The sequence below is a fragment of the Lontra canadensis genome, unplaced genomic scaffold (assembly GCF_010015895.1).
Source record: "Lontra canadensis isolate GAN:19392208 unplaced genomic scaffold, GSC_riverotter_1.0 scaffold67, whole genome shotgun sequence".
Taxonomy (NCBI): domain Eukaryota; kingdom Metazoa; phylum Chordata; class Mammalia; order Carnivora; family Mustelidae; genus Lontra; species Lontra canadensis.
Window position 1 is genome coordinate 5572040 of NW_022631061.1, and position 72089 is coordinate 5644128.

A 72089-nucleotide genomic window follows, 5' to 3' on the forward strand; every position below is an offset into this window, starting at 1 on the left:
ACAAAGTAACGAGAATGAAAAAAAATTAGAAAACCAGCTAAAAGAGGTCCCGAATACCTCTTTAATAAATTACATTCCTTTAAAAGGCAATAGGCAATGGAATATAGCACCACACGAAAAATAATGGCTTTCCCCTTTTTAACTTTCATTGTTAATCTTAAAAAAAAGTCAATCAATTCGTAATGAATGTATTCTTCTTGGGCTGAGGAAGGTTCTGAGGAGAAAGCCTTATATAAAAGTTCAACACTAAGTATCAGTCATTCTTCACCAAAAAAGAAACAAAATCTGGATCACAGTAAATATAATTAAGACGTACTCTATTTTCCTTTCCCCTTTTCGTTAGAAAATAAACCTTACTTTTTAGAGTAGTTTTACGTTCACAAGAAAACTGACCAGAGGGTACAGAGATTTCCATGTGTCCTTGCCCCCACACATGCACAGCCCCCCCCCACTGCCAACTTTCCTGACCAGAGTGTTACATTTGTTCCAGGTGAACCGACACGGACAAATCATTATCACCCAAAGTCCCTAGCTTACCTGCGGGTTCACCGGTGGCATAAATTTTGTGGATTTTGACAAATATCTAATGACAGGTATCTACCACTGTAGTATCATAGATAATAGTTTCATTGTCCTAAAAATCCTCTGTGCTCCACCTATTCATCCTTCTCTCCCCACCAACCCCCACAACCACTGATCTTTTTACTGTTTCCATAGTTTTGTCTTTTCCAGAAGGTCATATAGTTGGAATCATATAGTATGTAGCCTTTTCAGATTGGCTTCTTTCACTTAGTAATATTCATCTTTTTTTCTTAAAGGCATTATGAAACGTCCCCAAAGCCATGTATGTTGCTATGGCAAAGTGAGAGAGTATGAAGGCTCACACTCAAGTATTAATTTTGCCACTTTGGGCAAGTGACTTAATGGGCCTTGGTTTTCTCATCTGTAAAATCAGGATAACATTAATACCTATCCCACCAACTTCATGATGTTGTTGTGAAGGTCAGGTTTCTCTTCTTAAAAAATGAAGGAGTGCCTGGATGGTGTAGTTGGTTTGAGTGTCCAACTCTTGGTTTTGGCTCAGGTCTGATCTTGGGGTCATGAGATAGAGCCATGGGGCTCCATGCTCAGCATGGAGTCTGCTTGGGTTTCTCTCCCTCTTCCCCTCCACACTCCCCAGCCCCCAGTGTGTGTGTGTGTGTGTGTGTGTGTGCGTGCGCGCGCTCTCTCTCTTTTTTAAATAAATAGACAAATCTTTTAAAAAGAAGGTAATAATGCCTATATTGTAGAGCTGTATGAATTAAACAGGTAACGTGTGTGAAGAGCTTAGTACCATGTCTGGAATATATTGCATATTTAATAATGGTACCTGCCATGCTATTTTTATTTTATGCATGTTAAATACTTTTTATTTGACCCTTTAAAACTATTCTCTGCTTTTTACCATCTTGCCTTGTGGGGCACAATTGCTAAATTGAGTATACCTCCCTCTGGATTTCCTGATGAGGTCAACCATGGAAGGTCCCAGAGGAGGTTAGAAGTTGGGAGAGAGAGAGATAGATTTTTATTCCCTGCACCTTTTCCTGTCATACTGTAGTTTGATTGTGGCTGCATTCCCCCATGAAGGACAGAAAATCTTGTGGGGCAACCATCTTAGAGATGGCTTCCCTTAATTGTGACCATCCCTATATAAGTAATCTCTTAAATTATTCCTTGAGGTAATTTAGGAAGTTTCTGCTGTTTCCTGTCGGGAAGACACATAATATTTGCCCTTCGTATTCATCGGCACAATTATTATTATTATTTTTTAACACTGTAAAGTAGCCAAGGCATCGTAAAATCAAGAACCATAAGCAACTGTACAAAATCTTGCAAGTTATTACTGACATCCCTCTATATCCAACACTGGTCAGAATTTATGAAAATGTATTTTCAGATTCAATTTAAAAAGTGGAAAAAATTACAGAGATTTGGGGAAAAGTTACAAAAGTTGTAAAATATCTACAAGAAAGGCTGGTCAATTTTTCCTCATTAAAAACATACCAAAAAATACAACAACAAAAAATCGCTGGGTCTTATTTAGCTTTACAGCACAAAGAAAATTATTTAAAGTGCAGTTACTGTTTGTAGCTGATGTTTCAGAGATGTGTCCCACAGTGTGATACCTCATTTCTGATACCTCCTTTCTGGATCCGTGGTGGGATATGGATCAACCCAATAGGGGAGACTTTTATAATAATATTTCAAGGAGATTTTCAATTGCAGCAAGAATTTTCACTAATAATGAAAGAATTAATTGAAGTGCTTATAATCCTCTGCTATGGCTCTATCTTTGAAAATGAACTAGCCATCTTGCCTTAACAAAATTACTGCCTGCATTTTTCCCCTATTTTAAAAATACTAACTATATTTTACATATATATATATATATATATATATATATATATATATATATATAACAAATCGTGTCATAATGAAAAACAGGTCAACCTTAATGCTAAATTTAAAACAAAAAACTAATAGAGAACGTGTGAACGTGGTGCTGACTTTACTGCGTGAATGGGACATGACACTCCACCCAGAATATTCTGCAATAAAGCTACTTACCTTGGGTTTTGGTCGAGCTCCAGTTGACATCTGGTTTGGCACACCATCAAGATTCTGGATGTTTCCAGTTTTATTTCTACAAATTCCTTTCCTCTGATGATTTTTTTTAAAGCTTAGTCATCAGATTTATAGAATTCTGTAGAAAGAAATTTTAAGTGGGTTATTTTTCACATACAAAGAATTATTCTTAGGCAGTAATTTATCTAAATTAGTCAATAAAATACATGTTTTGAAAATTAGCATAAACTGTGAGAATATTGCCCTATATTAATAAATTTTCCAAAGACATTTATGATTAGGCTCAGTGAGATCAGGCTTGTTAAGCCTAAGAACTTTTTGTAAATGTAAATTTATAAATTAAAATTAGTTTGATCTACCAAGGTAAAATATAGTACTATGTTGGCATATCATAAAACTTTCTAAAATTCAAAACCAAAGGTGTTTTTAAAATGGAAATAATAAGATGTGGCTCATACAGGGCCACATTATTCTTTAAGGCTTTAAGATCTCATTTAATATATTTTGTTAAGTAAGGAACAGATTATAAATTTATATTCCTGAGGGTTAGCTATAGAATTAAAATTACTGAAAACATATTAGCATAAAGAGAATCCTGAACTTTATAGATATAAAGTCCTTTTCTAGAATGTTGGATAAATCCTCATTGAATTGGAGTAATTAAGTTTGTCTTGATTAATTCTTCCCACTGCTTGGAAACCTTCCACATCTCTGTATGTCCAAGTTCCTTATACAAGTTACCTAGCAGCCTCTAGTGCAAAGTTCTATCCTGGTCTGTTCTTGTTCCTTCTGGAACAAGTATTAAGTTCTACAGAAATAGGGAAGGTTAAAAATGTGAATTTTTCATTTAACTAAAATTTTACTCATTGAGTAAAAATTACTCATCATGGGGGAGGGGTGAACAAAAGATCTAGAATAAACAAACCTCACTGGATTATATATGAATGTAGCACTGCCAAATACTAACTATATATCTTTGGACTTAATTTCCTCAAATACTAATTTGTTCACCTGTAAAGCAATACATTCTGACATTTATTGAACACTTCATTGTGCCTGGCATATTTGACCAATGGAATATAAGTTCAAAGAAACCGGCCAAGTCTGAGTGGAATCATTAAATGTGCTGTTTGGAAATTACATTTTTCTTACTCTTGATGCTTGCAGCAACTCTCCTGTGGTGAAAAGGATTGACTATGATGATGAGAATAATAGTGATATGGTGATGATAATGGTAGGTAGCATATGTTTGACAGGTACTGTTACATGTTTCATATTCTTGTCTTTTAAACACAATCACCTGATATTTTTCTTTACACTAGAAGCTTACCAACTCAAAAATGTGCCCTAGAAGGGTTTGAGGATATAGAAGAGTTTGTACACACTTCTGTCCTCAACAAAAGGCCACGAGGAAGCTAATGGGGCCATGTCTTACTTCAAGTATACATGGACTTTTAAAGTATGACTTATTAAATTAAAAAAAAAAAAGGCAGCAACAAGTAAGACTACAATGAACTGGCAGCCAGCGGGGCTGACAATGCAGTGAGTCAGCACTGGGTTGACCAATGAGGGCTACACTCTTCTGATTCCTGCTAGTGTCTGTCTTTGCCACTAATGTAGACAATTTGACAGGTGCGTAGAGGAACAACTCCCTGCGGGCTCATCTGTAAAATGAGGATGGTGCTGGCACCTATTTCACAGTGTATTGCATGAAAGCCCTTTATTGCATGTGTATTGCATGAAAGCCCTTTGAGTGCTGCTGGTGTTGCTGTTGTTACAACTCAGCAGGTGGGGACATTCCTCTCCTTTAGGATATTAGGGACTGTATATTATCCAGGAAAAAAAAAATGACATTTGCTGACAGAATGTTAAATACAAGATCCTGTGTAAGGTACTTTCACATATATTTCTTCACTTTCTTCTTCCCAGCCATTCTGTGAGGTGAGTCTTGTTGTTCTTATTTTATAAAACAATTACTAGGGGCACCTGAGTGGCTCAGTCCTTAAGCATCTACTTTTGGCTCAGGTCATGATCCCAGAGTTCTGGTATCGAGCCCTGCATTGGGCTCCCTGCTCAGTGGAGAACCTGCTCTCTCTCTCTCTCTCTCTCTCTGTCAAATAAATAACATCTTAAAAACAAACAAACAAAAAGCAATTACTAAAGAGAATGAGTTCTTGACTAGGCTCACAAGGCAAATGACAGCATTTAGCTCTCTTGATTCTCCTCAGTGATTTCTCTACTCCCCCAGATTTCTCTTTGTATCCTTGCAGCCCCATCTCCACGTCCTCTTCAGTCTAAATACCATCATAGGCCCTTGCTCATCTGGCTAACAGGCTTGGGCTCCAGTTAGCCCTGTAGATGATGGGTGCCTATAGAGATCAGGAAATGAGCCTGAAACTGTAGGAAGAAATTGACCAAAAGAACTCAGCAGCTCTCTAGAACTCCCATGGCAAAGGTAGGGCCACTTTTAGCACTTTCTGAATGCATGCTAAGGTACTTGATATTTTTGAAACTGTTATAAGTAATATCTTCTTGTTAAATTACGTTTTCTATGTTCTGTAATTGGTACATAAAAATTCAATTGATTTTTCTTAATTGATGTTGTATCCATAAATATATGTAAGGTTTTTAATTAATGTTATGTACTTGGGGGTGTTGTCTTTGTACTATTGTTATCTGGGACTAATAATACTTTTGTTTCCTTTCTATTCCTTGTACTTTTCTTCCTTTCATTTTCCTAATTACTAGGCTAGGACCTCTAAACAGTGTTGATTAGAGGTGGTAAAAGATATCATGATCTTACTTCTGATTTTAAGGAGAATGCTTCTGAAACTTCTTCATTTAAAGTGTGACTCTAACTGTAATGGTTTTGTTTTTGTGTTAATCAGGCAGTTCCTTTCTTTTGATCAAAAATTTTTATATGAAAAGATGTTGAATTTTACTGAATGCATTTCCTCCATTTACTAAGATAATCAAATTTTTTTTCTTTAATCTCCTAAATTATAAATCATATTAATCCTGTATTAAGCCAACCATGCATTCCTGTATTATATCATCCAAGTGACTTTCAAGTCTTTAAAGATTATTTATCATAATGAATCTTGGAATTCGTCAAATTCCCTTTAGATAACTGGACATATCAATCAACTATATTAAGATATTTATAATTTTTTTTTAGATTTTATGTATTTATTTGACAGACAGAGGGAGGAGAAGCAGGCTCTCCATGGAGCAGGGAGCCTGATGTGGGGCTTGATCCTAGGACCCTGGGATCATGACCAAAGCCAAAGGCAGATGCTTAACTAACTGAGCCACCCAGGGGCACTAATATTTACAGTTATTAAACCATCCTTACACGCACAACATCAACTATGCTTGGTTTTGAGAAGCAATTCCTTTTAATCTTACTCAGTTTGGTTAGCTGTTGTTTTCTTTAGTATTTTTACTTTCAAATTCATTTTTGTCCTGTGTCAAGCTTTTGTATCAAGATGTTAGTTTCATAAAATAAACAGGGAAGCTACACGTCTTTATAAATGAGATTCAGAAAATTTATATTGCACGAGAATTATCCATTCTTTGAAAATTTCAAAGGACTCACAGGCCCTTAGAGGTAGGTACTTTTTTTGAGAACTTGTTTCATTTATCCCATTGGTTTTGGTCTATTCTGGTATGTAACTCTTGAATGAATTTTGACAATATATATTTTTATATAGTGTTATCTGTTACAAAGTCTTTCAAATTTATTAGTAGACCTATGTATACTCTTATACTTCTAAAATAATATTGTATCTGATACTATAGTCTTCTTGTTCCTAATTTTATTTCTGTCACCTAGTGGAAAGAGCCTAGGATTTAGGTTAGACAGACTCAACAATAAGGCAGAAAAGTCAATTCATTTGTTAGATCTCAGCTTAATCACCACCACCTCTGGGAAACCTTGAATCACTCCTGAGAGAGGTTTCTGTGGATTTCTGTACTTCCTCTGTCAAAACATTTGTTTCACAGTATTATCATTGTTTGTTTAATGGGCACCTTCAAAGTTAAACTGTAAGCTCTGTGAGAGTAAGGACAAGACAGGTCTAGTTTACCACAAAGCACCTAGCACAGTGTCTGAACAGAATGAACACTCAGTAAATCTTCATTTGAATGAACAAGTAATTGTTTCCATGTTTTACTCTGCCTGTCTCTTCCACAAGTTTTAGTTGACTTTTATAGCTACCATACCAAAAGAGCAGAAGAGTGATTAAAAATGCCAGCTCTGGAGCTAGAGTGCAGGGTTCAAAGCTAGGCTCTGCCATTCACTAGCTATATGCTTATGAAAAAATTACTTCACTTCTCTGGACTTCAGTTGCCTCTCTGTAAAATTAGAAATAATAATGCTGGTCAGTAGGGACTTTGTATATGTAAAACACTTAAAACACTGTCTGGTACACAGTAAGTGATGAATTAATGATAGCTATTATTATGTTAGTACATGACAAGTAAATGAGTGGATAAAAGAATAATGAACCTGTGAAAACAGAGAAAATAGTGATAATATTTGCTCTGCTCTGGGTGTTCTGAAGATCAAGTGACAGGAATTTTAAATAATGAAAACCATTTGAAATATTTTATTAGAACCATCACAAATGGGAAGCCCAAGTGGCCCCAAGAAAGGAGAACTGTTTTCTTCTTTGGAAAAAATAATTAACAAGGCCAGAGAAATATTTAACAAGGCTTTGTTCCGATTTGGAGCAAAGAAGTTGGAATATTTTTCTCAAATTAGAATTTTTCTTTTATATCTCAGTCTCTACAATACAACTAAGTTATTTCAACAGTTTAATGTTTTTATAACTATGAAATACCTGAATAAAAATTTTTCTTCAGACATGATAGCTCTTTTGGAAGTAATTTCTGATTTTCCAAATATATTTTTCCCTAGATATTTCTATCTATGACTTACTTTTCAGGGTTCATACATTATTCAAATAACGCCTTTTCGTTTATTTTTCTCCTGGACAAAGAAATTTTAAAATGCTATCCTTATAGTCATTCTCAAAGTTTGCCATGTATAAATATTAGCCCTAGAGTATTAGACTTCACTGATGTAATAATGATTGAACATTTTTTCCTATATACAACTGTGTCATGATATAGAATTGCAAGAAACCAATAAGGAAATTCCACATTAAGAATGTGGGCCAAAATCTCATATAAAAAGAGCTAAGAAAAAATTCCTAAAATATTTACAGTTATGCAAATACACCAAAAATTAAAGTGGTGTTCTATTATTGACTGTCCAAACCTAGACAGATAAAGAGAAAATTATGTGACTCATTTTACTCTTTTCAGAAGAAAAGAAATAAAAAATGGGAATACAGACAGATAAATAATCCTTTTCTTCAAAAAATTCTAGGACATTTCTAAAATATAATACACAATATCCTAATATTTATATATTACTTAAAAGAGCAGCATGCACTTCTTTAATGACATTCTTTTATTTCCTCATTTGCAAGAGGAAACTTACTAATTAACTGATTTGGAAGTTGAAGACCATTACATTTAATTTTTAGAGGAAAGCACATTTATAAAGAAACATCCATATTTTAAAACACTTAAAATACTGACTTAATATCCAGTTGCAAGAGTAGGCATAAATAATGTAGCATCAGTTTTTGATCCCAAATATAAATGAAGTGGGCCAAAGGTTAAAACTATGCATAGACCCAAAGTCACCTCGGCCATTTATTTTTCAAGTAGTAGATGTGTTCTGTATATCAAAAGAGAAGCTTGTGTAATTTACCCTCAGGGAACATTAAAAACACAAAGAAGATATTAAAAATTTTCCTGAGCTGAGCTAAAGTAGTTTTTATTGGATTCATTTTTTACAATGTTTCTAATCTGTTCTTCCTATAACTGGGACTAATTTACTTATCCTGCTAAATTAGACTAAAAAAGACATACTTGATTCCAGATCCATCTGAGAGAGGCCTTCCAGTTTTTTGTATTCCTACTATTAGACACAAGATTCACAGGAATGATAAGTAGTATTTATTTAGTGCTTGTACTGAGTGTAGCAAAAGCAGGTTGTTGCCTACATTCAGGTTCTGCTTTTTCTGCTTACTGCGGTGTGACCTGAGCAAGTTACTTAAGTTCTCAATGTCTCTGCCATCTCATGAAATTAAGATGGTGTTATTAATAGGACCTATTAATATGATTTTATTTATTACTTCCCTTTTCATTTTTTGGCCCATATTTTATCAAGATGTTGTTAGGACTTCAAGAAACCAGAGTTCTAACTGTATTATAGCCTCTGTGAGAGCTATGACTGCACCCTTGCTGATGGATCAGGTACCACAAAAAAGTCAGTGGAGAACCAACACGTACAGTCTATGGAAAAGGGCCATGCTGACTGAAGAGCCCAAATGTCTCTTTCAAATCCTTCACTGGGAACCACTGAAGATGGTTACAGAAGTGACAGAACAAAGCTTAAGATGTGAGAACACAGAAGACGCATGACAACATACAGTTCAACTTAACATAGTGACACATAGGATGAGCTTCAGCAGCCTTGTGGCTTTGTCATTTATAGATAGTTGATTGAAGTATCTACATTTTACCCCTGCACCCACTGGCTTTGTTAAGCAAAGTATCTTTGGAGCTACTCAATTCCTGTCTTCATTCATTCATTCATTCATTCACTCCCATGCAAAGCACTGCGCAAGCACTGGGAAAACAAAAGTAAATATATTTCCTTGAAGAGCTCCAGTCTAGGGAGAAAAAGACATGTAGACTGATAATATTACAAGGATTTAAACCAAAGTATGTATACAATGACATGGGAACATAGACAAAACAGCAAATAATTTTGCCTAGGGAAAAGGAAGAGTTCATAGAGAAAATAACCTTTAAACTGTGTTTTGAAGGAAGAATAGTACTATTGCAGGGGCAGAGAATTGCAAAGACATGAAAGCATAAGAAGAATACCAAATGTTCAAAGAATAGTGAGGATTTTTGTCTGACTCCATCTGACTGGTCCTGGCAGATAATAACAACACAGGATGTGTGTTAGTGAAATGGGGATCCCCAAATAAGAAACCACATATAAAGGAGTCTGAATTTTTCCTGTAGGTAATGGGGATGCTGTGGATTTCTTGTTGTATTTTACAACTGAGAAAGTTAAACCATACAGGGAGATTATATAAATATCAAGAAATTTAAACATGCCTCAGTATCTCAACATTTCTCATGTGAATTCAACTCTCCCTTGCCTCTGCTCCCTCCCTTTTTTGCAGATGCTTTTTCAAAACAATGTTTTTATTGTCAACTAGAAATGCAGAAAAGCACATAAACAAATGCATAGCTTAATGAATTACTCAACTGTGAAGAACCTTCTAATCACCATCTGGTCAATGGTTAAAACTTTGCTAGAATTCTGTCCTAGTCCCCCAACAAAATCCCCCAATATACTCCATACCAATTTCAATCTACTTCTTCCTCCCAAAAGGAACTGTTATGGACTTCTATAGAAATTATTTCCTTGCATTTTTCATAGTTTTATCAGTCAAATGTATCTAGATGCTAAAGTTTAGTCCAGACTCTATACAAATGTTTTTGATATATTTTAATTCTCTTAATCTATAACTTATTTCTGTTACTGTTTACCTGTTGAAAAACCCAAGTTTTTTCTACACATCATAGTTCTCCACAGTCTAAAATTTGCAAGTTGCATATTCAGTACTGCATTTCAACTTGTTCTTTTCTTCTGTTTTTCTGAAAATCAGTATGTGAATCCGATTTGGGTTCCACGACTCTTGGTAGTGCTGAGAGCTTCCATCAAGAAGTATATATCTGATTTTCTTTTTTATATTAGCAGCCATTGATGCTAACTACCTACATTTGTGAATTTATTGAGGGTTGCAGTATGATTACATTTTAATTCTTTTTTCATTTATAAGTTGGAATATATTCACATAGAGATGTTTCCTTCATTTATTATTTGGTTAATCAGTGTCACAGTTCATAAAGGAAAGCAGGATAAATGTTTAAGTCTTTACTTCATTATTAGTTTTCAAGACAATAAACTGGTTTCCTATTATCCTCTGAAAGTAATCATTTTTTTAAATGCCATTATGAACACATGGATTTAAACATATTTGATGAGTTTCAAACCACTGTAATTATTCCCATGATTGAAATTTACATTGTTCAACCTTTGGCCAATAGGAACCTTTTCAAGTAGTATTTGATAGCTTCCTAGCCATGAAATGTCAAGCTATTTTAGGCTTATCTTGTACATTTCATCCCCTAAATCTAGAATTAGAAATTTTTCAAGAATCTCTGATTTCTTTTAATGAGAAATTGTATTCCAAGAATACAATCTACAGAATAAGGATACAATACTCATTACTACTGGGTTGGGGATTAGTTTCTAGTTGTTTTCCACAAGGAAAGAGAGAAATACTTCATGAGTTCATATTGATACTTACAATTCAAATTTAGGATTACAGTACTTTTATTTAATATCTCAGTTATTACATTTGTTTCCCCTTCCTTCTACACTGAGAACATTGATTCCCAAGACACAGGCTAAGATAGAATAGAAAATCCTATAATCACTCATTTGTTTTAAACTCATATTACATGTAGAATAGTCTCAAATTAACAATATTAATACTACCACCACATGAGTACTAAAAACACTTAAAATTTTTTTTTGCATATGCTCTCCCAATTTTTTATCCCTTCCTACATTTTTTGCCATTATGTACTATACTCTTATTCTCTTAGCCTTCATTTTGTCTTAGTCCTACTAAGAACTCCATATTCAATGCCCATCATTCCTTCTGTTGAAAACTCTCAGATCATTAGGTTACCTGAAGCTCAATCCCTAGTAGATTCTTCAGAAAGAGCTGAAGAGTCCTGGCGCTCTTTTCACTTGAAAGTCAATTTCACTGGATACAAAATGCTTGGCTCATGTCTTCTTTCCTTCAGAATCTAAAGGAAAGAAATGAGAGAATTTTATTTATTTTATTTGAACAGAGTTGCTCTTGAAAAGTATGATTATTTAATTATAATCTCCTATAAATTGCATGCCCCCCACCCCCAGTCAAAGAATATTTTTTCTCTTAAACCCACTAATTGTTCTAGAACATCTTTGGGTGTGTCATTCTGGGTTGATATTCTTAAGTGCATGGTGAGCTCTTTCAACATTTAACTTGAAATCACTTTTATCTCAGAAAAGTTTTCTGAATTATAATTTTTTGAATTTCCTCTGATCATTTAGTTTTCTTCTTCTTTAGTGGCTTTTAAAAATATATTTTAAGAAATTCTATTTTGAAGTCATAAAAACATTCCAAAATTTTCAAGCTTTGACTTTCACTCTTAAGCACTTCATACCTCTGGAACTGAGTTTTGTGTAAAGTGTGATGTGTGTATACAATTCTTTTCATGAAAACATAGGAGAGAAACTTATGTTACTTGGGTTATCAAAAAAGTTGTACTTCAGAGCAATTGTTTCCTTGTATCTCATGGAATTATGAATTAGTCTGATTCATATCTGGTGTCTGATTCAGGGAAAAGGAATGTAAGTGTGGCAATGCCCATGTTCACTTAAGGCAGCAGAGCAGAGAGATAGGGCCATGTTAGGAACTCACTGTACTCCTGTGTATGACTTAGCCAAGGAAGGACAAGTGCTTTGTGTGGACCAGATGCACACCTTTCAGATGAAGAAACCAGCCAAAAAGTCTCGTAGAAAGGACTACATTGCCAAGAGATATACTTAAGGGAAAGAACCACTTTTTTTGAGATCTCCGAAGAACGAATCTGGGTGACGTGAACTCACCAGATGCCACAGCTAAATGTTGCTTGAAGTCTTAAGTGGTCAGTTGGGGAAAAAGGCCCAACTTGGAGTGCTTGGAGTAGTTGAATATTCCAGGCAGAGGAATTTAAAGAGCCTGCTTTAAATACCAGTCAAGCCCCAAGAATGCCAATTCCAGATTACTACACTACTGGCCATGTAAACTTGGATCTTACCCCCCAATCCTTTCAACACTGTCCAGCTCTGGAGGAAAGCCCAACACATATGCTAGGCCCTTAACAAACGATGGCTCTCATGATCAGTGCCCTTCTTTGCTATCATAGTCTGAGATATCGTCTCTTACTTGATCACAAGGTATTTCCCATTGGATGAGTGTCTCCAATTATTCTCAAAGTTACTAGAAAGTAAGGACATATTTTATATTTACTTCATATTCATCAGAATATTAGAAAGAACTTTGTACTTACAATTTTTGAATAATTTGTTACTGATCAACGAGTACAGGTAAGTGGAGTTAATACATCACAACAGGAGTGCCTTGGGGCAGGCAAGAAAAGCCAATTAGCAGCCCTGAAATAGTACATTCTATTAACCTAGTCAGCTCTTTACTGAATTTTCTAGTCTCAGACTTCTCATTATCAATACAATGTCACTTTGTTTTACATCTTGGAATCTCCTACCATAAAAGATGAGGCCTTTAAAAATTATATTATCTGGGGGTATTGGCATCTCTTCTTTGGAATGGTACACAAGCTCAGTGAGAGTCAACTGACTTCACTGGTTGATGGTATATCATCACAACAAATGATGACGTATAAAATTGTCTTTAAGCTATGTGAGCGTGTTCTGAAACAAACAAGGAAAATAGCTGAAAAAGAGAAGGGCATGTTTTCCTTTGGATTTAAACATAATTCATGAGGTATTCGAATTCAACATTTTTAAAAAGGTCTTTTGCTTTTTAATCACTTAATTTAATCATGTAATCCTTGGTTTAAAGATGTTTGAAACCATATGCCTGATTTTTTTCATGCATTTTTCATGCCTCTATTCTAGGATCATGTGTACTGTTATGTAGGCAGAAAAGAACATTTTCTTTTCTAATATATTTCTTTTATTCATACAATCCACTGTTGAAATACTGTTGAAAAAGATTTCAATGTCTTCAGATATATCTACATTCTTCTTAATCTAATCACTAAGTGTCTTCTGTAAACACCATGAGGGTAGAGATTGTATCTGTTTTAACATTATTTTATAAAAACTGAATTTTCTTTCATTAATCTATAAATTGTGTTAATCCACCATCCAAACAAAACACCCCAAAGATAGACAGTAGGGAAAATTAAAATGCATTGTTTTCTTTTCTAAGAAAAGAAATAGTTTTTCTTTGTTTTTCTTTTTTAATCAAGTAACTTTTCTAAATTCCAGAAAAATACAAGAAACAAAAATGGGTTTTCATTATCATGTAAATTGAATGAGTGACCAAAAATAAAAACCAAAGGAAAAAAAGGCACTAACTGGAAATTTTAGCACCAAGTCATCATGTGAACATTCGTATCGGTGATTTAAAAGCAGTGTGGCATAGATAATTAAATATTTAATCATGATAATGATTACTTATAATTTAAAAGCAGTTCAGGAGAGTCATGTGGAATTATTTTTGAACTATAACAATTTCAAATTAATATGTTTAACTAAAATACACTTGTATTTTATATTTTACCACAGAAAACAAAAGGCAATCAATTAAGGATATAATTGATTTTTAGTAATTTAAAAACAAAATTTCAAGAAGCAGATAATCGAAAGAAAAAGTCAGTTTTTTGTTTTAATTTTAAAAATAATTCAGTTGTATGAATTAAAGGGATAGGACAATGGGCTGCTCCAAAGGGAGGTAGGGCGGAGAGATACTTCTTAGACTATAGTGGTTGTTATATACTAAGGTCAACTTTATTTTGAACATAGAAAACTTATATTCTTTCTCTTATTACAAAAGCCAAAGTAAGTATGTTCCAGTTCTCAATATGACTATTTGTGTTTTGGCAATAAAGGAAATGTTGCACCCTTATTTATGGCTTCTTCTTCTATCTCTACAATAACCCCATTCAGAGTAGTAAAAGGCATATTTGTTGTACTGTTCCATCTAAGTCCATTATAAAAGGCAAGATGACTGCCAGAAAATCTATACTTAAACTATTGGATTGTAATAGGACTGAGCAATCCCTTATAGAACACATAGAGGTCAGATTTAACACTCGAGCTTGACCTCATCATGATCTGGTATAAGAGCATTTGGTAATTTTTAAGACATTAATAGAGCAGGGTTATGGGAAAGCCACTCTAGCCTTGACATTTAATTTTTTGTATGTGCATATAAATGAATTCAATATATGACTGTTCCAAAAGAATCTCAAATAATTCAAGTTTGCCCAATTATAGAATAGATATAATTAAATGTGAAACCCTCGTAATACATTTAGAGAACTGGGAACTCAAATGTAGGGAAAAAAAATGGTGAGGCAAGACTGAAATGGTAAATAAGATTACTAACTTGTGTTGCCATTACTTCTTTGTACATGATTTTTAGAGCAAGGAAATTAGGAAATTTAATTAGTGAAACATAATTTGGATAATTTTATAGTTAATATTGCAAGAAATTTTCTTATTTTATCTGTTCTAAGCTATATGTGTCTATTCTACGGATTAGGAAAATAAAACAGCACCAAATAATAAAAGAAATCAACCTCAGAAAATAGAGTATTTCATTTTGAATGGTGTTTTCTTATCACAGGAGAATCTCTTACTGGATCTGAGTATCTTATAAAATTACTCAGTTCATATATACTTCTTAACTGTTATGCTCCCTTGATAAAATAGAAATTAAGTAGGTAGACCTTAGAAATGGATATGAGAGTTGACATGATAAAACCTGAAGACAAGTGTTTGTATTCAAGGGTCTTACAACTGTGTCAGAGCTAGAACAATCTGGAGAGAAGGGATAAAATGGAAAAGCCAGCAGATAGTTCTTTTAATGGACATTCAACTATAAAATAAATTGGTTTTCCCCTTTAAAGAAAGAAGAAAGCCCTCTGCCAGCACATTGAACAGAACTTCCCATGATGTTTGCTAACAGCCTATCCTCCAGTCTTTGATGATCCAGGCTAATTATTAATACACTAAAGCTGAGCTCATGTTCCATTGTGTTATATAGTTTTCTAAGCAAAACTGCCTCACAATAGTGTTCCATTGGTTTGTTAATAATAAAATTCCCTTGGAAATTATTCATATTAGAGCTGTTTTACATTAAATTTTATTCTAAGTTAAACTCTATCAAATTTTATTTTAGGTAACAAAAACTATTTTAGGATTCATTAAATAGCAGCAAGAGAACAAAATCACAAAGTATTATACTTGAACACTATGGGAGATGAAACTGTTTTGGAACAGTTCTGATTGTGGCTTTCAATAAAATGGACAAGCTATGTTTACAGAACTCTGAGGCAAGTTGTTTCATAGTTTTTGCATCCTAGTGCCGTGTTCAGTGTTCAACAGAGGATCAATCAATGTTTACTCAATAAAGCAAACTATGTGATGAGCAGAAATCTCAAAATATTGTGGGTTCTCAAACAGTGCTGCCATACGGACAAATACCTGAAGTCTATAAAAATAGTTTTATACATAATAATAGAACCTATCATGTATCAGACACTTTATAAATAGTATTTTTTTAAACCCAATAATCACCCTGGAAAGCAGACATCTTGTTTTTCAAATTAGGGAACTGAGGCTTATAAAACTTAAATAATTTAATCCTCCACCAAGAAGTGGAGAATGGATTAAGTCCTGCCCATTCTGACCTTTCTATAGCATACCCATGAGCTAGTGGGCAATGTGTTACATAATTATTCCTTGAAATTACAGTAAGAAATCAAATCCATTTTCTGTTTGGGGAGTGTCTATCTCTTTACTGGTATCTATAAAAATAAAGGGATGCATTTCTTCCTGTCTAGACTGGAACATATTTTTGTATTGTTAAGAATACCAAAGGTGACAGACTGAATTCATAGCTAGTTGTGCTTGGTTTACGTGAAAACAAAACTGCCTTGGGACCCTCGGTAGAAGGAACAGAGAGCAGAAGACATGGATAGGCACACTCTGAAAAGAAGTAAGGGTATTTCCTAGGAACCCATCTGTGGCAAATGTGGGTATCACCTCCAGGAGGCCCTAGAGACACTTCCAGAAGCAAGACAGAAAGCCATTAATGTGTCTCCTGCATTATTTCTGGTGTTTGGGGACATGAATTGATAACACTGATACAGGAAGAATCATTGAGACTTTTTAATTTTATTTATTTGAGAGAAAGAGAAACAGAGAGAGCACAAGTGGGGAGGAGAAGGAAAGCCAGGCAGGGAGCTCCATCCCAGGACCCTGTGATCATGACTTGAGCTGAAGGCAGCCGCTTAACCAACTGAGACACCCAGGCACTCTTCATCTTTGAGACTTCTTAAGTTAAGAGGATCTTCCACTTATGCCAATGATGTACTTCTTTTGTTTTCTTTCTTTCTTCCTTCCTTCCTTTCTTTCTTTTTCTTTTTCTTTTTTTTTTTTTATCAGGCCCTCTTAATGAGGAACTAAAAAAGCTGGTTAAAAATACAAGAAGGATCTTTTGATGCCATCTTGAGAGGACAAGATCCTGGAGAGAAGGTATAGAGAAGTCTGCCCACATTCAGCTGTTTTTCCCTTTGACTTACTTGCCAATTTGGAAGGTATTCCTGAGGCTGGAAGTCACTCAGAACATGGCCGCTAAGAAGTAGAGAAGCCAAGAATAGCTTTTGGGAGTCCCACGGTTCTGAGAAAATAAAAACTGCAGTTCAAGGACAACCAATGAGGAATGGCCTTTGAAAATACCCCAGGGGGTGCCTGGGTGGCTCAGTCAGTTAAACATCTGCCTTTGGTCATGATCTCAGGGTGCTGGGATGAAGCACCGCATCAGCTCCCTGCTCAGCAGGGAGTCTGCTTTTCCCTCTGTTTCTTCCCCACCCCTGGCGTGTGCTTGCTCTCTCTCACTTATTTTCTTTCTCTCAAATAAATAAAGAGAATCTTAAAAAAAAATACTTTAAAAAAAAAAAAAAGAAAATACCTCAGGCTTTCAGTTGAGACACAGAAAAGGGCCATCATAGGAATAAGGAGGGACCTAAAATAGACCAGACCTAACGGACTGAAAACCAAACAGATTAAGGTGCTCTATCCCTGACATACCTTCTTGACAGAAGAAAAAGTAAAATCTTTCATGGAAGTAAAAAACATTCCTCAGAGTCTAGTTTTTTTCATAAACAAAGATAACATTCCATTAAGAACTTCTGGGCACATCAGGAAACAGGAAAAAGACAAAGACAATAGAAACAAGATACATAGATGATTTACATATTGGAGTTACTAGGCATAGACTTTAGGATTTTGCAAGAGATGTAGAATCTAAAAGAATCAAATGGAAATTTGATTTGGAAATTTCTATCACAAATGGAAATCAAAACCAGAAGCTTAAATTTAAATAATACATCTATAAAATTAAATTAAATTAAAAAAATAATAATTTATAATAAAATAAAAAAACATTAAATACTTAGGAAAAAACTTAACAATAGATGTGCAAGACTTGTATGCTGAAAATTAGAGAGATTAAAGACCAAGACAAATGGAGAGATATGCCGTGATTATAGATTTGAAAACTCTTGTTAAGATGTCAGTTCTCCCCAGACTGATCAGAAGATTCCCAGAATCCCAATCAAAATCCTAGCAGTCTCTTTCAGAAATTGAAATGCCAATTCAAAAATTTATACTACAATGCAAAAGGAATCAGAATGACCAAAACAATTTTGAGAAAAAAGGAAGTGGATAAGTTGGCATAAGGATAGACATATATTTATCAATGAACTGAATACATATTCAGATAATCACACAAAGATACCAAAGTAATTCACTGGGGGAAAAGGATAATCCTTTCATCAAATCTTGCTAGAATAACTGGATTCTCATTTTGAAAATTATGAATATCAATTCCTATTGTTATACCATACAGATGAGTTAACCTTTGATGATGATAAGCTTAAATGTAATTGTGAATATTAAAAGCATAATGGGATTTTATTTATAGCTTTATGCTAATGAATTTAATATTTGGGTAATATGTACAAATTCCTAGAAAAATACAACTTACAAAAAATGCTCTTCAAAATACGCTCTTAAAAAAATGAAAAGACAGGCCACAAACTGGTAGAAAAACATTCACAACACACACGTGTACAAGGGGAAGGAGAAATGGAGAAGTATTAGTCAGAGGGTACAAAGTTGGTTATACAATAAGATTACAGCACAGTGCTGACAGTACAATAATGTATTATATACTCAAAAATTTGTTAAGAGGGTAGATCTTATATAAAGAGTGCTTTTATCACAAAACAATAAATAATAAAGAAAATAATGTACATAATCCATAAACAACTCCTACAACTCAATTACAAGAAAAACTCCATTTTAAAAATGGGCAAAAGTTTCAAACACACTTCACCAAAATAAAACTAACACCATACAACCACTCAACTTGCTAAAACAAAAGACAGAATCAAGTGTTTGCATTTGATAGAAAGATCCATCATCCTTTTAAACTAGATGGAAGATGTTCAAAAAGTACAGATGCAGGTAGAGGAGATGGTGGAAAAAAGAGAATTCTTGGCTTATGCTCACAATTTTATTTTTTAATAAAGTATGAAGCAAAGTCATTGGTTGAAGAGGCAGCTGGTAATTTGAGAAAGTAAGAATAATAATGAAATATTTGGTTTCCAGAAGACAGCAAAGTAACTATAAAGAAAAGGAGTTGGATGACTGGACAATGTGGAGAGCCCATCTAAGTGTGAGATCGTTGTTAGTTCATCCAATTGTTGAGCTCTGGGTGCAAGCACAGAAAATATAAATGCATGAGTTCATCCATGAGCCAGGTTTTGCCGGGTAAGCAGTGGTAAGGAACAAGAACTGAGGTATTTGCTCAAATGATTTAATGCTGATGATTTAATGTGATTTAAATGCTGCTATTTGTGAAACTAAATAAATAAAATTGATGCATTTTTTAAACTATGAAGAAGCATGTTAGTGTAAATTACTGATATAATGGTGGCAAAATGAAGCACTCTTTCAACTACATGCAATATATCCAAAGCTGATATGTCTAATAAAAAATTTATTCCTTATTCTACACATTCAGGTTGAGATCTAAAACGGTTTTTCCCTTACTATTTTCCAAATATGCCTCTTTCCACATTTTCACAACTTTGACTCTTTCTCCTTCACATGTTTTCTAATATCTACCACTATGGGTTTTTTTTTTTTCCTTTTTAAATTTTTCCTGGATGTCTTGCCTCCTGTTTGTCCTATTTCTACACTTGATCTTAGCCAAAAGGCCAAGAAGCGATCTGTTTGTCCTATTTCTAGTCAGCCTAATGATATTGCAATGTTGCTCACATTTTTTTTCTCGGATTTTCATATAAACATGTCATGGCACTCCTCAAGCCACAACAGATTCTTTTACACCTGCTACCAAGACCACCCAAAAGATTTTCTTGAGAAACAGTAAAAACGTCCTTATTTAGCAATTAGAGACAACCTAACTTTCTTGCATTCTCCAGTCCACCTGTTTCTCTCAGTATATCCGCTCAAGTTTCTATTCCTTTCCCTCTGGCTTTCCCAAGTACTCCGTTCTTACGTAGGCCACAGAAAAGAAAGAGTTCTGAAATACAGAAGCAAAAGTGTTTACCAAAACTGAATGAATTTCTTGGGAGAACCAGTCACCTTGCAAGCTGACACTTTTCGAATTAGTCTAAAATTACTGGATAATGAGGATGGATACAGATTGATTTCTCCAACGTCTTATTTATTTCCATGCAGCACCTAAAACCAAAACCAAACCAGTGCCCTTTTCATTAGTTACTAAGGTCTGTCCATACATAAAAGTGGTTTGCCTCTCTACTTTGCAAAACATGGAGAAACGGCAGAATCTTCCTCTGGAACGCTTTGTACAAGCAGCCTGCCTTTAGTTAACAAAGTATGATCAAGACCAAGACTACACCACAAAAAGTACAATATAAAATATTTACACTGACAAAAACAGAAAAATGAAGTCGACTGAACTTAAATTCCCGAGAAGCACTGTTAAAAAGCAAACGGACCCTTCCTTAATTAATTTTTTTGGGGTTCCACGGGAGTAGTCTATTTGCCTGAGTCCCTTTCCTTGTGACATCCCTACTGCCTCATCATGATTGATACTTGAAGAAACAGTGGGTGGATCAAGCGGGTCCAGAGACTTAGAGGGAAAGGCTGGGTCCATACCAGAACTGGGACCGCGCCCGGCAAACATGTGGATCAACATAGAGTGAAGAGGAAAATACAGCTCGAGTTTTTACCTCATATACCATTAACCTTCCACAAAGATTTCAGAAACCTGACTCACAGATAGAAACCCAAACCCTGTGGGCGGGAGTCGGGGGGGGGGGGCAACCTACTACGTCACCACTTCCGCCTCGCCAGGCCAGCAAACGTGCAAAAATGGAGAAAAAGACGCACACGCCAGCGGCGACTACGTCCCGAAAGTGCGCACGCGCACGGCGAGGCCCCGCCCCTCGCGTTCCCCCGCCCCACCTCCACCAGCCCCGCGCTCCCGCCTTGGAGAGGCGCGCGCACCACAATGCAGATCCCTCTGGCACCGCCCGGGGCTTCCGCCCCGAGGACCGACGGTCGCAGTTCGGTTCCGGTCCTAGTCCCGCCCCCACGCGGGAACTCTCCAGAAGTCTTAATATCCGGGACCAGAGGCTGGCGCCAGGGCGCATTTCCGGCGAGGGACGCGAAGGGAAGGATCTGGTGACGCCTCTTCCCGTCCCCCTAGTCACCCAGGCTCCAGCTCTCGGTGCGGCAGCGCCATCTGGTGCCGCGTCTCCCGCCGCCTGCGAAGGGGCGCGCGCACCTTTCTTTCGGAACCTTCCAGAGAAATCGCGGCCCCGGCGTATTTTTCCCCCTCGCCCCACGGAAGGGAGGCACCCCAGTCTCCGCCCTGCCGGTTCCCGCGCAGGAGGTACTTCGCAGGACTTTGAAGAGGAGGTTGCTTGTAGGAGTGGCGATGTACTCTCAAAATGGAGAGGAAACGGATTTCTTTCTCTAGTTTTAAGCTCAGAAAAAAGGTTTCTGTGTTTTTATGCTTCCATGTGCCTTATTCCTGAACTGTTCCCAGTCATCCCCGCATGAATTTCTTACGTCGGTCAGGAATGGGGTCCTCTGTTTCTCATTTGCTGGGACGATGGCTCGGGCTTTGTGGCTTAGGATGTCCTCTGATAATAAAAGCTTTTGTTTCTTTCCACGTATTAAACCACTGTTGTAAAAGCGTTTGGAGCCCATCGAGAAGCGTAAAATTTGGTAGATAAGTTGTTTGCAAAACAGGCTAGAATCGCTTAATTCTACTTTTGACACTATGTTACACTATATGTTAACTAACTAGAATTTAAATAAAAACTTGAAACATTAAAAAAAAAAACCAAAAACAGGCTAAGGATATTTCCCAGTCATAGCCCCAGAGATGCTCAGGCTGAATATAGATTTGTTTGCATGGCGTATTTCTTTTAAATAACTCGAGAGGAAACATAAATTCCCCAAAGTCCGCAAAATCGAGGTAAATGTCTTGCCCGATAATGCATTCTTACGTGGCAACCTAGATTTCCCTGGAAGCTTGTAGGCCTGACAATTTTAGGTAGCTAGCACAAGATTGTTCTTGGTGTTTTACTGGAATGGGGTTTTAGCTGAATATCAAAGGATATAATGAAAGTGAGATAAGTTTCCTTTAGAATTTGTACAGTAGCGTGTATTAACTTGACTCAATTCTTCCATAATAGGGCTGTGGTTCTTAAACTTGAGCATCCATCAGAAGTCCCTGAAAGGTTTATTAAGCAGATTGGCCTTAACCTCCCAAGTATCTAACTGGGAAGGACTGGGAGTACAGCTGGATAATTATAGCTTTGATAAATTCTCCCCTGATATTTAAGGTATTGGTACTAGAACCATACCTGGAAGAATTTAGAGTTCAGGATTGCTTTGTCATTCATGTTCTCTGCTATTACAGGAGAGACCGTGATGATACTAGAACTGGAGAAATGTGTAGGCCTTTGACCCCTTTGCTGGAAAGTAGTAAGTAAGCCTTAGAACCAGGAAAGTTGGACATAAAGGAATATTCCCACATTAAAGTGACGACCACGTATAAATGTTCTATGTATGATCATGTGATAGAGGGTGCTGTAATACCAGGTATACTAAATATTTCAGTTATTCTGCAGTAATTTGTGTCCTTCAGATTTGCTGCCTGGAGTCAGTAAATCAGAAATTACTAGAATTAAGGACAAGATTTTTCTAATTTTATCCTCTGGAAGATGCCAGGCTTTTTCAAAGTCCTTTTGCATCTCCCCAAGTTCCCATTATTTCTCTGAATCCTCTACCAACCCTACTTAACTTCACCCACACCATGCCATTCACAAATGGACACAATGCTTTCATTGGCTAAAAATGGCCCTCTCTTTTGTAAAAATGGCTTACCTAATCTTTCCTGCAGGCCTTTTCCTCTTAATTCTGTCAAATCCTAACTCTGCCACTGCATTTGACTCTGACACAGTATAGTGCACCACACACTGTTTTATTCTTGCTCCTAAGTGAACTACAAACTGTTACATAGGTTTTTTATGTTCATAGATGAAATTATTTCTAAAATCAGTTAAAAGTTTAGAATGTTTGCTGTAGTGTGACCGCCTTTACTATAAAAATAACATATAGGTGTGCCTGGGTGGCTCAGTGGGTTAAGCCTCTGCCTTGGGCTCAGGTCATGATTCCAGAGTCCTGAGATAGCCCCACTTGGGGCTCCCTGCTCAATGGCGAGCCTGCTTCTCCCTCTCCCTCTGCTGCTCCCCATGCTTGTGCTCACTTGCTGTCTCTATTGCTCTGTCAAATAAAAATCTTAAAGATCAACAAAGACCATTGAAATGTTGTTTTTGCAGTAATTTAGTACGGTTTTTATGAATCAAAACCAATTTTAATAATATCACTGAAGTGATTAAAGGAATGAATTCATTGTAAGATTTGAGGAATCAATCCATGCTGTCTAAAATGTAATATATCACAAAATTACATCAGATCAATGAGATTGTACTTTATATATTTTTATTAAATCAGATATTAATCACGCATGCTTGTTTTTCTGTGTATTTTAGTTGCATCCACTACATTGTGTATTTTGAGCTCTATGTCAGACACTGGGCTCCCTAAATCAGTCTTGATCTAAAGCAAATTCATGGCTTTGAGAACTCTCTTCATAGAAAAATGCAAGGCTCATAGTTTTATAGTTACATATGAATGAGCCCAATTTCATAGATTCATTTTTACTGACAACTATGTGCTTCTTAGTAGTAACCTGCTGAATGAGTTATTAAGGCTTACTAAATTTGGTATTCATAGACTAAGATTATTGCAGTACCACAAATAACTGAGAATTCTAATTCAGCACTCCACTCAGTTGTGTGATGCCACCAACTCTTGGCACCTTTACAAACTCTTACCCTATATGCATGCATGCAGGCAGTTGGAATTTCCATAATACTCAAAAAGGTTGCTTTCCTGCCAGTGTATCATCAGTGTTAAATACTGAGATATGTTAACTATTCTTAATTACTGCTAGTCTTCCACTAACTGCCTTTTTATAATTGTTTAAGGTTTTATATTTATGAATTGATGTGTACTTTTGTAATTGCAAGGTGTTATCATTTGACTATTTTCTACCTCTCAATTTTTAAAAGTCATTACTATTTTGTTCACTGGACTCTAGTCCTTTCTTTTCCCCTATAACATGAGTGAGCCTCCATCAGAAAAGGAAGAAAAAAGAACAATGGTTGAGAGCACCCGTCCTAAAACCATGGTATTCCCCTAGGAGTCCTAGTACTTTGTATCTGAGTCATTATTGATTAACCATTTAAACCAACGAAGGAAAGGCACATGTTCTGTGCCTTATTTTAAATGAACCTTGTTACAAATTCACTCATGAGAAAGAGGTGTGATATAAAACCCAATTATTCATTAGAAATGCTACCTGTTGTGTTTGGGGAGCATTATTAAATAACCTGACTGTGTTGACTAAATGTAATTAGTAATTTGTAACTTTTATTTATTATGGCTATTAACGTCACCATTTATCTTGGCTAATTTTGTTGTTAAGCACCATGTGAGATGATGGAGTTTACTTTCACTTGAGGATTGGTGGAATTTGACATAGTAATTACATTAGGATTCCAGTATCAGATTTGTTTTCAAAAATATTTTCCATTGATTACTTTCAGGTTCCATTTTTTTTTTTAAATCTTTCCTCCACTTTCTAAAAACATAATACCTAAATGGATGTGTAATGAACATCTGTGTAAAGAAGCATTTCTCCAAAGAGAAATTTTGAAATAAGTTGATTCAACTCTTGCAGTGTCTTAACGTTTTTAGATACCTTTTGTTTTTTTAATACTTAATTTATTTATATGGCAGACAGAGATCACAAGCAGGCAGAGAGGCAGAGAGAGAGAGAGAGAGAGAGAGGAGGAAGCAGGCCCCCCGCTGAGCCTAGAGCTGGATGCGGGGCTCGATCTCACCTTGGGATCGTGACCTGGGCTGAAGGCAGAGGCTTTGACCCACTGAGCCACCCAGGCGCCCCTTTAGATGCCTTTTTATCAACATTATTTTTGCTACAATCAATAGCCTCATTAATACTTAACATTTTAGCCTAACACACACTACTGACACTCACATTTTTACTCTGTATTGGGACTTTTTTTTTTTTTTTTGGTACACTGCCAATATATAAGACTCAGTCACTGGCAATTGAATCTCTGTAGCCTTAATACTGCCTTTTTATGGTGTTTGAGTTATAGTTATTAAACTTTCAAAACTTTCAGCTTGTTGTATTTTAAGTCTCAAACTTCCTATCATTTCTTTTAAGTTATTCTTTGGAAGTAAATTTGAACTAATTGTTCTGCGGTACTCATTTTAATGACTATTCTGATGGTGAGCTATATTTATTTGTTGTTAAAATAACAGAATTTCTTATTTGTAATCAATTAGATACAAGACTAACATATTGTACATGTTTCAGTGATGACTGATATAATTTGATATAAGGAAATTAACTTTTAAAGTATAAGGACTGATGCAGAGTATATATTTATTGTAATAGCACATTTAGAGCCCTTGACATTTGATACAGATAAGATATTTTAAGATCTAAGTTTACTAGTTTGAGCAATGCCAATTATTAGTACTTTGGAAAAAGCAAAAATACAAAGGTATTTTCATATGACTTAAATACTACTACAAAAATAGCCATTTTAAGTAGATCTTTTTCAACTGTTATGGTAAGCTTTTACTATTAATATTCCAGCCATGTATTGATCAGAATTAGTCACATACACTACTGAACTAACTGCATCTAGCTCTTCTTCAGTAGTCCTGATGTTTTAGTTATATAGGTAGAGTCATTGTATCAACTCCACTGTCTTAAATGTGTTTCCATACCAGATGAAATAAAGTACCATTAAGCAGATTTCTAATATTAAACACTTCCTGTTGAGTACAATAATGTCTCCCTAACTATAATTCCTATTGTTCAAAATTCTACAAATGTGGATTTGTGTACTTTTACTTTTTCCACAAATGTGAGAATTTAGCCTACTGTATTTGTGAACATGAGTAATTTTTCTTGAGGATAAATTTTAAAATTACAATGAAAGCATGGGATCCTGGGAAGAGAGAAAGGAGATAAAATACATAGTAGAGCAAGTGTATGTAGATATCTTTGTAATGTAATCTTGGGAGAAGTAGAGGGAACTGAGACAAAGTGAAACAAAGCAAAGGAATTGAGACATGTGAAAGCTTTAGAGGTAGAGCAATGTTCTGCCATGGTCATTTCTATACTGGTATTAAGTTATCTTAAACATAAAACAATGCATTAGAAAGATTTGAAGACTATCTCACAGGATACTGGCATTTTTCTCCTTCAGTTAACCTAAGCTAAAAAAGATAACAATCATAAAAGACACTGATTATTTTGTGGAGATCCAAGGGAAAATGCTTCTTATAATTTATATTTACAACAAGGCAAAAACACATTCATAAAGCATTTTGAAAATTGAACAGTGCAGATTATTACTGTTTAAAATACTGAAAATGCCAGGACTTGATTTCTTTAATGCATTGTCTATCATCATTTTAGGTTCACTTATTACTATAATCCCCTAACTCTGCTTTACGTATAAGGTCTTAAATATTTCATTCCTGTTTTCACTTATAATAATAGGTTTTAGAAGTATAATTTCTCAAGTTGGTAAGTAATGCTAGGTGAAGGGATAAAGTTAAAACAATTCTAAATACTTGACAAAAATAATTATAAATATTTAATGTTTACTACAACGCTCTAACTACAGTAAGCGCAAAGAATATTATATATAAAAGAATTATATTTTTCATTTGAAATGAGTAAGATACACATTCACCAAATAAATTCTAGGTAGAACAAAGTAATATATATAAAGAAAGCAAAACCAAAAATCAGAAGAAAATGCAGATGAGTATCTAATCTCTAGATAGGAAAGGACCTTTTTTTTTTTTTAATTATTTTACAGAGAGAAATGTACATAGGTGCATGAGCTAGGAGAGGGGCAGAGAGAAGGAATCTCAAGCAGACTCCCTGTTGAGCACAGAGTGAACATGGGGTTCAGTCTCAGGACTCTGAGATCATGACCTGAGCCAAAATCAAGAGTTGGAAGCTTAACCAACTGAGCCTCCCAGGTGCCCCAGGAAAGGACATTTTTCAATCATAAAAGTGATCAGAAATCAAAGGAAAAGACAACTGATAATTCTTTCTACATAACAGTGTTAAAGTCTTTGTGTTAGAATCTATGAAACAAATAATTAGAAAAAAAAGTTTGTCCTTAGTATGTCAATCCATTTTTAAAAACCTAATATATTGACCAATTTTATTTTTCTTTTTGTAATACTAGTGCTTTCTGATTTTTCTATAATGAAATGACATGTAAGAATTGTAAAAAATAGTAAATCGCTTAAATCTGCTCACTAAAAAGTCTCTCGGAATGGGTGTATAATGAAATAAAATCCAATGGTTTACTACTTAGAAGAGATGCATCTTAAAAAAATTCGGAAAAATTACAAATGAAGCAGTGAGCATACTTAAATCATACTAAAAGATGCGTCAGTATTAATGTCAGATTAAGTAGAATTTGTGACAGAAAGCAATGCTAGGATAATTTTAGAATACTATAATACAGAGATAATACCATAGAGGAAAAAAAAAGAAAAAAGAAGAAGTTAAAGCAAGGGGAATTGAGACTTTTGGAAGTAGAAAATAGGATTGAGAAAAAGTGGACAGAGCACGCTCCAACAAAACTGATGAAGGAATTTGGAAGCCATTCTTAATTTGAACTATTGGTTGAAGAAAATCCAAAGGTACAAGGTCTTTCACTTCTTAAAAGTGGAACACTGCATAGAAAGCTTAATGACACAACATACCAATTTCATGAAAAGGACTAAAGTTATATCTGTTGGGTGGACTAAGGAAAATGTGACATGATGCCTGAATCAAAAAGTAATGGCTCAGGTAAATGATTTGCATGTAGGTAAGGTTTTGCAAAATCAAGTCTTTCAGAAAATAGCAGAGATGGGTAACCAGCAGATGTGAAACTGGATATTTGTAGTACATTTTGAATGAACCAACTGTAAGTTTGTGATAGGTCTTTTATTTTTTAAAAAATATTTCCAGGCATACTTAAAAAGATTATACTCTTGGGGCACCTGGGTGGCTCAGTGGGTTAAAGCCTCTGCCTTCGGCTCAGGTGATGATCTCAGGGTCCTGGGATTGAGCCCCCCATCAGGCTCCCTGCTCAGCAGGGAGCCTGCTTCCCTCTCTCTCTCTGCCTGCTGCTCTGCTTACTTGTGATCTCTCTCTCTGCTATACAATAAACTAACTTAGAGAATTCAAGTTTGCTATATTAATATACATCTTCTTAACTCTTAGTCTATTCTCAATTACACAAAAAATAAATGATGACAGAATTTTTAAAAGCATAATTAAGATGGTAGAATATCTAAAGCTGGGGCAGCATATCTAATTGATCTATTATTTAGTCATCAAGATACCTCAATAAATTGTCTAAGGCAGAAGTTGGTAATCAGCATTCTCATAAAATGAAATAAACCAGGCCAGTGAATCTTGCCCCAGTGAGACTTCAGCATTACCTGGGAACTTCTTAAAAATACAAATTCTAGGGGCGCCTGGGTGGCTCAGTGGGTTGGGGCCTCTGCCTTTGGCTCAGGTCATGATCCCAGGGTCCTGGGATCGAGCCCCACATTGGGCTCTCTGCTCAGCAGGGAGCCTGCTTCACTTCCTCTCTCTGCCTGCCTCTCTGCCTACCTGTGATCTCTGTCTGTCAAATAAATAAATAAAATCTTTAAAAAAAAAGTAAAAAAAAAAAATACAAATTCTAGAACCCTGCCCCAAACCTATTGATTTAGAAATTCTGAGAGTAGAACCTATGTTTTAAAATGTAAAAATCAGTGTTTTAATGAGTTCCCCAAGTGAGCCCTGATGGATGTTAAAGTGTGAGAATCACTAAACTTGATAAAGTAATGGAAATTTAAACAAAAATCTAAGATTGTTGCAATTAAAAAATAACCATAATTTGAAAAAGGAAACAATCCAAAACAGATTCCAGTGAATATTATCCTGTGAAACACCTCTGTGCAGAGGCACAGTGCTAGAAATTTGAGGATATTAGTGAACAAAGAAATAAAAATACAGCCCTTACTCAGTTTTAATTTTAATGGAATTATGTAATACCGATAACTTAAATTCATAACTAGATTTTTGTTTTATGAGCAAAACCAATCATTTTATTAAATAATTTAGAAAGTGAAAAAGCAAGAGTAAGACTAGTAAAAATAAAAGCAGTAATAGCAAATGCATTAGGAAATAGGAAAAAAGTGAACAAATCACAAAATAGTAAATTCGAAAATTCCAGTAAAAATTAGAAAAGATAGAGAAGTAATAGCATGTAGAGAACATGTTAAATATATACATATTATTTACAACTGTCAAATTTGAAAACTATGAAATGAATGATTTCTAGAAACAAAACTACATAAAAGTTTAATAATATTCTACAATAACAAAAATTTTGTTTTATATTATCAAATTAATTACTTTCTCCAAAACTTTCAGTTCTAAATGGTGCTGATGACATTTCTTATCCTTAAGAGGAATAGATAGTTCCATATATAGAAGGTAGAGAAAAAAAAAAAAAAGGTGCAGTGATTAATCCATATTACCAACTAGGAATTGGGTTGGAGACCAAAAAAGACTATATTTGTAACCTAGAGGATTCTCAGGGGCACAACTTATTACTTTCATGCCCAATAGTAAAAGTCAATGTGAAACTATAGCAACCAAGACAAGGCAGAACAATTGAGGATGCGCACCCTTCAGGAATGAAGGTCTGGGTCATTCAGGTAAAGAACTCAAGGTTTTAGCATAGAGTAAGGGGAAAATGGAATGGGTAGTTAAAGATGGAATCCATAGATACCATCTACAACCTTGAGACAATTACAGAAATTAAAATATTTTTTCTCTTCTTGCTTCAGGCAATGTTTACTTGTGTACACTGTTTTCTTCCCTTTCTTTTTATTTTATATACAAGCTCTTGGAAGCTAACATCATAGTCTTTCTGTAACAGACTATTCAGTGAAACTGCGGCCTACTTTGAGGAGTTATTACTGTAGCCTGTGTTGAACACAGTAACTGTAGGGACTTGGGACTATGTACTTCCTCATTTGGGGGAGAGGAGGAGGGCTTCTTGCAACATGGATAGCTGCATTTTGTTAGTTGCAAATATATTTTGTTGCTATATAGGAATTCAAATATTTGTAGAAAGTTGCATATATAAGTGAATGGCCAAAGGAATGAAATGTGCCCATTATTAATATATTGCCTCTCAGTTCCAAATTCCTCTTCCTTTTCTATTCTATGAAAATGATTTTTTTTTTTTCTTCTTTTCCAGCTGTCAGTAAGCCTTGTCAGGAGATGGTGCTGGAAAGACAGTGCAGGAAGAAGGGTTTTTCCTTTCTGGTTCCATTGAGCCTAGTTGGTAGTAGCCTACTGTGTGGCTTCTCCCGCTCCCAGCTTCTGCATTGCAGGCAGCTTTTTCTAGCACCCATCTCCTATACTGCATGGCAATCAGCATCCATTGGCCAGCATAAAACTCCAGAAATGCCCACGGGGCAATATTATAGGAGAGTGCCTCCAGGTAGATACCTCCTTATGAAGAGATTTTGCTAGCACTGTAGAGGGGGATTTCCAGCAGATTCAGCCCATGCAGCTCTAAAGTGACTTATCTGCCATTCAGTGACCCATGGTCAAACCTACTTGAACCAGATCTGGATCTCACCTGTATTTGGTTGTGGGCATGGGGTCTTTCTTGGGTGTTCTAATATCAGCCAAATGGATAATGGCTTCTTCTTAATTCTCTAGTCCTGCATTTTTTAAGAGTTCTATTTACTTTTTATGAGTCAATTTCCCATTACTTGAATACCCAGCTCTAGGTGATAATTCTTTATATTAAATTTTTTCAAATTACTATATGGCTTTTCTCTCCAGGTGGTTTGCAACCTGAAGAACAGACAGAAAAATGAACAGAGTCTCAAAGATCCGTAGGACAGAGGAGCATACAAACACACGTATTAGGAGCCATAAAAGAAGAGAAAGAGAGAAGACTGTGTGGTTTAGAAAGTGTATGAAGAAAAGATGACCAAGTACTTTCCAAATTTGATGACGAGCATTAATATACAATCCAAGAAGCTCAATAAACTCCAAAGACTATTAACCCAAATAAATTTATACCAAGATACATTATATTCAAACTGTTGAAAGACAAAGAGAGCATCTTGTGGTGCAGCAAAAGAAAAGTGACTCATCATGTAACAGTGGAAACACAATAAGATTAAGAGGGGATTTCTCATCAGAAATTGAGGCCCAACGGCAGTAGAATGACATATTCAAAGAAAAAAACCTGCCAACCAAAAATCCTATATTTGGAAAAACTTCTTCAAAAACTGAAGGGAGAATGAAGACAATCTCAGATAAACAAAGACAATTTGTTTTTACCACATCTGCCTTACAAGAAATACTAAAGAAAACCCTTCAGGCTGAATGGAAATGACAACAGATGGTAACTCGAATCCACATGAAGAAATAACACTGGAAAAGGTAATTACACGGAAAGACGTGGGAGAAACTTAAATGCAAATTACTAAACGGAAGAACTCAATCTGAAAAGGGTATCTACTGTACGATTCCACTATATAACATTCTGGAAGAGGCAAAATAGGAAGACCAAAAAGATCAGTGGGTGCAGGGGTCAGGAGGGGATAAATAAGCAGAACACAGGGATTTTTAGGGCAGTGAAAATATTCTGTATAATGTTATAATGATGGACATATAATATACTGGGTTCAAACCCATAGAAATGTGCAATATCAAGAGTGAACCATAAGGTAAACTATGGACTTTGGGTGATTACAATGTGCCAGTGTGGGTTCATCCATGGTAACAAATGTACCACTCTGGTGGGGGGATGCTGATAATGAGAGAGACTATGCCTGTGTGGGGGTAGGGGCTCTATGGTAAATCTCTGTACCTCTCTCTCAAATTTAGGTTGTAAAACTCAAACTTCTCTAAAACATAAAGTCTTAATTCAGGGGAAAATTTTTTGTAATTTACCCAATTACATAGGTAAATATAAAGGACTACAGAAATACTATCTAAATACTTACAATACAATGTAAATACTTATAAAGACAAATAGTTTGTCTTTCCTCTTAACTGATTTACAACACAAATGCATAAAACAATAATTACAAAACTTACTGAGCTTATATAATGATGTGATATATGGCAATAATAACATGAAGGGAAGAAATACACCTATGTTAAAGCAAAATTTCTGTATTTCACTGGCATTAAGTTAATCTGAAGTAGATTGTGATTAATTGTAGTAGATTGTAACCAATTACCAGTTATTTTAAGGCCAAGAGCAGCCACCAAGGAAACAATTTAAGTCTTAAAAAATGAATTAAAATAGTATATTAGGATGTATCTATTTAACATAAACAAACATAGTTAAAGAGGAACAGAGGACAAAAATGACTTGAGACATATGAAAAACAAATACCAAAATAGCAGAAGTCCAGCTATATCAATATTTTCACTTCATGTGTATAGATCAAAGGGCAGAGATTGTCAGACTGTATTAAAAAAATCCAACTATATGCTGCCTACAAGACAAATCCAAAAGACATAAATAGATGGGAAGTTAAAAGAATTTAAAAGTCATAACACACAAATAGTAGCCATAAAAGAACTGGAATGAATATATTAACACCAGAAAAAATACACTTAAAAAAATACTTGAGACAAAAAGGGACATTTCATAATGATAAAAGGATCAATTCAACAGGAAAATAGAACAATTATAAATATATACATACCTGGCATATATCCCCTAAGTACATGAAGCAATATGATGGAACAACTAGACAGAAAGTCAGCAAGGATGTCCTTTATATCCCTTAACACTTAACACTATCAGCCAACTTGACCTACTGATCTCTGTTGAATACTCCACCAAACAAAAACTGAATGCACATTCTTCCCAGGCACCTAGAGTGTTCTCAAAAATAGACTACATGCTAGGCCATAAAACACATCCCAATATATTTAAAAGGTCTGAAATCATATAAAGTATGTTCTCCAACTGTAACAGAATTAAATTTGAAATCAACCAACAAAAAGGAAATTCTTTTTGAAGTGATGGAAATGTTGTAAGACTGGATTGTGGTGTTTGTTGAACAGCTCTATAATTTACTTAAAAAAAAATCATTCAATCGTGTACTTAAAATGTGAATTTTATATGTAAAGTATACCTCAACGAACCTGTTAAAAATTAATGCAATAGTCAATATTTACCAGAGCCACAACAGCATAAACTTTCGGAATAACTTTAGTGAGAGGTATATGTGGCCTAACATGAATAAAAAGTGACGAAGCTCTGAGAAAAGAGTAGAAATAAATTAGAAAAACTAAGCTTCTGCATGTCAAAAATAGTATTTCCAAGGATGTTAGTTATGTCAGAATTGCTTTATAGGATTAATGCAATTCCAGTGAAAATCATAAGGAAATTTTGGTTTGATTTGTTTTCAAAATCATTCGGTTTCTCAAAAAAATTTGGTTTGTTTTGTTTGATTTGTTTGATAAAATCATTCTAAAGTTCATCTGAAAGATTAAATACAAAAAAATGCACAGAATATTTTGAAAGGAAGAGAAATGAGTTACACAAGCGATACTGGACAATAAACCATATTTTTAGGTTATGATAATACAAATATTATAACACTGATGTAGAAATAGAACATGAATTAAATAAAATATCCAAGAAATATCTTCTTGTATGTTTTAGTACATGTTAAAAGACACAACACAAATTGAAATGAAGGATTCAATAGTTTTATTATTATTATTTATTGATATAAATGGTTGAAATAGACCTTGCAATTATATTCCTGTGTATCTCTTTTATGGAAATAATCCTAAATGGGGTGAGGAGGAAATATTAATTTTAACTTTATTTGTAATTGTACAAAATTTGAAGCAACCTAAACACCTGAGCAGGGGATCAATTAAGATAACTACAGTTAACTTACAACTCACAGATAGGAATATTATGCTGTGATGAAGATGATTATAAATAACATGTCATTATGAGAGACTGCGTGTAAATTTGATGTTAAGAGAAATAGTAAAATTTTAAATTCTCTCATCTTCAGAAACATACATGACAGAACAATGGTTGTGGGGCTTCCACAGACATAGGGCTTCTTCACTGGGAAAGCAAGAACTGGCAAAAGTAGTAACAAATGAAAGCTAATGCTGTCATGTTTGCTCTTAAGACTAGCATTTTGCACAATGTAGCAGACTTTCAATATATCAGCCTTCGTATGAAGAAATTCTTAAGGAAATGGAAGTTATAAAATCAACGTGATGTTTAGTTGTTCCTTTGAAATAATGATGCGTAGATATTTGGAGTTTTTTAACAGGAGAAAATTAAATTTAATAGGTGTATGTATGGGGAACGCACACAGACATGAAATCTCCCATGTTCATGTATTCGTGAAGAATGCTGCCCATGCTTGTTCATTCTCTTGCTTCCCTTCTTTCCTTTTTTCTTCCTCATTCTTATTTCTCATTTATTCCCATTCTAGAAATAAACTTTCCATTCTAGAAATAAACTGAGTTTTATAAAAGTAATTTTTAAACATTCTGGGTTTATGATAGATCTATGAACTTCTACATGCTTAAATTACCTTGTTAAAGGGTCAGACACTTAGGTAAAGACTTCTTACTTGAAACAGACATTTGGTAATTCATCATGTGAAAAGAAAAACAGATTTATCAAAGCAACACCCCACTAGATGAAATCCTCCTGCCTCTCATGCTGGTCTGTAGAGAACTGCTGAGTGCACTAAATTAATCTGAGACACATTGTGTGAGGAAATCCTTAATATTGCTCCTTTAGCAATATATACATTACAATTAGGATAATATGTTGCTCTTTTAGAAACCTAAACTGAACATGATTTTTAAAAATTTAAACTTCACTGAGGCACTTTAATGACTCATGATTATTTCCAAGAAATGATTACTTTCAAGTAGCATAATAATCCTATACAAATCCAGGGCTTGGGGGAGGACTCCTTTTGAACTTGCATAAGGAATTCTACAAAAAATTTTTTTCTTAAGTCTTGTAGCCACCAGTTTTGCAATGATCTTATTAAGGGAAATTATTGCTTGCTTTTTCAGACTATATGAGGAATTCAAATTCTTCATAAGGTTTGGTATTGTTTTATTTGGTTATAGTTCTTTCAGCACTGTAATTATGTCCTTTATCTTTATGATCCCAGTACTAACACTCTGTCTGCCATATAGTAGGTGGTCTAAAAATGTTTTTGTGAACTGCTATTTTTTTGTTCTTTATTGGAAATTCAAAACAAGAAGCTGGGGAAGGGTACTAGTTCTATAAAAATGATTTAACTCTTTCTCTTCTCAACCTTTCTTTTAGGTCTCTGGAGCAAGGAAGTAAGCCAGGGTACGAGCTCTGGTGAGGAGGAAAGTAGGGGTACCTATGGAGAGTTTCTTCAGAGGCTATAAAGAGTTTGGGGAGATGAGATAGTGAGGAAACCATGGGCTCTAAATTAAAGGAATGTAGAGTTGCAAGAATCTCCTTTTCTTTGGGTCAGAGCATTCTCAAGTGTGGATGACAGAGAAGCACAAAGGAGTAAGCCACCATGTCATGTTAAACTAATAAGCATGTGCATGTCCTTTTATAAAAATAAAAAAGTCAAGATTTTTAGGGGCACTAGGTGATTTTTAAAAGGCAACTACACTAAAAACTTAGTTTGTACTAAAGGTTGAAATACAGTTTTATTTGTAGTACAGAAACAAAGTAGAACTTTAAGAGGAAAAAAAGACACAGTTGCCAAATTCTAACACTTTTTCACTAATTAATATTTGTTAAATAAATAATACTTGAAAAGTATCTCTACCAAAGCATATTTATATATTTTCTTTTAAAATGTGGCACTGTTGCTAAGATACATTTTCACGGTTTGCTTTTAACTATTTGTGTATATTTCTTGAAGTTAAAAAAAAAAACTAGTCTATCTTTATAGTAGACAGAAAGAAATGAGGGAAGAAAGGAATAAAGAAGGAAAGGAAGGAAATAAATAAAAAGGAATACTAAGTGTTTTTAAGAAAGAGATTAAAAATTTTGACCTTTGTCATAAGAAAACAGTACAATGATTTTTTTCTCACTTTCTATTAGAGGTTTCTATTAGACTACCTGACTATTAGGGACTAAAAATGAAGGTAAATAAAACTCTCACATAATTCTTAATATTTAGTCTGTGGAATAATATAAAATGGTTATTATAATAGTCTATATACTAATATAAAGTTACTGCTATTATCAGCCATGAGATTCACTCAATATTAGAGTTTTATTTTTAGCTCTCAGTAATCTTCAGAGTCAAGGTCATTTTTCTAACCAAGTCACTCATGCAGAAATTAGCACATATCCTAAGGATTAAAAACAATAAAATGTTAAATGTAGTAACAGGTGACTTTTAAACTTTATGTTTCTAAGAATCTGATAGGCATATTTATATCATAACATATGATAGACCTGTCATTCAAATTTTCTGTTTCCCAGAAAACAATATTTTTAGGTGATTTGAAAGACTACTGAGTTTCTTCATTTTCTCTATGTTCACACACTAGAAAAGAGGTTTGAAAATGGTTTTGAAGTCTAATGCTCTTAGAGAATTATATTAACCAAATACATTATAACATAATTAAATAAAATAAATAATAATAATAAATTAAATAAATAATAAATTAAATAAAAATTAATTAAATTATAATATAAGAAAACATTATAATATTTCTTTATAATGTTATTTTATTTCAAAAGTACCATCTTTTTTTTCAACTAAAGAAAGTTCCATTTAAGCACAATACATGAAATTCAGGTACATCTCAGTTTTGAAAGAATTTGAATACAGTTAGAATATAACAAAGTTAAAGAATAGAGAAGATACCTCAAAATATCATATATTTGGTGTTACAGACTGAATGTTTGTGTCCTCCCCAAAAACCATATATCAAAGCTCTAATCCCCCACTGTATTGAGAGGTGAGGCCTTTGGGAGGTAATTAGGTTTAGATGAGGTCATGAAAGTGGAGCCCCCATAATGGGATTAGTGCCCTTATTAGAAGATGAAAAGACACCAGAGATACTTCTCTCTGTTTTATAAAGATACAGTGAGAAGACAGCCATTTATGAACCAGGAGGAGAGCCCTCACCAAAAACTGAACCTGATGGAGCCTTGGTCTTGGACTTCATAGCCTCCAGAACTGTGAGAAATTAATGTCTGTTGTTTAAACTACCCAGTCCATGGTGTTTTGTTACATTAGCCTGAGCTGGCTAAGACATGTAGATATTATTTTCATATTCTGGAAGCTCAGTATAAAATAAGAAAATTAACTGGCATTATAGCTAATATCCTAAGAATAGTATATATTTTCTTACTTATCTATCCACACATTTACACTACAACTTTTAACAACTTTTTCTCTAATAGAACTTTAGTTTGGTTTGGAAACTTAAATTCAAATTCGTAGGTCTTAGTGCAGACTTTTTTTTTTTTTTTTTTTAAGAGAGAGAAAGAGAGAATTCCTGAATGGGAGTGAAAGGGGCAGAGGGAGAGGGAGAGAATCTTAAGCAGGCTCCATGCCCAAAGTGGAGTCCCAACTTAGGGCTTGATCTCAGACCCTGAGGTCATGACTTGAGCTGAAATCAAGAGTGGGATGCTTAACCAACTGAGCCACCCAGGCCCCCCAGTGTAAACTTTTTTTAACGGCCAAAACAGTCTCTCCATATACTTTCAAAGCCTAATATCTTAAGGACACAGGGGAAATTATTTTAAAGGGAAGAAGATTAGCCTTTGGAAGAAGAAAGCCCTGGTTTTCTTTGTTTTTGTTTGTTTGTCTGTCTGTTTTCCCCTTTCCACAGAATCTAGGGTGACAGAAAATATGGAAATGCCACCTCAAAATATGGAAGGACTAAACATAACAATCCTGCAGACCCTGGTCACAATAAAGAGGTCCTTTCACACATAAAAATTGTTGCCAAATGAAATTGAATAGGTCTTGGCAGCAACATCCCAGAGAGAACCACTCACCTTTTTGAGTATGTAACTAAAGAATCCATTTGTAAGCACACAAGCTATCCACCATTTAAAAATTCTTGAAACACCTCATTGCACATCTTTAACTTTATATAAATATATATTTATATATATTTCAGAGTCAGCAACATTATAGGTAAGTTTTAGCCTTGTTTTGCTATGCTTTGGTTAAACTGAAAGGATTTGGACACACAAAATTAGGGCCCTTCAAATAAAGCCCCATAAAATTAAATGCAATCTTGTGTTTTGGTTAAAATCTTTCCATACCTAGTCTGCAAACTGTGGATAACAGCTCAATAGACTTACATTTTTGTATTGGTAGCACATTTTTCTTAATGCCTTGAGTGTAAGTATTAGTGAGCTTTTAGAAAGTGTTAATTCTCCTGGATGCTACTGTTGCCACTGCTGTGTTAAAATATGTTTAAGAATCTTTTATTTCTATGCTACCTCCTTTACTTTTTCCAGTTCCTTCTTCTAGTTTGCTATAAAGCCCATAAGCTTGTAAGTTATTAATACAAATAAAAGGATTTTTCTTTTCTGGTCTGGATTTCAAGCTGAAATCCTGACTGTTGTGAATTTAGTTCAAAAAATGAAAAATAGGGAAAAGATCAATATGGGCTTTAGGAGTCATTCTAGAGTTCAACCTTTGCAAAAGATCTGAATGTTTCTTGTCACACTGATAAAAATTGTTTACTTGAGTTCTATTATTCTATTCATTTTACAAGTACTGTTTATTTCCAAATTGAAGATATTTTCCCCTTGATAGCCTCTCTGTGTGTAATCCATATGATTGCTAGAAATACTGTATCTTGTTACTTTTAAATGGCATTACTTGGACATGTTTCTTTTCCTCCATTACATTTGTCTTTTTAAAATGTCTTTATGAGTGACATTAGATGGGTATTACAAATTGGATTTAAGAGATCCATGCCAGTGTACCTGACTGAAATTCTGTACTGCCGTCTGCCAGTGTATCCAGTTTAATACCATAAATAGCCACAAAACTTAAGACCACTTTTCAGTTTAAATCTTCATAAGTTAGTTGCTTTTCAGAGCTACTTGCTTATCCCTTGCAATCCCAAAGCCTCAAAATATAATGTAATGCTTTTTTGAATAGGACAGAGATGACTTACAGCATTACTCTAACAATTCTAAAGGTGTCATCATTTTTTGATAATTACCACACCTGGGGGCCACTATTGTACCACATAATCTGACTAATGCTCTGTCATTTCTTTCTGTTTAAATCACAGCCACAAATCGAAGGGTAACACGTTTTGGCTTTGTTTTCTCAGTCAGCCTGAAAGAAATGGTCATCTTTTTCAACTTTAGCAGCTTAACATCTCACTTCAAATTTTTCAAACTATTCCATAGCTGAGATCACATTTCCGTTGCTCTCTAAGAATAACTGAATATTATTTGTTTCTGGACCTCATTTTCATGTTTCCTTCTCCCGTGATACCTAGAGCCAGTATAAATTTGGGGGTTAATGAATGTAAGTGGTAATTTTTGAAGATAAAATATTCAAATTTAGAAACTCAAATCTTCACATTAATCTTAGCTATTTTCTTCCTGCTTTTTTTTTAAAATGAGAAATGTCTAGCATCCACAATTTTTTTTATGACCTTGCCATCAAGTGACTCTGACCTCTATTTATTCTTCAACATGGCTGCCTACACCTCTTCACTTATATGACCTCACTTATATTTTTCTCTTTGCCTAAAATAACCTTCTTCCATTCTCACATGTCCAATGTCCATCATCCAGCACTTAGGCCTGGGTCAAATGGTACTTCCTCTATGAAGTCTTCCTACATTCTCCACAAAAAAAAAAAAAAAAATGTTCTTTTTCTTCTGAAATTACATAATACTTTATGTAGACTTCTAATTTCATACACTTATTAATTAGGAACACTTCTAAAATGTGCACCACTAAACTCTCCAAGGTCTAAGTATCTCATTTTCTCCATTCAGGAGAACCAAATTATCAATATTTGTTGAATAAATGAACTATGTAGATAGTAAAACAATGTTAATTTTCTGTGTAAAAGGAGAAATTCACCTAAATTGGTTCATTTAAAAAAAATGACACCTGGGTCACCTGGGTGGCTCAGTTAGTTAAAAAAAATGACACCATGTTTTACAAGTGTGCTATATAATAAGATTAAAATATCAATTTATGAGGCATCTGGGTGGCTTAGGTGGCTAAGTATCTGCCTTTGGCTCAGGTCATGATCCCAGGGTCCCAGAATCAAGTCCTGCTCAGGCTCCATGCTCAGCAGGGAGTCTGCTTCTCCCTCTCCCTCTGCCCCTCCACCTGCTCATGCTCTCACTATCTCTCACAAATAAATAATAAACCTTTTAAAAATATCAATTATAACTATAAGTAAAATTATATAAATTTTATAAATTTCTTAGCATGATAGTTGGGAGTTGAGAAGAACTAAAAAAAAAAAAAGCCAAGGAAAACCTTGTCAAAGCAAAATTATATTAAGCATAAGCTATTGCAGGAGCTGTTAAGAATGAATGTGGTAAGATACTGGTAAGGGTTATTTCACTGTGGTTTACTTTAAAAAAATTATATTACCTTTGTTACTTTTGGTCACAATTCTTTCTTTTTTTTAAGATTTTATAGATAGCAAGATAGGGAATACAAGCAGGGGGAGTGGAAGAGGGAGAAGCAGGCTTCCTGCCAAGTAGGGAGCCTGATGCAGGGCTTGATCCCAGCCAAAGGCAGACGCTTAATGACTGAGACACCCAGGATCATGACCCCAGCCAAAGGCAGACGCTTAATGACTGAGACACCCAGGCACCCTTCTGGTCACAATTCTTAAAAGGATTTTTAAAAGGTATATTTTGATAAAGTATGTAACTACTTGGTGACTTTAAATAGAATGACTTGGGCCTCCTAACCCAAGAATGGGGAGAACATGAGCACACAAGCTCATGCAGACTTCTCACTCAGCCCAGGACTCTACCTCTAAAAGGATTAAAAGAACATGTCATAGATGGGCATCATTATTGTCACTGACACCAACCAACAGCTCTTCTCTTTTCTTTTCTTCTCTACCTAATAAATACTTTCCCATTTCTTCATCTTTCAAAGCCCAAATCAATGCCACCTGCTTTGGAAGGCTTTCCCAAGCCAAATGAATTACTTTCTCCTTCTGTGCTCTTCAAACACTTGTACCTATATCTGTTATGGAATGTAACACCATATTTATGCCTCCTCATCTTCTCTAACTGCCTGGACTCAGAGACTATAGTTTTCTGTGCAAGTCCAACCACTAGCACAGTTTCTGGTATTTGTGAAGACATTAGATAAGCAAAGAATTTCCCCCTTTCATTCAGTTTGTCTTATGATAGATCTCATGTTCTATCATTTTTAAAGCTGCTTTCACTTTCATTTCTGTGGAACCTACAAATAAGAGGTACAAAAAGCCACAAGATCCAGAACATGATGAATGAGCTGGTTTTCCATCTCTATTCTTGAAAATTGTTTGTCAAGGTAACCTGGGAGAAGTGGGAAATCTACCAGGTCAGAGACACCCTGATTCCCAGATGGAGGTCTTTTATTGAATTAGGCAGCAGGAGGGTCCTCTGCCCTCAGGAACTACCTTCTCAGTTTCTACTCTAATGGTTCAGCGGTTTCTTATTCCTCTGCATGTTAAGCAAGCCATTGCATGCCCTCCCAGTATGCTCACAGTGCAATCCTTCCACTTTACTATACTCCTCAGCTTTTCTCTTGAACTTCCTTTAAGCTTGTCTTGGTCTTGGTTTAACTATATCTTGCTGAAACAGAATGCTTCCACCCTGCCTGTATCTACACTCACCACTGTACTCATTACTCCAAGAAAAAAACATAAAAACCCAACTTTTTATAAAATACCTAATAAATATTCTGAAAAGAATACAAACACAAAATAAAACTTGCAATAGCATAATTTTAACTGGACAGTGAAGTAAAGAATGATGGCATTTTGTGAAAACAACTATTAGTGACCCAGGGAAAATTGGATCTCGGTACAAATAATAAACAAAATATAACTGACAGCAGCTGAAGCTGCACAAGGCAGAATCTGGTGCAGACTATAAATCAATAGAAAAATCAAACCTGGGTAATACTAAGATCATAGAAAATGGAATTTCATAGAAATAATGGCCAAAAAGCAAATTTATAATGGTGAATCTACAATTAAGAAAACAGTATGGACAAAGACTATCCTGGGAATCAAATCTTCATGTAATTTATGTAGGAAAGTGATAGTAGTGGACCATTTCAGAAAAATAAAAAGGAACATGACAAAAAAGGAAAATGGTTCAACTGCTTTGTGTAGAGATTGGATTTATTAGTTAAAAATTAGATTAATGAAATTTGCTCTGGAATATTTTCTCATTAATGTCAGTATGCTTCTTATTGAAATACTTGTATTATAAACACAGGGTCAGAACATCCCCAGTGTTAAAATAACTGGATCAAAGGACCTCCTGTGCCTCTTGTGATTGAGGTTCCCCCCTCTTAAAGTCACTGATGCTTCTCCTAGAAGTCTGTATGTTAATGGGGTCATATGTGACTAATTATTAGTAAAATGTCAAAATGTATTTATGGGTTTGCATTTCTTCTTTAAGAAAGATACTGGTATTCAGGGACTTTTTTGGGAAGGTCACTATTTAAAGGAATAGTTAGTGTATATATATATATGTATATATACATATATATATATTTTAAGATTTTAGAGAGAGAGATCATAAGTAGGCAGAGGCAGGCAGAGGGAGAGGGGGACGCAGGCTCCCCGCTGAGCAAAGAGCCTGATGTGGGGCTTGATCCCAGGACTCTGAGAGCATGATCTGAGCTGAAGGCAGAGGCTTAACCCACTGAGCCACACAGGCACCCCTATTTTAACGGATGAAATGTCCAGGAGGAAACAGCTGGGACACTAAATTTGCTTTGCTGAATGAGCTTTATTAATTTACAAACATTAGTCCTGGGCAGTCATTGCTAGTCATCTACACTATGAAGTCTTATCAAGAGCATTTCCCAGGACTCCTGCTGTTTGCTTTGGTACTTACAGTAAATGAAGATAAAGACAAAAAATGGGAGGCAGCTCAGGCTTGTGGAGAGAGTAGCAAACAGGTTATGAAGTACCTGGTGTGATGTAACAATGGCAAGGAAACCATTACACAGCTCAACAAGGTCTAATGACTTTTGTCAAGTTCTAGAAGGTGATCAGCACACTCCTGTGGCAATTGTTTAATAAAATGCTGGGAAAAAGAGCTCTGAAACTTTTCTTAAATATTTCTGTCCTAGAGATAGCAAATTTAACAGAAATAGGATAGTACTCAAGGTAAACTAACATTTAACAGACTAACAAATAACAAATAACAAACTAACATTTAACAGAAATAGGATAGTAATCAAGGTAAACTATCAATTTAATTTCATTTGTGATCCAACCCAGCTTCAGTACTGTGGTGTCCTCTGTCTGCACAGAGCTGCTCTCTGTGACCAGGCACCAAATAATTGATTAAGAATTAGTTTCTCAGGTTGCAGAATTTATCACAAAGTCCCCGATACAAATGACTGGATTAAAGTGAACGCAACAAATGTATAAGGTTGTCTATTTGCTGTATTTATAAGGCCTCAACATAAATTACAGAATTTACATGTAGCTGTATATTTATCCAAGGGAAATTTTTTAACCTACATTTCATAAAGATTTATTTGTATGGGTATATAGATATACACACACATAACCCATTTAGTGATGAAGTGTTCCCTAATTAGAATAAGATTGCTTATACCATCAAAGTTCAGAATAAACTGAATAAGAAATACATCTGAGCTTTACTTTTGGATAGAATTATTCTAATGATATATTAAGCTAAATAACTGAGTTTTCCTATAGGTCTGTTTTATCATTTTTATTAACAACCAATAACCATTAATCCCCTAAAAGAAATCACAAATGTAACAGTGTAGGAGAGGACAGATAGGAGAATTTCTCATTGGGCAGACTAGTCATTCTGATTTAACTGATTGCAAATAGCACAAAGGTCAAGTTTATTTGGCATTTGGCCTACAAAATCTACATATGAAGAGGGGGAGAGTATTCATTTACATACACAGTCTGTTAAATGAATAGTTTTTAAAAAATCAGATCCTGTATCCATCAACCAATCTCGTGTATGATATATCAGAGTTATTCTTTGTCAAAAAGCAGGAAGGGCAACATAAACTTCAATGCTACTTCCTATTTACATCGCCCTGTTAAAAGTGTAAAATTGTCGGATACTTTGAAGAGCAGTTTGGCAATATCAAATATGAGTTGTAAATATATGTAAATGTCATGAAACGAAGAGCTTATGCAAAATTAATAAGGAAAAAACATCTCTGGAAAGCCTTCCCCTAACCGTGCCCCCCACCCCCCCGGCCTGGACTAAATATTTCAAATAGATAAATTATTTGTAATTAAAGGAGAGTCTAGGGGCGCCTGGGTGGCTCAGTCAGTTAAGCTTCTGACTCTTGGTTTTTGCTCAGGTGATGATCTCAGGGTCCTGAGATGGAGCCCCACATGGAGCCACTCATAGGACTCCCCTGCTCAGAGGGGAGACTGCTTCTTCTCTTTTTCTCTCCCTCTGTCCCTCCCCCAGCTCATGCACTCTCTCTCTAAAACAAATACATCTTAAAAAAAGGGGGGGGGGAGTCTATGTTTAATTATGGGAATGGCTTTAAAGAAATTTTAAGGATTTAATAATTTTATATAATAATTAGGCATGGCATTAAGAGAAAAAGGCATTAAATGAAGAAAAAGTGAACAGAAAGTGACAGCATACAGAGGTGACATCTCAATTGGAAGAAAGGTTAAAGAAAACCTGCATCAGTAAGGAAACAATAATTACACAAGTAATTAATTATGAATTTAAATTGTAATTGATTTGCATTGTTTGACATTCAAACTATAATATACGGTATAAATTACATGGATTATTTTTGTACTGTATTTTGGTCATGATGTAATGGAAACAGTTAAATTATTAACTAAACTTTCAGACAAATAATAATTTTCCTTTGGGTCAGTATGTTAAGATACAGAAAAAGCAGATGAAGAGAGTGCTGCTTGTCTGTGTAAAAACATGGCTATCTGCAAAGGAAAGGAGAGAGTGAGAGATAAATCAAGAAACAAGACTCCTAACTGTAGAGAACAAACTGGCGGTTACGGAGGGGAACTGGGTGGGTGGATGGAGGAAAAAGGTGATGGGGATTAAGGAAGGCACTTGTCTTGATGAGCATCAGGTGAGGTATGGAAGTGTTGAATCACTATATTGTACACCTGAAACTAATAGAACACTGTATGTTAACTATACTGAAATGGAAACAAAAACGTAATAAAAAGAAAAAAAAGAGAGACAAAAATTGCTATCCGGAGAAGAAATGAACATGTGGCTATTTCTAAGCACAAGCTCAGAGTCATGAATATTCTGCTTCTCTTCAGAAGCTAGGCTTCCCTCTGGCACTGTACATCAGTAAAGGGATCTATGAAAGAGCATGGGATGCGTGGGGGTGGGGTGCCTGAGTGGCTCAGTCTGTTAAGTGTCTGCCTTCTGCTCAGATCAAGATCCCAAGACTGTGACTGAGCCCCTGCTCAGCGGGAAGTCTGCTCCTCCTTTTCCCTCTGCCCCTCCCCCAACTCATGTTCTCTCTGTCTTTCTATAAATAAATAAAACCTTAAAAAAAAAAAAAAGAGCGTGGGACGGGAAGCCACAATCTCTAAAATCCCAGCTACTCAAGCAGTTCTCAAGCGTGTTAGATTACTTGGGGATTTGACTTTTCTGTCAGTTGGATGGTAATACCTCAATGCTTGAAATATGATTTAAACTTTATAATTTATGTTACCAATTTTGCCCCCATATAAAGCCTTACTAATGATCTTTCTTCCCTTCACTTCCCTCGACAAGTGTATTATAATCTATTTAAACTGACAACGTGGAGGAGCCATCCTTCAAACATTTGTAGGAATCATTCCTGTCATTAGATAAACACTCATCACTAGATGGTTTGCTCTTTTGTTCACTTTCATGTTGTTATCTAATGTGCTTCCAAAACGTTCACTGAAACTCTCTTTATGATGCAAATCTTTCTTACTTACTGTGGGGGAAAGCTCCTGACTGGGGTTCCTTTACAAGTGTTTCATGGGGACAGCTGTGGGAAAACGTAACCTCCAGTTCCCTTTCTTCCTCTCTACAGACTCCTCAATGAGATGGCTGTCACCTCACATATCCTGAGTTCTCTACTGGCAGCCAGGATTATATAGTTATAGTTGGAAAAAATAAACAAACAAACATCATGCTGGGGTTTGTTTTGGATTTTTCTCTGCATATCTGACTGGTAGATGTATAGAGAGACGTGGCTATCAAGGGAGGACATATAAATATTATCTTGTCCTGCTCCTAAGGTGGTAAATGATGGCTCCCGTGGCTCTCCTCTTCTGCATCACTCATGATGCTCAGACCACCAGGCATCCTGAGAGTTGCACCTTGCTCCCGGTACTCCTCCTCCCTGAGGAGGAATCCTTTGGTAGAGATCCCAGCTCCCATGGATTGGCAGGAATTCTCAGGGTGGTCTCTGATAGTTGCTTCTGGGCACATTTTGGAGTTTCTGGGCATTTAGCAGATACATCAGGAGAAGACACCTGCTTCTTTCTGAAGATTGAGAATTCTGAAGATTGAGATTCCATTCTGATGAGTTGTACGCATTAGAGAATGACTAGAATTATCTTCATTTTTGGTTGGCTCAGCAATTATAATTCACATTACATTCTGTCATAATCACCCAGGTGAGAAATTCCTCACAAAATGAACCACGAATTCAACTTATCTTAAGGTTATTTTCCTTTGGGGAATAAATGAGAAATACCTAATGTGTAGATAGTTAAAAATTAAGTGTGATAGTTGTTTGTAGTACCTGTGTACTACAGGTATACCTGTATACCTTACATTATATATTAGTTACATAACTCCAATACCCAACACGAGGACCCTCTCTGCTGTGCCAGCAAGGCCACACTCTTGCCCCATTGCTGCCAGCAGTGACCCTATGTTCAAGTTCTCCAGATCTCCAAAAGAAACGAACGGGTTCTAATGTGGGCAGTGGGGTCTTAGGCCTTTTTCCCTCCTTCCACAAGATGAGGCTGCTATGCAGGAGTTCAGAAATGAGATGTGGTCTGGTAGATAGCAGGTGCCTGCCAACCACAGAAATAACCTGCTCACGTTCTACAATCTGACTGGATGCTGTGAGAAGGAGATTTAAGTGGACCTGGAAATATTCCTCTTCTGGGAATCAGACCTCATAGGCTTCTGAGAACAGGAGAAATACGGAGAAAAACTCAGTGCTAGCATGGTTGAGAAAGAAAATAACAAGAGGGGTTATTAAACCAATGTTTCTACTGGGAAACATCAAAGCCTAATAAGTATTAATTAAATTGCAGAGCAAAACAGAGATAAAGAACTAATATTTGCTCAAATAAGCAAGCAGGGTGCTAGGTCTCTCTCTCTCTCTCTCCCCCACCGCATACAGAGTAACATCCTCTTCTTCAATTGTTAATTGTTCCTAGTTGCTCTTTTTGGGTACTAGATTTTCTTTCCTATAATGCAAACATGGCTCTGGGTTACAAAGCACTTTTCTAAATATCTTCTATACTATTTTATAAATATAAACTTTAACATGTTAAGTGACCTGGGACATACATCCCATTTCTGTATTTTTATTACAAAGAATCATGGCTTTGTGGCCTCTTCTCTCCTTCCTAAGTTATACTGTATTCCTTTAGGTTCCTATAGTGAAAAGTGGAGGTATTGGGATTTCTGCTTAATTACAAGAATAATCTAGACAGGGTAATGCATTTACATAAGAAAATATCTTAGCTCATAAACTGTAAGCATTAAAAATATAAAGTACATTCTATATCCATAAAGAAAATAAAATGTTACCATTTGGAGTTACATAAATTCCCTGGAAAATGCATGCCCTAGTTAAGTATCTGACATCATATATGCCAACTTACTTATTTACAGGTCTTTCTTAAACAAATGTCTATGAGGTCAATACACCATTGTATTGATGTTTTACACACACAATAAGCCCTAAAGAGGGCTTACTGGTCAACGTATTCTATTGAATAAGTAATATTTATTTAAAGAGTTTAAGAGTTAATAAGTCATGCAAAGAAAGTCAATTATCATATGGTTTCATTTATTTGTGGAGCATAAGGATTAACACTGAGGATATTAGGGGATGGAAAGGAAAAGTGAATTGGGGGAAATTGGAGGGGGAGGCAAGCCATGAGAGACCGGACTTCGAGAAACAACTGAGGGTTTTGGAGGGGAGGGGGGTGGGGTGTTGGGAGAGCCTGGTGGTGGATATTAAGGAGGATGCGTATTGCATGTAGCACTGGGTGTGGTGCATAAACAATGAATCTTGGAACACTGAAAAAATAAATAAATAAATAAAAATTTTAAAAAAGAGTTTAAGAGTTGCAAAGAAAACACCTTATTTAAAGAGTTGCCAAAAAAAGAGGAAAAAAAAAGAAAAAGAAAAACAACCTGAGATATGATTGGCTTTACTTTTCACTTTTTCTTATGTATTTTCCTAAGGATTTTTTTTAATTATTCTACAATAAAAGCCATATGCACAAAATATCTATTCAGATTAGCAATTTCAGCCTCTTTTTCAAAGATAGTACCAAATTAAATTGAAACTTTGCCTCTTGAGCTGTTTCCTACTTAATTGATTCCTGGTTAGGATGCCCTGCAGAGGTATAACAGAAAAAAATCTGAAGGGATCTGAACCTAGAATGATTTTATGTAACATTTATCAAACAGCTACCAAAAATATAAACTATAACCTTTGTAGAATTTTTATATAAGAAAGAAAACCAACAAGTTAAAAGAATTCTAATATTGACTTTCTAACCAACGTGAAATAAATTCAGTTTCCCGGAATTGTACACCATTTACACAATTAAATAGATTGCACTTAATTTATCGGTTCATGTTTGTTAGTTTGCACCCCCCCCCCATTTTGTAGAACCTTTGAAGGGAGGGACCTTACTTTATAAAAGGCAAAGACAGCAAGTCATGAAATTCATTTTTATGTGTGGCAAATGGAAATATGTCACATTGTATTACAATCATGCATCCTATCTTTCTTTCATCCTGAGGTGAATACACAAACAGACAGCACATATGTGAGCTAACGCTACTAAGGAATAGCAATTTCAGTTCAGCCAATGCAGGTTAAGCCCAATTTTGCCCTGAGCTCTTAAAGGGAAAACACATAAGTATCGATCCCATTATAAGATACGTAAAACACTGTGGAAGTCACCATAAGATTAGGGATCCTAATGGCTGAAAATCTGGGTGTACTTGTATATGTAAGAGCCTTGATTTTCCTGAAAGTCACTGCACATCTCTAATAACAATTAGATTGTATTATGGTGACAGATGTTTTTGGGGGGCATGGTTTAAAGTAAATAGGTATTCTGGGAGATGTTCCAGGGAGCAAAAGCAGATAATCTCTGAATTGTGCCTCATAAGAATATCAAATATTTTAACTGAAATACATTGTTTCTTTATTAGTTCGATTGGGCAAACTAGATTGAGAAAAATATCTAGATTCAGGACACTCTGTTGGTCTGGCTTTCCCTTGATTATCTTACCACCAGCGTCCTGGGACCCTGCTTTCAGCCACCCATTTCCCAAAGCATATTGTAGATAAAACTGGTGGGCAAGAACAGTATTTTTATATGTATGTATATAATGCATTAGAAAAGATAGCACATATGACTGTGATCAGAGTAATAAGCTGGGGTTATGATTATGTTAAAAAGAAAAGTTGGGCTTAAAAATATTAAGGAAATAAATAGTACAGACAGTATAGGGATATGACAAAAATCATGAAGGTTTCCTGCCAAATGGAGAAGTTTGGGGAGCCCTGGCTGAGAGGCCTGCAGGGCTGGTGCATGAAGGGTCATGATGCTTTGTCTTGATTCACCAAATGCGCTGCAGGAAACTATAATTAGTGAACGCACCATAAGGAGCAAGAGCCTCTCCAGTAGTAAATGTCATCTTTCCAAAATGCCGTGAAGTTTGTCACATTGATATGAAATACGGGAAAAAGCAAAGTTTTTAATCTGTGACAGAACATAATAGGTGAAAGCACAGATCATCCCAGAGAGAGGACTTTGGCCTCGTTTTTATCTAGGAGATTTTGACATCAAAGAGCCACTTCTAAAATTTATCAGATTATAGGTACTTTCAAACTTCCAATAAAAAAAGATGAAAAGGTGACAAACTATAGTAGAGACAGGTTTCTAATCATAATAGAGTTATTTACTTAGGGATGCAGACCCAAATAGCACAAGTTGTTACCTTTTTTATTTAAAACCACTATTTTCACAGTAATGGTACATATACCTGCATATTTTGTATCCATAAATATTTGCCTATAATATATTAAAACAACCCCCAAAATCCTAAGATAGTATGTCTGAAGTATAATTTATTAGAGGAATTATTTTAAAATGAAAATCACCATTAATTCTCAGGTTTACTCTCTGAATATATTGCCATGTTGAATGTTACCTAACTTTTAATTAGATTATTGTACATTTATTATCTTATATATTAAGTACTGAATGGGAATTTTGCATTGTAGTTTATAAAAACATCAGCATCCCACCTAACCTTTGATGGATGTCTTCTCTTGTTTAATGCTTCTGTTTGAAATAGAAGCTTGGATAATAATAGTGGCAAGAATAAACCAGCATACACAACTTGTTCCCAATCTCCCCTTGATCTTAGTTCCCACCACCATGTCAGGCCATTTCAGCACATTGCAGCTTTATATGTGCTTGGTTAAGTGGCTTTGTGCATCATGTCACCTCGCTTTAACTTAATTAACCTTCACATAAGGGAGAAGTGAATAAAAAGGATCCTGTTAAGAAACCAGGGAATGCAGACAATGTTGAGAAGCACAACAGAGCAAGAAAATATCTGAGTGGCCCTGCTCCTTATGATACTATGAGCTCTATCTCAACTCCATTAAGAGATAAAATTCATTCTATTAGTTCTTACAAGAATCAGTCCAACTATTTTTAGACGTTGTCAAGATCATTTTAAATATGGCTTTTTAATCCATTATCCTTAACAGAGAACTTCATTCCTAAATTCACTTAGCTAATGATAGCATACAACCATCAAAATTGGTCAATCATTTACTTTTTCATCTTTTTTTTTTTTTTTTTACAGATTTTATTTATTTATTTGAGAGAGAAAAAGATAGCAATCGAATAAGAGCAGGATAGCCAGAGGGAGAAGCAGACTCCCTACTGAGTGGAGAGCCCAATGCCCGGATTGATCCCAGGACTCTGGGATCATGATCTGAGCTGAAGGGAGCCACTTAACCAACTGAACCACCCAGGCGCCCCTAAATTAGCCAATCATTTAAAATAGTACTTTGTTCCTCCTCAATTCCACTATTTTATAAAAATTTCTATTTTTGCATGTGTTTTATACTGTATATAATAATTAGTAATAACTGCTATAATACGTAAGTAAACACATTAATATATGTTGGGGATATATTTTTTTAATGTTTCACTAATAGGGATATGTTATCAAAAATGTTTGGAAAATATGGGTAGTGGGTTGACACTAGCAGTTCGCCTTGCTTTAGCTTTGGAAGTACCTAATATTCATTTCACATAAATCGTATCAAGGATTTAGTGGCTCTGAGTTTTTGAAAGATGTGACTGATGTATATGTTTTGATAAAACCTTTCAAAATCAACTGTCAAACAAAATTTCAGCATATTGGATAAATTTGAATTTAGCTGTCAAACTTCCTCATCTAATCTACACAACCAGCAAATTCATTTCAGGTAGGCACCAAGATTTTTGAAATTAATCCCACTGCCACCTTCTCCCTGCTGCTTTCAATCAGAGGAGGCAGGGAATTCCACAAGCTTGTAAAGAAAAAAACCTTAGATAGATCTACTCATTTCTTTAAAATACAGCTCATTCTCAGGATCCAAATAAAAAAACTGAGTGGTCGATAAAACTATATGCTGGAAACATTTAGAAAAGAAGAGATTTAGATTTAAAATGAAAAATCATTATTTTTTTTCTGCATCAATAAGCAATATAAATTATTTTAATTAATTTTGCACTTCATGGATTACAAAGTGCGTTCACATTTTCTATTCCCACTTGTCTTCTTCTTTCTTCTTTTTTTCACTGAGTTATTACAATTTCTTCTTAGTGTTAGATTCATGCATTTGCCAATCCTTTCCTTTCTACAGCTGAGCAAATAGTAGGCCAACCCAATGAGCTCTGGAGCAATGGAATTGATATACTTGGTCCTTTATAACTGTGCCAGTTATAAAATCTGAAAGAGATGACCAGACATCCTCCCCTGACTGACCAAAATCCTATATTTGGGGAACAGATACAAAGAAGACCACAGCACCCCATCCTCAACAGCTATGATTTTGCACATGCTGTTCCTTCTACCTGAATGCCCCCCTCCCTCCTTGGCAGCCACACCATCTAATGCTCAGGCAGAACAATGTATATAGGGCTAATAGTGCTAAGAAATCAATTTTGGACTGATACTCCAGTGGCTTGAGATAGCAGGTCTGTTCCCAATGTATTTTGATTCTACCACAGCCTCTAGCTCAGTTGGTGACTTAGCTCCTTATTGAATGAATTAATGATTTAATTAATCAGTAGATACATGTTATTAGCTCAGTTTAAAGAACACATTGTTTCTACACCAACTGGTTATATTTACTTCAAATATGTTGGTGCTGCTCTTTTGATGGTTGATAATCAGTAAAACTGCCCTCAATTGTCTAATTCTCTCATTAAGAAAAACTACATATCAGTTATCCACAATATTGATGGGCTAGTCCTCAAATATTCTTCACAAACAGTAACAAATTTTGAAAGGAGTTTAGAATTTTTTCACAAAAGATAGGGTAAAAAAACAATGTGTGAAAGATTTAAATTAGGCAAACAATAATAGGATCAGAGTTATAAATTTCAACATAGTTTCATGGAATTCAGTGGAAACCTCTTCTCTGGAGGGCACTTAAGAAAGCATTCTTAGTGATTTTAATATTCTAATGCTTTAATTCCTGGTTTAAAACCATCAGTTGTCTGATGGCAACTAGATGTACTCATCTTTAAAATAGCCCCTTAAAATTCTATTATTCAATGAAAACAATACCCACCATCTCTTTAGAATTTCACTTTTTACAAAACCCCTCTCAAATATATTTTATCATATAATCTATCACAATACTGACTGCTATGCGTAATTGTTTCCATTTCTTTAACTGCAGAAGTTGATTCTTGATTAAATAATTTGCATAAAGTACTACAAGCATGTACAATACAGACCTTGGATTCAAACTAAATGAACCAAATCCACCTAGATTATAGTTGATCATGACAGTGGCGATTGTGGTAGTGACAGTCTCTAGTCTACAAAACAATAAGCTCATAGTAAGATGGGCTTTCACTCTCTAAAGTGTTTTAACTTAGTTATAAACATTACAGCATAAAATATCAACAGTTTCATACTGTTGCATTAAAAAACCAAGAATCTCATCAGGTGCTAAAAAGGGAAGGGATCTGTGCATTTTGCTATTTGTGAATTTTACCTTAAAAACATAAAGGAAATTTTAAAAACCAATAATGCCATGAAGCAAGAGCTGGTAAATAATCAGAGTTATTGATCATTATATGAGTTCCTGATTAGACAGCCCAGAAATAGAGCCACATAAATGTAATCAGCTGATCTTTGACAAAGGAACAAAAGTAATTCAATGGAGAATGAATAGTCTTTTCAAAAGACAATGGTCTGGAATGGTGCTGGAACAACCAGACATCCATGTACAAAAAATAAATTTAGACCCAGACTTTATACTTTTCACAAATATTAACTCAAGAAGGATCATAGACCTAAATTCAAAGTGCAAAACTATAAAACTCCTAGAAGATAACATATGAGAAAATCTAGGTGACCTTGGCTTTGATGATGACCTTTTAGATAAAACACCAAAAGCATAATTCATGAAAGAAAATATTGGTAAGTTGGACTTCATTATAAAATTCAAGACTTCTGTGAAAGACACTGTTAAAACAATGAAAAGATAAGCCCCCCCCCCAAATCTTTGCGAAACACATATCTGATAAAGGACTGGCATTCCACATATACAAAGAACTCTTATATTCAACTATAAGAAAATCAACGACCCAATTGAAAATGGGCAAAGAATCTGGGCAGATACCTTACAGGAGAAGATACATGGATGGCAAATTTCATACGTCTATGAAAAGATGCTCAACATTATCTGTCATTAGGGAATTGCCATTAAACCAACAATGAGTTACTACTACATACCTATTAGAATGGCTAAGATCTAAAACACTGACAACAGGGGCACCTGGGTGGCTCAGTGGATTAAGCCTCTGCCTTCAGCTCAGGTCATGATCCCAGGGTCCTGGGATCGAGCCCCTCATCGGGCTCTCTGCTCAGCTGGGAGCCTGCCTCCCCCCCTCTCTCTGCCTGCCTCTCTGCCTACTTGTGATTTCTGTCTGTCAAATAAATAAATAAAATCTTAAAAAAAAACAAAAACAAAAACACTGACAACAGAAGTGCTGTTGAGGATGTGGAGTAATAGGAAATCTCATGCATTGCTGGTGAGAAAGAAAAATGGTGCAGCCACTTTGGAAGACAGTTTGGTGGTTCCTTCAAAACAAAACATACTCTTCCCATATAATCCTGTAATTGTGCTCCTTGGTATTTACCAAAATGAGTTGAAATCCTAAGTCCACACAAATGTCTAAATGTAAATGCTTATTTTAGTTTTATTCATTGCCAAAACTCAGAAGCAAACAAGATATCCTTCCACAGGTGAATGGATAAATAATTGTGGCACAGCTAGACAATGGAGTGTTACTCAGGGATGAAAAGAAATGAGTTATCAAAAAAAAAAAAAAAAAGGAAAAGAAATGAACTATCAAACTACGAAAAGATACAGAGAAGGGGCACGTGGTGGTTCAGTTAGTTAAGCTTCCAACTCTTGATTTCCACTTAGATCATGATCTCAGGGTCATGAGTGGATTAAGATTCTCTGCTTAAGATTCTCTCTCTCTTTTCGTTTGCTCCTCCCCACTTCTCTCTCTCTCTATCTCTCTCTCTAGGAAAAAAAAAAAGACACAGAGACAACTAACATACATATTGCTAAAATGAAAGAAGGCAATCTGGGAAGTCTGCATAATTTATGATCCCACCCATATGACCTCCTGGAAAAGAAAAAAAAAATGGGGACTATTAAACGATCAGTGCTTGCCAGGGATTCAGGGCGGGGGATAGATGGAAGAATTGGTGAAGCACCCGGGATTTTTTAGGGCAGCAAACTATTCTGCATGATATTGCAATGGTAGATATATGTCGTTACTCATTTGTCTAATCCACAGAATGTACAATAGAAAGAGTGAACCCTAATGTAAGCTGTGGACTTCAGTTAATACTAATATTTTGAAATTGACTCATCACTTGGAACAAATGTACCACACTAATAAAAGATGCCGATGAAACGGGTGTTAGGGTCAGAGAAAGATGAAGATGGAATATATGGCAACTTTGTAATTTATACTCCATTTTTCTGTAAACCTAAAACTGAACTAAATTTTGAAGTCTATTAATTTAAAAATTAAGTTAAAAAACCACATATTAACAACAACAAAAAGAACTCCACATTTACAAAGGGTATGAAGGCGGTAAATAGTAAGAATCAAAGGAAAGAAATCAACTGGATTCAAGGCTAGCCTGCCTCAAATTCTTATCTTTTTTTCTTTCTTTTTTTTTTTAAAAGATTTTATTTATTTATTTGACAGAGAGAGATCACAAGTAGGCAGAGAAGCAGGCAGAGAGAGAAGGGAAAGCAGGCTCCCCACTGAGCAGAGAGCCCGATGTGGGGCTCAATCTCAGGACCCTGAGATCATGACCTGAGCCGAAGGCAGCGGCTTTAACCCACTGAGCCACCCAGGCGCCCCTCTAATTCTTATCTTTAGCTGTAAACAAGATAGACATAATATCATGATTTCAGGATTAGAAAATACACATACACATACACTTCTCCAACTCCCCCAGGGAATATGAAAAGGTATCAAAACAATAATAATTAAATGGATACTTCTTAAGAAGCCCAGCTTTAATATTCTCACAAAAATTATAAATCTGATGGCCTTCAGGACATTATTTACACTCTCCTGTTTAATTTAGTACTTGTTAACCAAGTTTAAATTAGTAGAATTTGATTTTTTTTTTAAGATTTTATTTATTTATTTGACAGACAGAGATCACAGGTAGGCAGAGAGGCAGGCAGAAAGAGAGGAGAAAGCAGGCTCCCTCCTGAGCAGAGAGCCTGACATGGGACTTGATCCCAGGACTCTGGGATCACGACCCGAGCTGAAGGCAGAGGGCTTAACCCACTGAGCCACCCACGTGCCCCTAAAATTTGATTTCTTAAAATAATCATAAACATAAGAAAATTCTCTGTTCAATTAATTTTTAAATTAGCCTTTTTCCTCATGCCCATCTTCACCATAATTTAGCTTTTGAAAACAGAAGGATGACTGTCAGACTATTTTAGTATTTGGTATTTATCAATCCATCATTAGAATTCTGGTCCTAAAATAGGACAGTTATAAAAGACTTTCCCTGTAGACAGTCATGTAAAGATTTTCCCACCATAATTCTGGAGATCTGTGAAACTTTTTTTTAAGATTTATTTATTTATTTTAGGGGCACCTGGGTGGCTCAGTCAGTTAAGCATCTGCCTTTGGCTCAGGTCATGATTTCAAGGTCCTGGGATGGAGCCCCGCATCAGGATCCCTGCTCAGTGGGGAGTCTGCTTCTCCTCCCTCAGGCCCTCCCCTGGCTTGTGCTCACTCTATCTCTCAAATAAATAAAATCTTTTTTTTTAAAAAAAGATTTTATTTATTTCTTTTAGAGAGAGAGAGAGAGAGAGAGTACTCGAGCAGGCAGAGAGGCAGAGAGAGAGGGAGAGAGAGAATCCAAAGCAGACTCTACACTGAGTGTGGAGCCTGATGCTGGGCTTGCTCCCAGGACCCTCAGATCCCAACCTGAGCCGAAATCAAGAGTCTGTCATGCTCAGCCAACTAAGCCACCTGGGTATCCCTGTGAACCTTTCAATAAAAACCTTTGGAAAGTTCTCAAATCAATGTATTTTTTTAAAGTGCTATGAACTCCCAGTGGACACAAGATCAATTCTATAATCTCTTCTGGTAGTTTTTATAATAAAACAACCCTATTAACTCCTACGTAAAAATAAGGGTTTGCCAACAATATCTGTTTGAATTTATTAGGCTTCAATGAGATCTGCTTCCTGTCACATTGTCAAACTGGCATTTCAACTTATGTACTTTTCATCCTATTTATATATACTATACACAATCACAAACTATGAATATTTAATAATACAAAGCAACTCATTTATTTTATAGAACTCAGGAGGAATTATTATTTTTAATGCTAAAACATTTTGTGGAAAAGATAATACACATTGATAAATAAGTGATTTGATAAATAATTGTATTTGATTTCAACAGCACTAAGCACATACATATTAATGGTACCTGTAGAAGGAAAGGCTGGGTAAATGAATAAATATATACTCCTAAATTTAATAAAAAAGTAAGGGAAGGTTGCTAATATTTGTCAAGCATTACTACATACTAGGTGCTCTTTGTACCTTATCAATTAACAGCACAGCCAACTGTCACTACACAATTACAGATGAGAAAACTGAGTCCAAGAAAGGCTAAGTAATTGTACCAGGTTACACAGTTATTAAGTGGCAAAGCTGAAAGACAAATCCGGAATGTTTTTTACTCTTATTCTCATGCTTTTATTTACCCTATATTGTCTCAGAGATGAAGACTGGAGATCTGAACATTTGAAATCATGCCATCCTCAAACATGGGTGGAAGTCCTCCCTTCTCCAAGTTTTTCTTTTTCTTTCTTTCTTTCTTTTTTTTTTTTTTTTTTAAATTTTATGTGCTTATTGCCAGAAAGAGAGACAGCAAGAGAGCCCGCACAAGCTGGGCGGGCATGGCGGGGAGAGGAGCAGAAGGAGAGGGAGAGGCAGACTCCCCACTAAGCAGGTAGCTCCATGTGGGACTCAATCCCAGGACCCTGGGATCATGACCTAAGCTAAAGGCAGACACGACCAACTGAGCCACCCAGGTGCCCCTCCAAGTTTTTCTTCTACGATTGTATTTATTTATCTGTTAGAGAGTGAGAGAGAGAGAGAGACAGAGAAAGGTGCAGGGGAGGAGCAGAAAGAGAAGACAAGCAGACTCCAGGCCAAACATGGAGCTGCAGTCAGGTCTTGATCCCATGATCTTGAGACCATGACTGGAGCCAAAACCAAGAGTTGGACATCCAACTGACTTAGACACCCAGGCACCCCTCTACTCTCTAAGTTTTTCCAGTAGAGGAAGGTAGAATTAAAAGCATGCCAACAGTCCTTAAAATACTGCAGAGGGCCCTGACTTCCCTTTGCTATAACATAGCAGATGTACTACAATGTTCAGAGTAACCTGACATGGGCCCCCGACCTAACCTCTTTCTCACAAAAGTTTCCGACTAAGCTACAAGAAATATTTTCACTTTCAAAGAGAAATTTGTTAATCTACAATTATTTCTAAGTGACACAGAATTGACAAAAAGGATCCTATTTCTTATATTCCTTGACCAGTTTCAGCTTCTACCAATTCATCCAACTTTTCCTGGAAAGGTGAGGGCAGTGAGCACTTTTTTCAACCTTGTCTCCTCTCACCCTCTCCTTCCTGCCCTGAAGGTTTTCTGTGAGTGATCTGTTTGGGACGCTATTCAAAACAAATTAATTTCATAATGATATAATGACACCAGGAAAATGGTTTCAGTTGGTTTGTGTTTTCTTTTGCTGCTTGGAATTGACACCATCTGGAGAAGTCAATAGATTTACTTTATAGAAATTTTCATTGTCACTCAACTTCACTCATTCATAAACCCAGTAATAATCACAGATTCATTGTAGTGAAAATGGGGCCCATGGAAACATACACTATGAACAGTGAGAACCTTTGAACTCTGATGAACTCATTTGCATATGGGTTGAAATGTTACGCCACACTCAAAAGGGGTGATCATCCTCCCAAAGTAACTCTGACTGACACATCCACTGAGGATCAAAATGTCCCTCGCTGGCTCCTACTTCCCCTTCGGTCCCAGGTGCTTCAGAATTGCTGATGCTGCACAGTTCCCCTTTCTTTTAATGGCTCTAATATTTGAGTCTACAGTCTCCCTGCATTTTGATAACTGGGCATGTCTCTGTCCCTATGCTCTGGCTTCTGTCACTCTAGTGCTAAATCATTCTCTTGACTGCCTCTTCTTCCCTTTCCTGGTGTTTAGAGCAAAGCACCATTAATGCTAGAAATCCCAGAAAATTGACCAATGCATGCATCCATTCCCCTGTTCAGACACCACTGCATTGAATGTCAGCAACATGTATCTCCAAACCACATGCCACTGAGCCCAAACATGGATAAACAAAGTGTGGTATAGACATATACTGGGAGATTATTTGACTTTAAAAGGGAATGAAGGGGCACCTGGGTGGCTCAGTAGGTTGGGGCTCTGCCTTCAGCTCAGGTCATGATCCCAGGGTCCTGGGATGGAGCCCCACATTGGGCTCCCTACTCAGCGGGAAGTCTGCCTCCCCCACTCCCACTCCCCCTGCTTGTGTTTCCTCTGTTGCTGTGTCTCTCCCTGTCAAATAAATAAATAAAATCTTTTCAAAAAATAGAGAGAGTTTCAGTTTGGAAAGATAAACATTCTGGAGATGGGAAGTGATGATGTTGTACAACAGTGTGAAGAGATTCAATGCTACTGAACTGTACACTTAAAAATGGTTAAAATGGTAAATTTTGTTATATATAATTTACTACAATAAGAGAGAAAATAAAATTTTTAAAAAATAAAAAAATACAACTGGAAATGACTAAATGAAGAGATTCACATATCAAAACACCTTGTTTTACTGGTACAGAAGCTGAGGCCACAGGAAATTAAACTTTTTGATTAAGAGAACAAAGCTAGTTATTATGAAAAAGCTCAAACTAGAGCCCCATAATCCCATGACTCTCCAACCAGAGTCTTCTATTGTCCCAGAGTCAGCTCCCATTCTTTTTGGTGATAGTTGACATTTTTGATACACCATCATTAGAAGAAGGGAGTGTTGCTAATCTTCCAACAACAATATTAGTGGATTTCCAGTTCTCAGCCCCGCATTACTTCCAGCTGGATAATATTCCCAGACAGACTGACACAGTTTGACAGCTGGAATAAGGTGTCTTGACCCAACATGCCGACTTAGGGAAAGGGCCAAATGTTAAATGAGCACAATGACCAGTTATCTGATCCTTCGGTCCTGCTAATGTGTTAGTAAACCAGATGTCCAGAATTGTGCAACATATTTTGATGGGGGGTGGTCACAATAGGTGTATGAACATAATGCGTGAATCTTAACACTTGCATTGCCCCTGTGGGACTTCCCTCTCTCCCATCCAATCTTGAATGAACCTGCTCTGACAGTAGTTCCCATTTGAGACTCCTACCAAAAACATGGAATCCTGGCATGTGACAGCAGTGATGGTCTGTAATTCTATTTGTCAATTTTCATATAGTTTCAGACACTTTTCTTATAGTTAAAATCTCGTAGCACTGGAGCCTGCATCTGTGACTCTAATCCATCAGTAATGGAATTATATAAAACTTCTATGTCTGGAAGCTAGGCATCATGTAAATTGTTTTATCACTCTCTCTAATTTAAACATCAGTCAGTCCTACAAGATGAGTAGGATTAGTTTCATTTTGAAGATTGAGGAACAAACACTCAGATCAAAATGGTTTTATCAAATTCCTTAGAAACAACTATCCATATACTCTTAACTTTCACTTCTCACATTGTCCTAGTGATGGCTGGACCTTAAAACTTTCTTCAGCACTCTTAACTCCAGACTGTTTTTCATACTTTTCCCTATCTAGACCACTGCTTCTCAAACTTCAGTGTGCATGGGAATTACCTGAGAATCTTGTTAAAATGCAGATTTTGACTCAGTAGGTCTGGGATGGAGTCTGAGATTCTGCATTTCTAACATTTTCCCAAATGCTGCCAATGCAGCTGATCCCCAGACCATAGTCTGATTCTAGAACTATGCTTTCCAATATGGTAGCCATTAGTTACATATGGCTCTTAAGCACTTGAAATATACTAATCTGGATTGACATGTGCTTCAAGTATAAAATACACACCGGATTTTGAAGATGTAGTTTAAAAAAGGAAGTGTAAAGTATCTTGTAATTTTTACACTGATTAGATGTTAAAATAATATTTAAATATGGTGGGTTAAATACAATGTGCTATTAAAATCAACTTCATCCATTTTTTTTTAGCTTTTTAAATTAACTATCAGAACATTTAAATTTGCATATATGGCTCACATGGTATTTCCATCGGACAGTGCTGCTTTAGTGAGTCCTCCTAAATCTTCTCCACACATTTAAATATTATTTACTTTCAAGAACTAATTCAAGTCACCCTTCTGTAGTGTCTCTTCCTTGTGTTCTCACTTCAGATGACCTCTGAAAATGCGGCCCATTTATCCTTGAGCACATATTGCTTTGTGTTGCTAAAGGTCACATACCTACATCATGCTGGCTAGGCAGAGTTCCTGAAATTCTAACCTTATATATCATTCTTCCCTGTAGAAAATCTTATCTTATTCCTCCTTGTTATCTACTGGCTCTGGAGAAGTATTTACCTGCTAATAGATTCTTGATGATGACCATTGAATAAATTATGAACCTGAAAGTCTGCTATGACTTTGTATGCCTCAACGTGCTTAGCACACTGCATTTTAAAAAGGGGAGCCCAAAGTAAGTTTTGGGTCAGTCCCATTGATTGATCACTGTGTTCTTAGGCTGCCTGACCTGCTGTCCTCCCTGCTAAGGGGATTCCAGTAGCTGTTATAGAAACCTAATCAAAACATAATTAGGAAGGCAAACTACTGTAAAAAGCCATCATATAATGCATTCCAACAAGAGATTTGGGATTATCTGCACCACTGCTTTCCTCCTTTAGGATAATTAAAAGTTGATTGAAAGTGAATTGCTTAAAAACAAAGAAGGTGACTGCTTCTCTTTCAGTATCATCATCATTATTGAAATGGGGAACTTGAGAAGGCTTTTGGCTAGAAGGGGCAAATTCCCAATGTTATGTCAGACAGGATTTAAAAAGCGTTTACTCATCTTCTATTTGAGATTCCAGGATCACTGTCCCTTTGCATTAAATGCACTGCCTGGTAAATCTTCATTCATTCATTCATTCATTCAGGCATGCATGCATTAATTCATTCTTTTTTTAAAAAGATATATTTATTTATTTGAGAGAGAGAGATTGGGGGAAGGGTTGGGGCAGAGGAAGAAGGGGGGAGAATCTCAAGTAGACTCCACATTGAGTGTGGAGCCTGACTGAACCGAAACCAAGAGTCTAATGCTTAACCGACTGTACCCCCACAGTGCTTTGCATTCATTCATTCTTCACTCACTTGCTTACTTAACCAACAGTGTCATTCTTTCCACAAAAGACTTGCTGAGGGGGCTCCTGGGTGGCTCAGTGGGTTAAGCTGCTGCCTTCAGCTCAGGTCATGATCTCAGGGTCCTGGGATCGAGTCCCACATCGGGCTCTCTGCTCAGCAGGGAGCCTGCTTCCCTCTCTCTTTCTGCCTGCCTCTCTGTCTACTTGTGATCTCTGTCTGTCAAATAAATAAATAAAATCTTTAAAAAAAAAAAAAAAGACTTGCTGAGCACCTACAATATGCCAGGTGCTGGTGACCCCAGGACTCATAAGGCAGTCCAAGGCAAGATACAGACACAAGTAACATCTTAAATAAAAGGTGGTTTCCAGACCATTCTCTTGCCCTATTAATTCCTGAGCTAAATTTGGTAATTTTATTTTTCTGACCAATCATTCATTCATCAGTGTCATTATGTAGTTGGAAAAAAATAATTTTAAGTCCTCAAAGCATTTTGAAAGGGTATTAAACATATCTAGTTCTGAAGATGTGTTGAGGGATTAAAATTATTTTTTCCCAAACTGCAATTAAAAAAAAAAAAGCTTCTTGGCATTTGTATAACAGAGCAATATTATGGAAAAGAGGCCCTTACAGTTTAACATATGTGACTTTTAAAGTCTAATTAAGTTTGGAATTTTATATTCATTTCCTTTTTAAGAACTGCCTGACCCCTGTCAGTAACATCCTCCTTCAAGAGCTCTCTGTTTGTTCTCATTTCAGCTGTCCTAGGGCTACAGAACTTCATGACAGATGTCTTAGGGCATAATCCATGTCTTCAGAACTCTGGCTTGTCATTCACAGGCATCCATTCACCTTGACTTCCAAATGAGAAGGTCCAGCCAGTAGGGAGTGCCTGGAACACCACCATAGACTTTCCACTTTAACAAACCCTCTCTGCCAAATTTTTCCTTGTTTATATTTAAAACAAGGGATGAAATGCCAATTGAGAACTCGTTTTCCATAAACATGTTCATTTGCATGCATTATATGCATGTATCAGTAGATCGTGGTGGGATCCTATATATCCTACTAGAATATAAGCTTTGTGGGGGGGGGGCAGGGATCTTGTCTTTTTCCACGTTGTCTTCAATATGGTTTTCTAAATTGAAATGGTATCTATGACAACATAAGTGAGGCATGACAGAAGAGAGAGGCATTTGTATTTCTAAATCTCATTCACCACTGTCATCAGAACAAATTTAACAGTCTTTCTTTCCAAGAAAAAAAAAGTAATCTATTTGATATCCCAGTGTAATCATATTCTGTGAGAAAAATGATTCTGTTCATTTTTCAGAAGCCACACTTGGCTGTGCGTATGAGGAGCTCCCTATAGTCAGGTTCCACATATGACAGTCATTAATCTAGTGATGACATTGGAACAGGGAAAAATTAATTTCTTGCCCTGAGATAGATGGAGAAGAAAAAAAAGGAAACATAAAATCTATTATTTGGACAACTTTAAGCTCCGACCTACTTAAAGCTAATGCAATAGTGATGCTCATTCATTAATTAACATTCTTTTAGTATGCATTTTCTATTAATTGTGTACTTTATATTCATAGTACATATTAGACTTGTATGTCCATATTACTAATATTAGTAATTACAGATCCGCCAGCAGCCTGCTGCTCTTCAGCAACATGGTTTTGAATTATAGGAAGCTAATATTGCATATCATTTGTCATCCATGCTGATTCTTTTTCTCCCCCAAACTTAATCAGCATTAGTTCACTTTATTTTAGTTAAAAAGCAGCAAAACCAAGTGGTTTGATGCTTTTCACTAGCTTTGAGACCATTAGATAGATTTTAAAATTTGGCATAAAAAGTTGAATTTTTAGTTATTCATGCATACAGATTAAATCTCCTTTGATATTCAAAAAATAAAAATCAAGAAATGGTAATGAAAAAGTAAGTTTGTCTCAGTATTTAAGCCATTGTATTGTTGTATGTTTAACCACTTATTTTATTCATTTACCCCAAAAAACCAAAACGCTATTTCAGACCTGAGATCTGGATGGACTGGGAGTCATGATTAGAAAGAGATTGGAAATGAAAGAGAATTCTAAGGCCCCGTGTCCTTGGGCCAGGGATCAATTGTTAGTAGGAGAAAGGGAGATTCCAGAAATTAGAGATGCAGTTGTAAGCCCAGAGACCAACATTTTGGAACTATAATGGGTTTTTTTTTTGAGGACTTAACTTTTTTTTTTTTTTTAATTTTACAAGGAGAAAAACAATGAAATTAAATACTTGCCTAAGATAACAGTATTTGTAAATAGCTAACTCCTGCTTCCTCCACAGGCCAATTTTCTGGCACCAGAATACACTTAGAACTTGAGAAACTTAATGCATTGAAATAGTTTTATTTTGCAAGAGAGGTTTTCAACATAATTCAACAAACGCTTATTGAATACTTTCTACTGAGTAGGGCTAATGCAGCCCTAAAGCACCAGCCCTTTCAAAAAGTTCCCATGTGCACACTGGAGTGGATCAGAAAGAGGGAGGAAAGCTAGATTGGAGGTATTGGAGCTCCAAACTTCTTGGGGGTAGTGGAACATACGGATGGTGATGGGCAGCTGATAGAGGATGGAAAGAAGTCCAGAGATGCTCAGTGGTGCAAGGAGTCCATATACTAGGGCTGAGGGTCTGATAATGTGTGTCTCTAGAAATTATGGCCACTGACTTTCAACTAGATTGGGAGTGATTCTTTAAACCTAAGACTCTCAGGACTTATCTTGGGTCTTTCCATCCAGTCTGCACCCACAACCTATAAATTCTCTCTTCTATAATAACTAGACTCAGCTAATATCCATCTGCAGATTGAGCCCCATGTCAGTCTTACCTAATAAAGAAGGATTTAAGGAGCCATGATCGATTCTTAGGGGTCACAGCCTATGTTACTACATTTTCTGAACTTGAACCCCAAATACCAATAGCTGTTTCTCCTTGGTCCTGAGACCAATTTACTTAAACTGCTTGCCCCCCCTCCACCCACACACATATCCCATTCTCTGACTAAGATTCCTATGTTAGGAATCACCTGTCCAGAATGTCCCTTCTCTAGAGAAGGGACGTCTCCCATACCCAAGGTTGATAGAATCCCCACTGGCAGCTGCCTGGGCTCTTCACGTAGCACCTGCTTCTAATTCCTGTAATGTATTTCCATCTAACACAAAAATGCCCATTATGTTCTTTTTTTTTTTTTTTTTGCCAACATAGTCCATTTTTTCTTTTTTTTTTCCCCAGTGTTCCAAGATTCATTATGTACCACACCCAGTGATCCATGCAATACGTGCCCTCTTTAATACCCATCACTGAGCAGCCCATGTCCCCCCCCCTTCCTTCTAAAACCCTCAATTTGTTTCTCGGAGTCCACAGTCTCTCATGGTTCATCTCCCCCTTCAATTTCCCCCAATTCACTTTTCCTTTCCTTCTCCTAATGTCTTCCATGTTATTCCTTATGCTCCACAAGTAAGTGATACCATATGATAATTGACTTTCTCTGCTTGGCTTATTTCGCTTAGCATAATCTCCTCCAGTCCCATCCACGTTCATACAAAATTTGGGTATTCATCCTTTCTGATGACTGCATAATATCCCATTGTATACATGGACCGTATCTTCTTTATCCATTCCTCTGCTGAAGGGTATAGATTTAGGAAGACCCTGCCTATCGAGCACGACTGGAGTTCTCATTTGAAGTACTGTCTCTTCCAAGGCTCTGTCTACCTTAATTATCTCATTTTTGGTTGCACAAAAGCTAAAATAACCTCTAGGACTATGATTTGCTAAAGCAGTAAAAGTTAGAGTTTGCTTTTCACCAGCCATTACTTAAATATTAGGATCATTTTTTTAAAAATTAGTTGTTACATGGTAGTAATATACATGTAACATAAAATTTACCATTTTAACCATCTTTAAGTACCTAGTTCAGTGGCACTAAGAACTTCCATTTTGTTGTATAGCCATCACTACCATCCATTCTCCAGAACTTTATTAACTTCCCAAACTGAAACACCATATCCATTAAACAATGACGTTCCCTTCTCCTTTCCCCAAAGCCCTTGGCAGTCCCCATTCTACTGTGTCTGTGAACTTGATGAGTCTTAGTAGCTCACAAGAATGGAATCATATAATATTTGTCCTTTTGTGATAGACATAGTTCACTTAACATATTGTCTTCAAGATTCTTTCATGTAGTAGTGGGTACCACAATTTCATTCTTCTTTAAAGCTGAATAATATTTCCTTGTGTGCATTTACCACATTTTGTTTATCCACTAATCTGTCAGTGCACACTTGAACTGCTTCCACCTTTTGGTTATTGTGAATAATGCTGCTACGAATATGGTTATATAAATACGTCTTTGAGTCCCTGCTTTCAATTCTTTGGGGCATATACCCAGAGGTAGAATTGCTAGAGCATATGATAATTCTTTTTAATTTTTTGAGGAACCTCCATATTATTTTAAAATTACTTTTCAAATCTGATGTTGAACAATAACATCTTGCCACCTTCACCTTTTCACAGATATATGTACTTCAGAGATAACAATAAAATGAATTTGAATGCATGTGTACTAAATGGAGTTTCTAGAGAATGTTATTTCATCACCTATGAAAGAGAGCTTAAGTGTGATGAAGTTGGGACAAATAAAAGTGCGTGAAAGTCAAATAAAAAGTGGAAAACCTCTATCCAGTAAGATCTGAATGTTGATTATCTAGAGAACATGTCAACTACGGAAATTCACTAAATGACTTTCATAAACTTTCCCAGGCATAATATAATATTTTAGATAAAGATATGATGAGTTGAAAATAAAATGGATCACTGGGTTTAAATGGTTTTTTAAAATAGACAATTTAAATTATAATGAAAGCAGAGCTTGAAATACTATAAAGTTATGAAGGAAATTACTAATATATATAAAAAGTTATCCTTAATTTCAATTATACCTAAGTCTTTCTAAAAACAGTGAAGATCTTCAGTCTAAGATAAATGATATGTGCATATATACACATAAAGTAGATGAAATCTACTTTAAGCAGATGACTTAATGTGTACCCAAAGAATAGATTCTTTCACGGGAACTAAATACCCAGTTACAGTTTATTACAGAATAATAAGTCAGCCATTTGTAAAAGCTTTGTTGTGTCAGCATGGTATGGATTTCAGTAACTGGGAAATGGCTAGATTTTAAATCCCAGTTATTTAATCATACCCTAAAATACTCTTCTACAAATTCCTGCAAGATAGCTCTGTTAAAACAAAGAAACAAATAAACACAGGTTCTAACTGGGCTTCTACCAACTGTGCTTAAACCACCATTAGAACTGCCAATCTTTATCCATGTACTGGTCACTATTTGGATTGCATTTCCTTCTGAGATTTGTAGCTTGAGTTTGAAATCAGATGCTCTTCCAGGTATTAATCAACTGACTAAATTCCAAGGAGTCACACCAAGTCACTGTCTAATGGGTGAATTAACAATTTTTCCCTAGGCTATGATGTATTAAGCTGATGGCTATTGTTATCATTAGGGATTGCTCATATATGGAAATTATTCATTGTAGAAAACTGTTAAGTTATATTTGTCTCAATCATCTTATTTCAAAGGCTAACTGTTGGTGTTTTATTTCTAGTTTAGGCAAAAAGCTCCAATAAAAGGGTCAAATCATCAAATTATATTTTTATTTTTATCCCATTTCAAATTGCTTTATTTTATGGGGTGCTTGGGTAGTACAGTTGATTAAACATCCCATTCTTGGTTTTGACTCAGGTCATGATCTCAGGGTCATGATATCAAGCCCCACGTTGAGCTCAGTGCAGTTGGCTTGAGATTCTCTCTCCTTCCCTTTCTGCCCCTCCCACCTGTGCTCTCTCACTCTCTCTCTATCTAAAACAAAAAATAAATCTCTAAAAAAAAGTGCCTTAATCTGTAGACTTCATTACATCATGGTTTAGCTCACAAACCCAAATTTATAACATAATAAAATGTCTGTAACCTATATATTATTACAGACCCTTACTCTAATGTGTTTCTACATTCTTGGTTAAGAGAATTATCAAAAGTCTTCCCATTTAGTCATGCAACATTTATTCTATGATGTGGTGTGTAGTGCAGTAGGCACTGCTAAAACATAGATAAATAAGATTTGATTCCTGCCCTCAAGAAGCTCAAAATCTAGTCAGTTAGAAGTTGAATGGATATTAATGATCATTAGTTGATAGATTTGAACTATGGCATATCTTATGGATAGAAGAATAAATGAGTATCTGACTAATGCTATGTGTTCTACACCTTTTCTTCAACAACCTGCCTTTCACTCATGCCATATTTCCACTGAACCCCAGTCTCCAGGGCACTCCTGAGATGGCCATCAAGGGGCTCATGATCTTTTCTTTCCTGGAGGACATCAATGTCCTTTTCTGGTAAGCCAGTACTCACAGAGTTTCTTGACTTTGGCCCTCGGATATTCTGTACTCTATAACCCACTCACATGACCTCCCCCTTGAATTCTGTCCTCCCCCCACCCAAGAACTATAGCACAGTAAGAGAAAACACCCAGTTTCATGGGTGTGAATGTCCTCAGGAACATTTGGTTGGATGACAGAAACAAAAGGATAAAGGATAGAGGACCAAATTCTGATTCAAACCGACTTTGAATGAAAACTCTTTGTTGTGTCCTTAGGCCCCACCTTAAATGAATGGTTTTTGCCCATTAGCCCATTAATATCTTGTTGTTCATTCATATACCCCATTAATAGTATATTTTATTATAATTACTTGTTTATTAATCTATTATCCCTATTAAAACCAAGGTCTTCAAATGTAGAAATAGTGGTATCATTATTGATATCAGAAATGGTGGTATCATAGAAAATGAAAGAAAAAGTTTTAGCTTTTTCATAATTTCCATCAGTAACCTCTACTCCCCATATGAACATAACTGGTATTTTCTCAGCCTTATACAAATAAATAATGAATAAAGACATTTTCGGAGACACTTTGTTAATTTTTAAATTGACCTGTAACATATATAGTCTAAGTTAAAAAACTTCACCTGAAATGCAAACATAGTTTAATGATAAGTTTCTTAGCTCCTAAATTGTCATCTCTAAACATCTAGGCAGAAGGTCTGGAGGTATCACTGGACAGGAGCTGGGTCTTTTCCTCCTCAGGATTACCAACTTGTAAATCTATGCCAAGAAAGCAGGAACCCTTCTTAAATGTTTCCTGAATAATTCATAACCATAAAACATTTGGATCTCAAAAGCTTTCTTTCCTTTATGACAAACTAAGGAAATAGTCACGATTTGCCATGATGTAAGAATGTTTCTGGGAGTGATATCTACAAGGAGGGACTTTCAATTGTGGGAACTTCAATTAAAAAAATCATCTAGTGGTTTCTCTTTCAACTTCCCTTGAGAAACAGCCCCATCCTTTTCATATTGTGCTTGGTGTTATTTCAAGCATACTGACCCACCTACATTTATTTTTGCCCTCATTGATTTGTTTGAAAAGCAGCAATTAAGAAAACATTGCATGCCATCCTTAAAAGTTTTCACATGTTCTATGAATCCCCTCTGCACTGATAATACTCATGACACTGGGACTAGAGCCTTTCCCTTAGGGAGCCCAGAAGCTTCCAAAGAAGCACATATCAAATTCTTTCTTGAGCTAAAATTAAATGACAACTTAGAATTTCAGGGAAAAAAAATTCCTACTCCCTTTTATCTTTTATGGATATTTTTTCTATTTTCATTAGTTACTTAATAACATTATTCACCAATTTCCTTATTAATAATTAAGAACTGCATTCCTAGAAGCTCAGGTGCAGTTAATTGGCTCTACCCTCCTCATTAAGGTTTTCAAAGACACCATGGACAAAGAATCCTAAATCCCTGTGCCTTGATAACCACAAACATTTTCCCCAAGGCCTTTTTATGTAGCAATTTGGATCAAAAGCAACAAAGTTTAAGAAGGTGGTTCACAATGATTACTGAATTAGCAAGGAAACAGGGAGAGACAGAGAGACACAACACAGAGACAAAGAGATTCTCAGAGAAGACTTTTCTTTATAATTCGAATGCAAGCTAATAACTGTGGAATGAATGGATAGAACTAAAAAAAAAATCACTATTCTGCAACTCTCCATTTTAATAAATGATTCCAGAAAGATCAGGGTCAACAATGGATACTAAAACCATTGGCCAAAAAGTTTTCATGAAATCGAACGTTCACATGATCTCAAAGATTCACAATGCAGAAATTTACAAATTACTAATGGAAAATGTACCTTGATATTTGGTAATCATCATTTTAACTAGGTGATCAGACAACCTCACCAATAAGAAAACCTTACGACTTTTTTTGCTACCTGATGTAACACAATAAATATACAGAATCACATATGTATTTTCTTGCTAAAAATGTGAATATCAAATTATGAAGAAACAGTCATACACATTCAGTGCATTCTGAAAGGAACATTCTAGAAGATACTGATCTGAACTCAAAAAAGTCAGTGTCATGAAAGAAGGAAGGAAGGAAGGAAGGAAGGAAGTGAAAGAAAGAAAGAAAGAAAGAGCAAAAGCAAACGTACAAGGGTGCTGAAGTGATGCAGTGAGCATCCAACTCTTGTTTTGTCTCAGGTCATGATCTCCAGGTCATGACAGTGAGTCCCATGTCAGGCTCTATGCCCAGTATGGACTTTGCTTGAGAGACTTTCCCTCCTTTTATGTCCTTCCTGCTCATAGTTTCTCTCTCCCTCCCTCTCAAATAAATAATTAAATCTTAAATCTTAAAAAAAAAAAAAAAGAAAGATGTATATAGTTCAAAACTTGATTGGACCCAAGATTTTAAAAATCTATGAAAGATAGTATTAAGATAATTGAAAACATTTAATTATGGACTATA

At 35.7% G+C, this 72089-nt stretch overlaps 1 pseudogene; it reads left to right on the forward strand.

Annotated features, from left to right (window-relative positions):
- Positions 1-21022: 21022 nt before the first annotated feature.
- Positions 21023-31263, forward strand: LOC116880719 (annotated as a pseudogene).
- The last annotated feature ends 40826 nt before the right edge of the window (positions 31264-72089 follow it).